Source organism: Engystomops pustulosus, chromosome 4 (genome assembly GCF_040894005.1).
Source record: "Engystomops pustulosus chromosome 4, aEngPut4.maternal, whole genome shotgun sequence".
Taxonomy (NCBI): Eukaryota; Metazoa; Chordata; class Amphibia; order Anura; family Leptodactylidae; genus Engystomops; species Engystomops pustulosus.
The window spans coordinates 59,370,976-59,443,064 of NC_092414.1; the positions used below are offsets into that span (position 1 = coordinate 59,370,976).

The 72,089-nt window shown below is 42.3% G+C and overlaps 2 protein-coding genes across 2 annotated transcripts in view; both read right to left on the minus strand.

Moving 5' to 3' along the window:
* Nucleotides 1-22,816: 22,816 nt before the first annotated feature.
* On the minus strand, nt 22,817-25,118 carry LOC140128968 (alpha-2Db adrenergic receptor-like). The gene has a single exon (XM_072150642.1). It carries the CDS (start codon nt 24,379-24,381, stop codon nt 23,176-23,178), a length of 1,206 nt encoding a protein of 401 aa, XP_072006743.1. The 5' UTR covers nt 24,382-25,118; the 3' UTR covers nt 22,817-23,175.
* A 40,823-nt stretch (nt 25,119-65,941) lies between these two features.
* The window catches only part of LOC140128970 (epithelial sodium channel subunit beta-like), a 17,042-nt gene continuing 10,894 nt past the window's right edge, over nt 65,942-72,089 (minus strand). The window contains exons 9-10 of the mRNA XM_072150643.1: nt 67,833-67,908; nt 65,942-66,375 (exon numbers count right to left, since the gene is read on the minus strand). Of these exons, the coding sequence (XP_072006744.1) occupies nt 66,037-66,375; nt 67,833-67,908 (415 nt within the window). The 3' untranslated portion in view covers nt 65,942-66,036. The remainder of the gene's footprint in view (nt 66,376-67,832; nt 67,909-72,089) is intronic.

Below are 72,089 nucleotides of genomic sequence, written 5' to 3' on the forward strand. Positions count from 1 at the left end.
GCTCAATGATCCCTGTAAAAATAAAAAAGATAATGTAAGCATGTTTTTTGTCACCCTACATAGACGTGTGTGATAAAAAAAAAAATTGGAAACCTACCTTTAGTAAAACTTCTCTCTTGATATGTTGCTCCACTTTCTATCGCAAATCCAACTGGGGTGAAATTTTACGCCCTTTATTGATGATCATATTAATTATAACTTTTAAAAATGTATTTAGCGCCATCATATCCCGTAGTGCTTTTTTTAGGCGCAGCTTACCATTCCCCGCGGCTGATTCCCTGCCAAGCTCCGCGCGCGCGCGTCCCTGTCTCTTTGGGCACTTCCAGGAAATTTAAAGGGCCAGCTCATCATTAATTGGTGCGCTGGCTGAACTTCCCCTTTAAAAGCCGGCACCTTCATTACTGCCTTGCCGGATCTTTGTGCCTCACAGCTTGAGAGAAAGCTCTTCTGCGATTTGCCTGCGTTCCTGTGTTCCAGTGTCTCCTGCGTTCCTGAGTCCCTCCGTGTTCCAGTGTTACCTGAGCTCCTCCGTGTTCCTATGTAACAGTGTTCCTCTGTGCTGCTGTCCTGTGTGCTGTGTTCCCGTACCCATCTGCTTGGACCTCCTGTTGCTGACCCCGGATCGGACTCTAATGTTGCATCTCTGCCGCCTGCCCTGACCTTGTGCCTGGACTTTGACCACGATATTGTCTGCTGTCCCTGTACCTCGACCTTGGCCGCCACTGCAGACAAGTCACGCCTGAGGAACGACCTGGTGGTACCACGCTTCATCTTTTAAATGTTCTGTTTAAAAAAGTGGGCGTGACTTTGAACATTTTTTGCACAGTTTTTTTGGACACATGATTTCCATTAGCAGGATCAGGTGAAAAGAAGACAGCAAAACATTATGACGTTTAGCTGCACCTTTTCATTTAATTGTTCAAAATTCAGGTGAGTGCCTAATTGTTAAAGAGTAGAACCCAGGAACCAGTAACACAATAAAAACAAAGGAAAAAAATGCACAAATGTTACCCCCCTATTATCCTGCTAAGAGACCACTGAGCAGTCATTTAATAACAATGGAGAATTATGGTGCATAATTACGATACAGATGGACAGTATGGTAGCTAACAGGTGATAGACTATGGGATCTAACTGTATAACACGATTTATCATGCAGATTTATTATCCAGTCTTGGACAAAGTTTACGACTGTCTGGTATAAATTTACACTGTGTAAATCTTGAATGGGATTACAAAATGTGCCCTCATTTTTTTTCTGCTGTGATTGTACATAATGACAGTCTGCCTTTTTAGCAGCCTATGTATGCTACAAGTTCAGGTAGTTCAAGTAGTGTTCTCATAGTTTGCTGATGTACATAACAAGCATTAGTGTCAGATAAAATCTTGAGCATAGTGTTGTTACATATTAAGTTCATTGGGTCACCATCCTCATGTGTATAGTGTCCTTATAAGGACAAACGATGATAGATGGAAAGAAATACAGCACAGGACAAGGGAAAATATACACAGAAACTTAAGACAACCTTATTGGGAAAGTTTAATCAGTGGATTGTAGAAAACGATATTCACGAAAAGAGCCTATATTATTATACTTATATCATTATTATACTTCTTACCATAAGGCAGTTTTGATAAAAAAAAACCCTGAACATTGGCCACCCTTTTTTATAGTTATTTAATTTTTCTGTTATGAAGCTACTAGTCAGAAATCATCCTCAGTGAGGTATAGGAGACTATTCTCTCCCTGTCTTTGCTGAGTTGATTACAAGCTGCCCTTAGTTTCCATTAATGATAAGAAGTCTGGCTTTTTGTAGTGAGCTGGATCATTAGGCTCAGCTCACTAATAAAAGCCAGCTCTTCTGTGTCCTAAACGGCTTCCCATGTAATAACCATTTTCAGATGGCTATCCAGTCATCTCCACTCCACTGTTATTCCGATTTTTGTGGGTTAAAAGGGGTGTGGTTTATATACTAGGGGTGGGGTAAAGTGAGTAATCAGCCAAGAGCTGCCATTCACCTGAAAGAGCCGGCTCATGCAGCCAGATTGTTCATGAAAGACCCATCACTGGTTCCCATGATACCTTGTGTTTGTCACGGGTGGTCCCGCAACCTATATCGTGGGTTGCGGGCTCAACCGTGCCCCTCGCTCCCTGCAGGCACAGCGCCAGCGCCTCATACCTGTCCCCGCTCCCGAGTCCTGGCCTTGCTCCGTGTGCGCTCGTCCCCGTGTCTTAGGGTGCGCGCATGGCAGCTTTAGAAAATTTAAAGGGCCAGCGCGCAATTAATTGGCGCTGGCCATTTCCCATGAGGCTATTTATACCTGCCTCTCCCATCACACCCTGCCGGATCTTTGTGCCTCACAGCCTGAGGGAAAGCTCTATTGCGATTTTCCTGCGTTCCAGTGTCTCCTGCGTTCCTGTGTCTCCTGCGTTCCTGAGTGTTCCTGTGTTACCTGACTTCCTCCGTGTTCCCGTGTACCAGTGTTCCTCCGTGCTGCTATCCTGTGTACCAGTGTTCCTCCGTGCTGCTATCCTGTGTACCAGTGTTCCTCCGTGCTGCTGTCCTGTGTGCTGTGTTCCTGTACCCATCTGCTTGGACCTCCTGTTGCTGACCCCGGATTGGACCCTGACGTTGCATCTCTGCCGCCTGCCCTGACCCTGTGCCTGGACTTTGACCTCAAGATTGACTGCCGTTCCTGTACCTCAACTTTGGGCGCCACTGCAGACAAGTCACGCCTGAGGAACGACCTGGTGGTACCACGCCGCAGCTTGTCTAACCCGCTCTGCGGCGGGCTCTGGTGAAAACCGGGTACCACTTAGACTCCGGAGGAGTGGCGTTATCTGCTGGGAGGAGCTCATCATCTGGGCTCTGGTGAAAACCGGGTACCACTTAGACTCCGGAGGAGTGGCGTTATCTGCTGGGAGGAGCTCATCATCTGGGCTCTGGTGAAAACCGGGTACCACTTTGACTCCGGAGGAGTGGCGTTATCTGCTGGGAGGAGCTCATCATCTGGTCTCTGGTGAAAACTGGTTACCACTTAGGTTCTGCTCCCAGGTGTCGGCTTACGTCATAGTTCGCAGTGGTCCAGTACTTCCACTACCCCTAGTGCCTGACATATACTTTCTGTATCAATTCCTTGTGGTTTTCTAGATCTCTGCTTGCTGTCATTTTATAGAAAGCTTCATTGTTTATTTGCAGTGGACTGAAATCTGACCAGGGTCACACAGGTGCACGTCTTGTTATATCACACATCTCCGATTACTCTGTATGATACTAATGAGCCGCACACCTGTGTGACCATGGTCGGATTTCTGTCCACTGGAAGTAAAAATAGAAGCTTTCTATAGAATGACAGCAAGAAGAGATCTAGAAAACTATGAAGAATTGATACAGAAAGTATATTGTAAAATTGTATTATTTTTCATCATACAAACAGTAACATTAATTTGCCAAAATGGGAATACCCCTTTAAAGGGGGTTGTCCACTTTTGGCACATTACAGAAAATAATTTATATTGTTTGTGTATAGAAAAGTTATACAAATTTCCAATATACTTTCTGTATCAATTATTTACCGTTTTCTAGATCTCTTCTTGCTGTCATGCAACAGGAAATTTCACTTTTTACTTCCTGTAGATAAACACCGGTGCATGGTCTTGTGATGTCGCACACGTCTGATTACAGTTTGATATAACGAGCCCTGCACCTATGTAATATCACATGACCATGGACCGGTGTTTTTCTACAGGAAATAAAGAATGAAGTTTTCTACTGCAGGACAGCAAGAAGAGATCTGGAAAATTGTAAATGATCGATACAGAAAGTATATTGGATATATGTATAACGTTCGTCTACACAAACCATAATCAATTAATTGCTAGAATATACCTAAAGTGGACAACCTCTTTAATACAGGGCTACAGGATGAGTCTAATTGTAGAGAATTACAACTTTATCAACCTGGTAAAGAGGTGGGGGCCCATTTTACTTATCTACTTCATTGGGAGTTCTGAGAACAGCTGAGCCTCTCAAGGGTTGGGGGACCCATGAATAGAAGGGCCCCAGATGTAGGTCCACAGCTGATTTTACATAACTGTCAAAAGTAGAGATCCCTCTTTCTAGAAAAATGTCAAAACGAAGCCCAATTTTGAGGGAGCGCTCTCTACTTTAGTACAGGAACATATTGCTTGATGCACGGTGAGTCATTCTTGCTCTTCAGCTATTTTGCTAACATTCTCTTGTATAAAACAAGTGAGTGAGAAGTTTTGGCAGGAATGAATGAATGAATGGAGCAATGTCTTTGTGTACCACGTATTATCTGCTCGCTGCAGCATTGTGCTGGGTTATGTTTTCACCATTGTCATTTTATGAGGTGCTGTTGGCAGGAACGAAATAATAGGATGCCAGATGTTTAATATAAAATGAGACTTCTCACTCTGCGGGCGAATATTTCTATCATCACATCTATTCAGGGCAGTGACAACATACTGTGACTAGATGAATTGCACATTTACTTTGTTTACAAATGTAATATACAAAGTGCCACTTTACATAATCAAATATAAATAACTTAAAGGAACAGCAAATTCCCACTAATCCATCATTTCATGGAAAGATGACAATACGATTACTGACAGCGACTATCAAAAAGATTGCAGGCAGGACAAGAGCACCAGATAAGCCTTTAGGTCATTTGTCTTTATTTCTGACATGCTCAGGAAATACTTACATTCTTACCAAAATAAACTCTCCAGAATTTACCCCAATTAGCAAACTGTAATTCTGTACAAATCTCAGATTAGCAATGCTACTCCTCCTCTGCAGATTAGCAATGAGTAGCAATACATCTCTAGTATCTATCCATCACTCCAATACTTTTCTTATCATTTCTACATACTCTGTCTCTTTGTTAGTCCTTCTACTCCATTTTCCCAACTTTTACCTACATTTCCTCATTCACATTCTATTACCACTGAAAGACATTATCACATTCTGACAACCGAGACCCACTTTGCTAGGATATTTCAGAGAAAACATCCCTCCAACCTATAACACCCACAGTTTGCACAGTCCATCTACCATCACAATCCAGCATGATTAACCACTTACTCATAGATCCAGGCACCATGAATGTGGTAATCTGCTAATATTTGTTATCTATGACCTCCATCCGTAATAATACAAATAATAATAGCGCACACAGATTATGCAGCGCTGCACAGAGCTTGCCAGATCAGTCCCTGTCCACATGGGTCTCACAATCTAATCAACCTACCAGTATGTTTTGGAGTGTGGGCGGAAACCTGAGGACCCGGAGAAAACCCACTCAAACATGGAGAGAACATACAAAATCTTTGTAGATGTGATAGATTGTGAGTCCTCATCTCGTGTCTCCATATTCCCTCCCATATAGATTGTGGACCCTCATCTTGTGTCTCCATCTTCCCTCCCATATAGATTGTGAGCGCTCACCTTGCGTCTCCATCTTCCCTCCCATATAGATTGTGAGCCCTCACCTTGCTTCTCCATCTTCCCTCCCATATAGATTGTGAGCCCTCACCTTGCGTCTCCATCTTCCCTCCCATATTGATTGTGAGCGCTCACCTTGCGTCTCCATCTTCCCTCCCATATAGATTGTGGACCCTCATCTTGTGTCTCCATCTTCCCTCCCATATAGATTGTGAGCGCTCACCTTGCGTCTCTATCTTCCCTTCCATATAGATTGTGAGCCCTCACCTTGTGTCTCCATCTTCCCTCCCATATAGATTGTGGACCCTCATCTTGTGTCTCCATCTTCCCTCCCATATAGATTGTGGACCCTCATCTTGTGTCTCCATCTTCCCTCCCATATAGATTGTGAGCCCTCACCTTGTGACTCCATCTTCCCTCCCATATAGATTGTGAGCCCTCACCTTGTGTCTCCATCTTCCCTCCCATATAGATTGTGAGCCCTCACCTTGCGTCTCCATCTTCCCTCCCATATAGATTGTGAGCCCTCACCTTGTGTCTCCATCTTCCCTCCCATATAGATTGTGGACCCTCATCTTGTGTCTCCATCTTCCCTCCCATATAGATTGTGAGCCCTCACCTTGCGTCTCCATCTTCCCTCCCATATAGATTGTGAGCCCTCACCTTGTGTCTCCATCTTCCCTCCCATATAGATTGTGGACCCTCATCTTGTGTCTCCATCTTCCCTCCCATATAGATTGTGGACCCTCATCTTGTGTCTCCATCTTCCCTCCCATATAGATTGTGAGCCCTCACCTTGCGCCTCCATCTTCCCTCCCATATAGATTGTGAGCCCTCACCTCGTGTCTCCATATTCCCTCCCATATAGATTGTGGACCCTCATCTTGTGTCTCCATCTTCCCTCCCATATAGATTGTGAGCGCTCACCTTGCGTCTCCATCTTCCCTCCCATATAGATTGTGAGCCCTCACCTTGCGTCTCCATCTTCCCTCCCATATAGATTGTGAGCCCTCACCTTGCGTCTCCATCTTCCCTCCCATATAGATTGTGAGCGCTCACCTTGCGTCTCCATCTTCCCTCCCATATAGATTGTGGACCCTCATCTTGTGTCTCCATCTTCCCTCCCATATAGATTGTGAGCGCTCACCTTGCGTCTCTATCTTCCCTTCCATATAGATTGTGAGCCCTCACCTTGTGTCTCCATCTTCCCTCCCATATAGATTGTGGACCCTCATCTTGTGTCTCCATCTTCCCTCCCATATAGATTGTGGACCCTCATCTTGTGTCTCCATCTTCCCTCCCATATAGATTGTGAGCCCTCACCTTGTGACTCCATCTTCCCTCCCATATAGATTGTGAGCCCTCACCTTGTGTCTCCATCTTCCCTCCCATATAGATTGTGGACCCTCATCTTGTGTCTCCATCTTCCCTCCCATATAGATTGTGAGCCCTCACCTTGCGTCTCCATCTTCCCTCCCATATAGATTGTGAGCCCTCACCTTGTGTCTCCATCTTCCCTCCCATATAGATTGTGGACCCTCATCTTGTGTCTCCATCTTCCCTCCCATATAGATTGTGAGCCCTCACCTTGCGTCTCCATCTTCCCTCCCATATAGATTGTGAGCCCTCACCTTGTGTCTCCATCTTCCCTCCCATATAGATTGTGGACCCTCATCTTGTGTCTCCATCTTCCCTCCCATATAGATTGTGGACCCTCATCTTGTGTCTCCATCTTCCCTCCCATATAGATTGTGAGCCCTCACCTTGCGTCTCCATCTTCCCTCCCATATAGATTGTGAGCCCTCACGTTGTGTCTCCATCTTCCCTCCCATATAGATTGTGGACCCTCATCTTGTGTCTCCATCTTCCCTCCCATATAGATTGTGGACCCTCATCTTGTGTCTCCATCTTCCCTCCCATATAGATTGTGAGCCCTCACCTTGTGACTCCATCTTCCCTCCCATATAGATTGTGAGCCCTCACCTTGTGTCTCCATCTTCCCTCCCATATAGATTGTGGACCCTCATCTTGTGTCTCCATCTTCCCTCCCATATAGATTGTGAGCCCTCACCTTGCGTCTCCATCTTCCCTCCCATATAGATTGTGAGCCCTCACCTTGTGTCTCCATCTTCCCTCCCATATAGATTGTGGACCCTCATCTTGTGTCTCCATCTTCCCTCCCATATAGATTGTGAGCCCTCACCTTGCGTCTCCATCTTCCCTCCCATATAGATTGTGAGCCCTCACCTTGTGTCTCCATCTTCCCTCCCATATAGATTGTGGACCCTCATCTTGTGTCTCCATCTTCCCTCCCATATAGATTGTGGACCCTCATCTTGTGTCTCCATCTTCCCTCCCATATAGATTGTGAGCCCTCACCTTGCGTCTCCATCTTCCCTCCCATATAGATTGTGAGCCCTCACGTTGTGTTTCCATCTTCCCTCCCATATAGATTGTGGACCCTCATCTTGTGTCTCCATCTTCCCTCCCATATAGATTGTGGACCCTCATCTTGTGTCTCCATCTTCCCTCCCATATAGATTGTGAGCCCTCGCGGTCAGGGTCATCCTCCCATTTGTTTCCTGATAGCTGTAATTTTTTGTATTTATTCTTGCATTTTTTCTTGTCATAAGATAATATATATGAATCCCTTATCGCTTGTACAGCCCCATGGAATTAATAGTTTTCTTTATATAATAATAATAATAATAATAATAAGTGTGGTAAAAATCAATTGGTAGGCACGAATCATCTGACATATTCCTTTGAAATAATTTAATAAAATAGACTATGTCGTGCTTCCAGTTTCCAGCCAATTGGTCCAAGCTACCCATAGCAAGACCCTGTAAGGAACTACTGTGGAACAATTAGCTTTGTGGTGTCTGTTTTTTTTCACTTGATTAATTTTTGAGCTGCAGATTCTGAAAATGCCCCCAATTTCTCTCTAGCATCTCTAGTTTAGGAAATATTGATGCAATGAGTACCTTGTTTTTATAACTGTGGGTTTATGTCTGAATACTCTCGGAGCATCCAGCGTGAACGTCCAAGAACGTTTCACCGATCTGACAGAAAATATCTACGGTAGTCTAAATATGACACAGCCACAAAATATGACATTCATTTTCAACATTTCTTTAGCACCATATTGAGTGACCACTAGATTGAGCAGCAATATGACATTTATTAATTAGTTGACATTAATTTTCAAAGTTCCTTTAGTACAATATTGCGTGACGACTAGTTTGAGCAGCGTGTACTTTGTAATGTGCCAATGCCAGATCTCCAAAAGTAGAGCTGATAGGGAAAAACTGTGTCATTTGCAGAATAAGGGCCCCAAACTAAAAAATAGTTTTAAGGCACCAAAATGAGTGTTCCACGTTGCTATGTCATGCACATTACATTACAGAAAGCTTCTTTAGATGGGACCACAGAATTATTGAACCTTGATCAACATCCCTCTGTTTTATATGACACTGTTTCTGGGCTCTGAAGCTTTTAAATGATTATTATTAACTTTGGAAAATTGTTCCTGATGTCCTAAACCTGAATTACACCAAGCATCAGGGATTATTTCTACTGTGATGTTACTCTTGTATTCTATACTTCAATATAGATGATTGTCTCCCTTTTTTAATAAAATGGAGGGATAATGGAGGGACATTAATTTTCTTCTTTTCATCAATGTTTCATTTCAGTAAAAGTAAAAAAAAATGTTAGGATGATTTTTTTTCACTTAAGCTTCATTTAACGAATGGCATCAAAGGATCGAGTGAAAACATAACATACACAATGTATACATTCCCACATGCTGAACATGTGTAGTTTTACAGTTCTGATATTGTAAATGACCCCACTACATTGTTTATGTAGCAGTAGTTCGGAAGTTCAATCCTACACATTTTTGTAAGGAAAGAAATTTATGAGACAGAGGAGCTTCGCTGAGAATGATGTTTATGCGGAAATGTCCATTTTACGTCCCTTCAATATAACCATATACCAACTTCAACAACCCCGACTCTTTACACCTTTGGCTTCCGTGCTACGTAATTTGATGGCGCTATATAAATAAAGATTATTATTTATTATTATTCACAGCAGATTCTAATGCTATTCAGGTTTATTCTCTAGCCTTTACCATTCCTGAGCAATAATTTATTCCCTAAATATCTGTGCCTTGCTAGGCTGCAGTGATTACACTTCTTCAGGACAGGAAAGCACCAGCAGGACAGACTGACATGAGAACCCCCTGATAACCAAGTCCCAGGATGAAGTTACTATTGAAAATATGAATAACTACAAAAATCGGTTGTTTATTTACCACTTGGATATTGTTACTACCAGAATTTAGGACCTTTTCCTTTAATAGAAATCTTATTGGGTAATTTGGCACATTACAGTATAAAGAACTAACCAGATCTATGTGGGTTGCACAACAATACTCCTGTTTGATAGGTTCTTTTGGTTTATTGTTAAATGACATTTACCATTAGGATAAAGGATTGTAAACAACGCATACTGACATACTGGTGTGTGCACCCTCTGGCAGGATCCACTCTTATTTTAGCTGCTTATGCCCTGCTTTTTACAAAAAAAAGGCTTTAAAAATCATGCAAATGGGTCTGAGGGGCCTTAGGCTTCATTAACACATATGGAACCGGGATTCCCTCAGGGTCATAATTTTAAAAGCCTTTTAAAAAAAACAGGGCATAAGAAGCTTAAATAAGTGGATCCTGCCAGGGGGGCACACACCAATATGTCAGTGTGCGTGGTTTACAATCCTTCATCCTGGTGGTAGATGTCCTTTAATAATAAACCAAAAAGAACGTATCCTGTATGCAACCATAAGGAAATATAAACCAAAATTCATTAAAGTGTTTGCACCAGGTTTTTGTCTGACTTTGTACTAGAAAGAATGTGCAAACTGCTTGCACATGTATTTATAAACTGTCTGTGCCAGTTTTGTGTCACGGTGCACTGTGTCCAACAAGACAGGAAATTGTGCACTAAAGGGGGGGGGGTACTGCTTAGTGGGACCATGCACAACAATTTTGTCCGATGTGCGCCACAATTCTGAAGCATGAACAAAGTGCACCAAAACAAAAGTGCAGCGCCAGATTCATGACGACCGCGCACCACAGTTCATGAATCAGACACCCCCTGCACATTCCACATGCAAACTGCACGTTTTTGAACCGTTTTTGATAAATGTGGGCCATTTTCTCTTAGCTATCTTGAAAAAATTTTTCTCAGAATCCCCAAGTAGAGAATCAATGGCTGTAAGTCTCCACATGCCTGCAAGGAAAGCCTTAACTGGCAAAGTCTCTTTAAGGAGAACTCTTACTCCTATTCCCCACAGTCACAGCATCTCTATATGATCATGCACTGTTTGGCAGCTGTAGTGACTGAAGGGTCTTTAATACAGTGGCTTGAATCCAGTCTGCTTATCTGATCTAATGTCCTGTAAGGTAAGGCACATGAATCAGAGAGAGCACATCATTACACATCTGTGTAAGAAACCTTGAGGACATCCTTAATTGTCCCTAACTTGTACCTCTTCAATCACCAGCAGTAATCTCTTCTTTTACAGTTTGCAGCCACAATTCATCTGCTTAAGTTGCTTACTGTTTCATTTTTGGACTTTAAAATGTTTCAGTTCTAGGATAACTTTTGCCCGTAGAAAGGATTATAGGATGTTAACCATCACATCTGTCCAGCTATGCACACATGACATGTGCCAATGAGTAAGGAATGTATACCGCCCATGTATGTTGTTATACTGTATGTAATCTAGAATAAGTCCTATGTAATTTTACTAGGTTTCGCCTCTTCAGGCATCATGCCCTGGAAGAAGCCTAAAGAAGCGAAACCTAGGTCAGGCGAGGTGTTTGGGGTTCTTATGTTTTACTTTATGTGCGCTTTTAACTTGGCTCTTGTGAGTATATTTAATAAAAATATTTTCTCTTGACTTCGGCAATCTGCACTAACCATTCGTGACTTCCTGATACAGGACTAATAGTGCATCATGGACACAGAAGTGAGACCCAATGGAGGAAGACGGAGGGTGATGCAAGGAACCGAGGGGATCTTCTATTTTCAACCTGCGAGAAGGTGGTGAGAGCTCTCGTTCTTGATATTACCACATGGAGTAGAGCACTAACTTTCTGCTTTGACTTTGTGGACTTTTGGCTAGTATGGGAGTATGCCGTGTTAGCAGCTCCTCCATATTTTAAACTGCTCCTTTCCGGATATCGCTTTATGTACTGTTTTTTTGCTGTATGCAGATGCCATTTTTGCTGTCCTGTCCCTGCACGTGAGGTGACCCGGTGCACAAGTGACTCCAGGAGCCACGGTGCCTGTGACAGACCTACTGTATGGAAAATATACCAGTCATGAGCGAGTACAGTCCTTCTATCAGTAACAGGAGTGGGGGTTTTATCAGCTTGGCGCTGTCACGTAGAATTGTCTGTTAACCCTTTCACAATTACTTGACTATTTCTCAACAGTGTGTTCCACATCAGACTTTATAATAAACCTAACACATACCTGTAAATTGTCTGCTGATGATATTTTACAGCAAACAGCCAGTTGTATAAGGACATTGCAGGACTTTACCCATGAATTTATTTCCCTACTCTCTGCTTAGGCTGGTAAATATGTGAGCAGATAACCAAGCCCCGGGATGACAACTGCATGATGTTTGGCTGGGTGCCTGGTTGGTTGGGATTAGAGATGAGCAAATCATTCACGTCTCACTGAAGCTTAGACAAATGTTATGTGAGATTTAAGATTTTTTTCCCCCAATTTTAAAATTTTCAGTTTTCGCTAAGATGATAATAATTGAAGCCTAATGGACAATGAGCAAAAGAACAATAATGGAAACCATTTTAATGGATCCGTTATATTTCCATTATTTTCATATATATGAGATTGTCCAAAGCAAATCAAAAAATATTCAGATTCGTTTCAGTGCCTAGAAAAAGCCAGATACTTACCAAAGGTACGAACCAAGAAATACATTTGCCTATCTTTAGTTGGGAAGGCGTCACATTTTGTTGCTTTGGCTTCAGAAGTTTAGAATTGTATACTAATAATTGGGTTTTGAAACCCAACAGTAAACTTAACATGGTGTAGAATAATTCCTTTATATGTAAGAATGATGTTGGGAGTTAGTCACCACTACATACCCTCAGCTATGTCAAAATGTATTCACACAAATGTATTCACACAACAATTGGACAATGCAAATCAAACTATATAACAAAAATTACAAATGCATCTAACAACAAAAGACAAAACAGTATGGAGTCCCTTGAATGGTGAATCTTCAATCAATCCCCCTACCATATTGCTAGGAACAGCCTAGCTTCAACAGACACATTGGGGGAGATTTATTAGAAGTGTCTGAGAGCAAAACTGCTCTAGTTGCTCATGGTGACCAATCACTGCTCAGCTTTCATTTCCCCAGTTTTTAAAATGAAAACTGAGCTCTGATTGGCTGCCATGAGAAACTGGAACAATTTTGTTCTCAGACACTTCTGATAAATCTCCCCCAATATACTTTTGTTGTGAGCTATTATTATATGGGCTCGAGCAAATGTGTATTAGGATAGTGTGTGATGTGTGTATGTATATATAAATATATATATTATCCCTTGTTCAGAAGATGTCTCCAGGTAACGGGTCTTATACTGGACTTTACTGTGTGTATTTGGTACTAACTATGTATGGTATTTTATTTTGTTGTTTTGCATTTATTTCTATTCAAGTAAACGTTTTAGGGGATGCAGCAAGTTAGTATGATAGGTGAATAAGTGATAATAAGTGGGCTAATAGATAGGGGTCCCACCAGTGTGGTCCCCGCTGTCTTTTTTAGGCTGCATGCACAGGAATGTGTGCCGCCATGCCTTGGCACGGCCGAACACGTTGGCGCACAGGAGAGGAGAAGGGGGTGAGTGCTGCTCGCCCCCATTCCTCTCCATAGAGATGCACGGCACATGATGTCGTAATATGGGGAAAGATAGGACATGTCCTATATCAGTGGTGGCGAACCTATGGCACGGGTGCCAGAAGTAGAGACATTTCTGTGGGCACTCAGACCATTGCCCCAGTTCACCATATATGACCAAATCCACCAAATCTTCATGCAGTCCCAGGCAACTTAAGAGATATTGCTCTATGTGCTATTTAAAAGCGACACTTTATTGGATGTTTGAAAATGCGTAAAATTGTTTGTCATGTTAAATTCTAATAGAACCACCTGCATTTTACCACCAGATTGCAACACATACTGGAGTAACTGGAAAAAAGCTCCCACAATGTACACAACAAGGATTACAAAAACACAACTTGTCACTATGTCCTGGAAAACACATGGCTCAGGCTTTAAGGTGCGAATAGGTTTTTCTTTTTAACAAATAAATAGATGCTGTTGTAAAATCCTGCTGTGGTCAGGGGTTCAGTCTTGCATTGCAGTGTCAAAAATCTTACAATAAAGCAAATTTAATAGACTTGGAAAGGTGACGTCTGAGGACACAGGCCTGCAGTATATGGGAAGACTTTGGACTTTGAAAATGGGGGAAGTTGTATGAATTTGCTATCTATTAGTATCTATGTGTGTATTATGTAGGAACTATTATCCATTAACTGCTCTTTGTGTCTACATCTTTTCTTTTGGATATTAATATACATATTCAAAAATCCTGTTGTGTGAACAAAGGACCACTTTATCTGCACCTAGGGCCTTAGAGATGTCTTGCTCAAATATAGGGGCACATTTACTTACCCGGTTCAGTCGCGATCCAGCGCCGCATTGTCCGACGTGGATTCGGGTCTGCCGGGATTCACTAAGGTCCGTGCTCCCGATATCCAGCAGGTACGCCGGAGTTCACCTGCTTCTTCCCGGTGCATGTAAGTGCTGATCTTGCGACACAAATTCTTTTTTAAATTCCGCGGATTTTCCGAATCAGTCGGGTTGTCCGACGGCCACGCCCCCAATTTCTGTCGCATGAAAGCCTGCGCCGATGTGCCAAAATCCAAACGCGTGCGCCACAATCCTGGCGCAAATCAGGAATCGTCAGGAAACCCGACAAAAGTGCGCAATTCGGACCCTTAGTAAATGAGCCCCATAGATTTAATTCAACTATTGTTTAGTTGTAGGTGATAAATAAAGGTACCATCAGAGCCCCAATTGATGATAAGACAATGTCAAAACTTAACCCCTTAATGACCGCCATATCGGCTTTTTAAGGCGGTCATTAAGGGTACTTCTTCTGACACGTACGCCTTTCTACGGCAGCGCGTCAGAAGAAGATTTCGGGACACCGGGTCTCGCTGGTGCCGGTGTCGGGCTGTGATATCACAGCCCAGACCCGGCACTAACACCCGGAATCGGAAAAACTCAGATCCCGGGTGTTTAACCCCTTACACGCCGCGGTCAAGCATGACCGGGGCGTGCAAGTGTGTCCCCCGTGGATCGGACCCCCCCGGTGTGCTTACCGGGGGATACGATCCCTCCTGCCACTGCCCCGGGTCCCGACGAATGACCCGAGGCTGTCGGCTTCTCTCCCCGCCGGGTTCTGCCTTCCTGCCTACTTACACTATACACTGTAATACAAGTGTATTGCAGTGTAAAGGCTTGAATTAGCGATCGGATGGTCGCTTATTCAAGCCAAGAAGTAGAAAATGTAAAAAAGTTAAAAAAAAAAAAAAATCTTTTTATAATATAATTAAATAAATAAAATAAAAGTCCCATAATCTCCCCAGTAACACATAAAATGCAAATAAAGTAAATAAAACACAAAAACACGTACATATTTGGTATCACTGCATCCGTATTAATCTGTACAATAAATCTAAATGAATATTGAACCCACTCGGTGAACTACGTAAAAAAAAAACTCGAAAAACTTCCCATAATATACAATTTTTCATCAAACACCATCACAAAAAATGTTCTAAAAAGTGATCAAAAAAAGTTACGTTCCCTAATATGATACGACTGAAAAGAACAACTGTTTTCGTAAAAAATAAGCCCTCAACCAGATCTGACAACAGAAAAATACAGAAGTTATGGCCTTGAAAAGTTGTTAATAGTAAAAACAATGCGATTTTCTCCAATACAGGCGGTCCCCTACTTAAGAACACTCGACTTACATACGACCCCTAGTTACAAACGGACCTCTGGATATTGCTAATTTATTGTACTTTAGTCCTAGGCTACAATGATCAGCTGTAACAGTTATCACAGGTGTCTGTAATGAAGCTTTATTGTTAATCCTGGTTCTTATGACAACCCAACATTTTAAAAATCCAATTGTCACAGAGACCAAAAAAATTCAGGCTGGGATTACAATGATAAAATATACATTTCTGACTTACATACAAATTCAACTTAAGAACAAACCTACAGACCCTATCTTGTATGTAACCCGGGGACTGCCTGTATTGGTTTTGCTCAGGAAAATTGAGCAAAAATAAGAAAAACTATATAAATGAGGTATCACCGTAATCGTAGTGAACCAGAGACTAAAGATAAAATATTATTTTTACATTACGGTGAGTGGGGGAAAAAAAATGCTAACAATCCAAAATAAAAATTGATGATTTTGTTTGTGTCCCCCTTGAAATAGTTAATAAAATCTCATGAATAAGCTTTAGACTCCCAAAATAAATTATCTATACATTGTATATCATCCCGTAAATAATAAGACCTAATATGTTTGCATTACCAAAAAAAAATAAAAATGTATAGGTCGTACAATGTGACAATACAAATCTGCTGTGGACGGCGCCTCCATTCATTCTATACTCGGCCGTGCGCCCGTACAGCAGTCACCACCACATATGGGGTATCAGTAAACTCGGGAGGAATTGGGCATCAAGCGTTGCAGTGCGTTTCTTCATTTAATTTATTCTGAAAATGTCAGTTTGGCCTAAATGAATGTATTTTCCAAAAAAATTCTATAGTTTCTAAGTTGCAGGTCCATATTTTTTAACCCATGTGAAACACTTAAAGGGTTAATGGACTTAATAGAAGTTGTTTTACATATGTTGAGGAGTGAACTTTCTATAGTGGGGTAATTTATGGGGTTTTACTATTATTTAGGCCTCTCAAAGTCACTTGAAAGCTGAGTTGTCCCTCAAAATGTGAGTTTTGGCAATTTTCATGAAAATAAGAAAAACCGCACCTAAAGTTCTGCACCTCATAACATCCTAGAAAAATGATCGGAAGCAAAAAATATCATCCCAACATAAAGCAGATATTCTGTAAATGTTAATTATCAAACTTTTTGGGTAGTTTTACATCTTGTCTGGAAAACAGAACATTTCAAACTTGGAAAATGAAGAATTTTTACAAACTTTTGCCAAATTTTCACTTTTTTTAGAACGAAACGCAAAACTTATCACTTAAATTTTATAACTAACATGAAGTACATTCTCAAAATCACCCAGATATGTTAAAGTGTTCCGAAGTTATAACAAATTATCGTGAGACATGTCAGATTTGAAAAATCGAGTCTGGTCATTGAGCTGAAAACTAGTGTCGGTGATAAGGGGTTAAATTAAGAATGGGTATTAGATGCAATAGAGGATTCTGCAACCATACATTTACCTTTATCTGGCAACATGGTTTGTCTTAATCCCTGCATATCCTGTGGATGTACTATACATATTTAAAGAAATCTACCACATCATTTAACCTCTGCAAAGTACCACCAGGGCTTTGTAGAGTTTAACAAGCTAAATGCAGACATAATACAGGCGGTCCCCTTAAGAACACCCAACTTACAGACGACCCCTAGTTACAAACGAACCTCTGCAAGTTGGTAATTTACCAGACTTTAGCTTTAGACTACAATATACAGCCAGAACAGTTATCAAAGGTGTTAATCCTGGTTCTTATGACAATCTAACATTTTTAAAATCCAGTTGTCACAAAGACCCAAAACAACTTGTGTGGGGCTACAATTATAAAATATACAGTTTCAACTTACATACAAATTCAACTTAAGAACGTAACCCGGGGACTGCCTGTATATAATAGCACAGTGTAAAGAAGTGCTTTAATGCATATGTAAATTAGCCTTAAGGGCACCAAGGGCGACTGCAATTCGGCTGCACGCCCCTGTGCACGGCACTTCTAACCCACCCACTGTCTCCTCCGCCCCTCTCCAATAACAGCAGCCAGGTCATGAAGCAGCCGACAAGTGGGGCACTGCGGGTGCAGAGGCAACTGGCAGTGTAGGTGCGCTCTAGGTGACATGCAGTCAGAAAATGGGGGGCTTCACGAACACCCCCCAGAGCCCTTCAGGATACTTTACAATTGGATTTGCACTGGTGGTGTTCTTTAGAGTTGAAATTATGTGGTAGATTTCCTTTCAGATGAGTTAACCACAAACCTGAAAAACTGTTAATAGAAATTGTAAGTTGGAAAAAAAGACGGGTAAACCCCTTTAGCGCTAAACATTTACAAGTAACAACTTATTTGATCATAGATATCTAGTAATTTTTTTTCTGCTTGAAACTGAACCCACTGCAGTAAGGAATATTTTATTTACCATACTTATCAATGACATATAAAATATGTGATAGTCTTGAACCACAAAATGTGTTTTACTGTATTCACTGTTGGAGCATCATGGGACTAGACAAGGGCCATTACACACATACTGGAGCACACTGTCCTATCTGATCCCCACTGAAAGGATTTCCGTACTGATATTCATTAATTTATTTTATATATTATAGGAAATTCTCATATAAGAAAACTGTGTGAAATCAGCAATTCCTGAAGTGTTAGTAATTATATTAACAAATGACAATTTTAAGTAGTGAGGAGGATCCAGACCCTCTGACCTCCAGCAAGAGATAAACAGACTTTACACAAGTAAAGAATGTCAGAGGAATTTAGTCATAAGAGACCCCCAGCACAAGACAGCCTAACCTTGGCCTCATAAAATTGCCACTTACTGTGTTTATGGCTCCATTCACTGCAGCTAGACAGTGGGGGTTCTGGGTGTGTGCCCCCAATGAATTTATATTAAAAATAGTATACAATTATGTAGACAATAGACATTTTAGTTCATAATTATTGCATGTTTAGCTGAATGTATCCATAGACAGACAAATGCCTCTGTGTATGTCGGATCCAGCAGAAAACACTAGATGAAAATTTGCAATAGGCTGCGTTTTTCTATCCTGCTTCCTGCTGGAGAAGCATCCATCCCATGCCTCTGCTGAGCATACGATAATAATTCCTTTATTTATATAGTGCACATAGATTATGCAGCGCTTGCCAGATCAGTCCTAACAATCTAATCAACCTGAACCTACCAGTATGTTTCTGGTGTGTGGGAGGAAACCAGAGGACCTGTAGGAAACCCACACAAACACGGAGAGAACATATAAACTCTTTGACCTGGATGGGTAGTGGGTGTTTCCCAAGTGATGTAAATGTTCATATAAGGACATTTATGTTACTTTGGAGACACCCAGAACATCATCAGCAGGAAATAGCTAGCTGTGCTGATGTTCACTCCTCCTCCCATTTTAAGCGGGAGGAGGCGAACTGGACGACATAATCCTACTGTATAAGTATACTGTATAAGCATACAGTAGGATACGTTGTAGCCTCCATTGCAGAAAACATCAGGAATCCTCCCGAAATATCTTACAATGAAGAAAAATTAACATCATATAAACCTAGCCTCAGCTGAAAAATTTAAAAAAACAAAGAAATTCAATAAAAGGTCATCAAAAGGTCGTACAGTCCTAAAAATTATAGCATTGAAAACGTCATCAAGAGATGACACCAACCAAAGCTCCGTACACCAAAGTATGAAAAAGTTATTAGCACCAGAAGATGGCAAAACCAAAGCAAAACATTTTGTACAGGAGGTTTTAATTTTTGTAAATGTATGAAAACATTATAAAACCTATACAAATGTGTTATCCCATTGATCACACCGAACCAAAGAATAAAGCAGACATGTAATTTGGGGCGCTCAGTGAAAGTCGTAAAATCCAAGCCCACAAGAAAACGGCGCAAATGCGTTTCTTTCACCATTTTCACTGTATTTGGAATTTTTTTCCCGTACACTGTATGGAATATTCAATACCATCACTATGATTTGAAATTTTTTATGCAGAAAACAGCCATCATAGAGCTCTTTACGTGTAAAAATAAAAAAAGTCAGATTTTTGAAGGTGGGGAGTTAAAAATGGAAATGAAAAATCAAAAAAGGGCCTGGTCGTTAAGGGGTTAATAGTCAATATTTCGTTATAGAAGACGGAGCATGCCAAAGGAGTCCCCCATTACTAAGGTACCACTACTAAGGTAATGAGCATACGTGTGAGAACAGTGTACCAACCCTAAATGTGGTGGAAGATGTCCCTTAAAGACAATGCACACTGATATGTACAGGATCTGTATTGCACTTCCTGATATTTTTACAATTTTCCAGTACATTCTATATTATACAGATAGTCCCCCATAGATAACAAGAGGAGAATATGAATGTACCATATTACAGCATATATTCTTATTAAACAAAACCTGTCATACAAGGTATTAGTGACAATACACAGCATGTCAGTTATTCGCTGATGTACATACTACGATGGTTTTAGTTAGTAGGCAGCCAAGATGTCGCACTGAGATAAGTCGCTGGCAGATCTATGATCTGAGAGATATCCTATTGTGCATGGGTCATGAACTCTGACATGTTCTGTAGTGCGAGGTCATGTAGAGCTGATGATGAAGAATGTTTATTAAGGCACAGGGTCAGACGTGAGCAAATAGTATCCAAGCCTGGTGCCACCTTCCTCATCCTCATGTCTTTTGATTGACATTTTATTAAGGAATATTCTCCCTTCCATATGTTAGTTGATCATTAGTCATTCGTAACCAAAACCTGCAGACTATTATGTGACCACAGCTCAGGGGTTCTCTGGGGTTGTGTTATTCACCTTCTGATGTCCCTTATTACATGGAGAAAGGAGCTGTGGAGAACAGTGAATGGGAGCTGAGCTTTTGGAAATTGGCTCATGCACTACAATGCTTATTACTCCATTCTCTATTTAACTACCAACATTGGAAGGAGCTACATATAGTCAATCAGTGGGGGTGTAAATGTACACTCATGTGATAATTGTAACCTATCCCAAGGATAGGGCATCAATATCAATAGCCTAAAAAACTCCTTTAAATTTCTATTATGTGTAATGTCACAATTATCAGGACTTGTAGACCTTAAATCTGGCGTACACGTATTGAAATACAATACCGTTCTGGCAAAGTTCTATTCCAGGTTGGACCTGGCAAAGAACTGCCCCAGCAATGCATTGCTGCTGCGCCCAGGGATCTGGTGGGTGCCAGGGGCAAGGCAACACTTAGCACGAGCGTTTGTTAAATCTTCTGCATGAGTATTATTCAGGGACCTTATAATTGGGCAGTGAACGCTATCAGTGATACACCAAGCAGATCAAATGCATTATAATGGCACCATAAGTTGTTACATCCACAGCTAGTAGGTCCATCTACGCTGCCCTGATAGTTCTTACTTTTTACTTCTTACTTCTTACTTTTATCTCTGGATAAGATTTTTTTCCAACCTCTGCAGGAGGTTTGTTCTGCGCATCTACAACTCATTTAGATTATGTATTCATTTGCTTAGAAAATCAGTTGCTGAACTTTCTTCCACCAGATGCTGGTACTCATATATCACGTGTTATAGGCATTTCTGCATCCTCTCTTACATTTCACCCATAATGCTTTGTGCCTTCAGTCATCCTTGATAACCTTTTACAGTATGGTCCCTGTAAGGTGCTGTTCAAATCACTCCATTCCTCTATACCAGGGGTGGCGAACCTATGGCACGGGTGCCAGAGGCGGCACTCTGAGCCCTTTCTGTGGGCACCCAGGCCATCACCCCAGAATGAAGTTCACCAGACAGAACTCAAAGAATCTGCCTGCAGAATCTTCCTACAATGATAGATGAATTTGCCCTCCTCCTTTCAACTGTGTTGGTGTCCTTGGGAGGCTGAAGGATTGAAAGTTGTCAATGAACAAGGAGAAATACATTACTGCTTAAATTGCTGAGCTGGCACTTTGCAATAAATAAGTGGCTTTTGGTTGAAGTTTGGGCACTCCGGCTCTAAAAGGTTCGCCATCACTGCTCTATACAATAGTTACTGCCTGTGATGGACAGGAAAAGTACAGCTTTCATATGTCCTACTTTTTCACTGGGATGATAGATGGACTGAGATTGTCACATCCTATGGATTACAATGTTGAATATCATGGATGAGATGATGGAAATAATATTGTGTGGAATCCAATTTAGACATGTACACTAGAGAACACAGACTTGCCTTTAGTTGCATTGGAATTTTTACAATTACAGTTTATAGAAAATATTACATTTTTCTCAAGTACATCATCTGTTTTTACCCTATAATACAGTAATGACAAAATTTTTAGAGGCTGAGTGCCCCAAATGAAACCCAAAACCCACTTATTGCTCCATTTATGGAGTAACTTAATGGTATCAGTGTACTGTGGACATCAATACTGTTGAAAGAAGGTAGGGAAATTTGGATTATCATTGTAACTCCCCTTCAGAGCCCCCTGAATAGGAAGAAGCACAGCAAGAGCTCCAATTTTACCCTGTATGGAGGAGGAGGCCTCGAATACTGAATGAACTCTGTGCTAGGGTGAAGGTCTGCATGCCCACAGAATGGGCTCTAAGTGCCACCTCGGGCACCCATGCCATAGGTTCGCCACCAGTTATAATACATTGAATCTAGTCTTAATGTGAGTCTGTCAGCAGTTTTGACCCCTCACCCTGAAGTAGCCAGGGTCCTCTGAACAGCCCTTATGCTGGTCCCTTATGTTAAAGCCATCACTCAGATCAGAGGTGGTGCTGCAAGTATATTTAAGGTGCTCTGACCACTGCAGTTTTGAGGGATAAAAACCAGGGACAGAATCCCTTTAAGAGTTCTTGTTCTCCAATTTTGAACTATAATACTGTTACAGATATATTTTATACTAACAAGTTTTCCAGTTTTATCTTTATCTATTTAATATATACCATTTTGATTTGTCTGCTTGCTGTCAGTGAATAGAAATATTTATAGTTTACATACAGAAGCTTAAAGGAAACAAGATTTTGGAAGATTTACGGCACATGTATCAGTTTTAGTTAGAAAAGAACAACTTGTCTGTAGATGTAGATAAAAAGGCTTTCACTCTGCAAGCATTGGTCTAAATGTGCATTCAAAATCTGCATTTTGTTTTGTAATGAAGTGATTACAGGAGTTGTCTGGCTGTAAAAAATATAATACGGAGCAAACAAGCATCTGCGTAATTTATTTTATTTTACAACATTTGCAGATCTTTTTATTTCCAATCAGACAACCCCATAAAATTCTACAAAACTGGAGAACCTCTGTAATGATCACACATGAGTCATGCTAGGTGCTGATTGCGGAAATGAATGTACTGACCAGTCAAATATTCCACATTTTATCATTTTTAACGAGAATAATTTCAGCTGCAGAAAAAATGTTGTAAAATGTATTTATTTCTAATGAAATAAAGTCATCAGTTTCTTAGCCACAGGAGTGTAAGTACATTGAATGCCTATGGCAGTGCCAAGCACCTAGTTCTGTGTCAGTTCCTCTGCCCTGTCATAGTCACATCTTCTTACATGGTCCTTTTGGAAGTGCGTACAAGGAGTTTTCGGAATGCCTTCCTGAAGTCTCTGTTAAATACAGTGTATATGACAGGATTAAGACTGCTATTGCAGTAACCAATCCAGAAGAAAAAGTTAAAGAGAGCATCCGATATGCCACATCTCCCCCTACACACAGACTCCAAACTGTATGTAAAAAAAAATGGGAACCAGCAGATAACAAAGCCACCGATGACCACAGCTAGAACAAATGTTAACCTCTTCTCCCTCAGCTGCTGCAGGCGAGTCTGAGATATTGAGACTGATCTGTCTCTTCTTTGCTGTCCCCTGTTCATGGACCATGAAAGTCTTTTAACCTTGACACTGTTGCCACTTTCTGCAGGGCCATGATGCGTTGACTCTGAGATCTTGTGAATTGAGGATGTGCTCTCCTCCAGGTCCATTTCATCTGCATCGTGGTTGTTGTGAGGGTTGTGCTGGTCTAAGCACTCCTGGTGATAACACATACCTGGAGGAACACTGTGGCAGCCCGACAGACCATTCTTGAGGTTGGACACTGTTGAGGCCCTATGTTTTGCTACTCTATAGATCCGGCAGTAAAGGAATATCATAATGATGCAAGGGAGGAAGAAGGATACAGTACATGAAAACAAGACATACCAGGTGTCATCATTGAGGTCACACTTCCATTCTTTATGGGTGTTTGTTTTCAGCAGCGGTGGGAAAGAGATCACAGCAGATACCACCCAGATAATGGCAATCATACTCTTGATTCTTTTGGGTGTGCGCTTCAAGTTATACCTGACAGCTTTGGTAACGGACCAGTACCTGTCAATACTGATTGCACACAGGTGAACAATTGAAGAAGTGCAGAACAATATGTCTAAAGTCAGGTACATGCTGCACCACACATTTCCAAAGTGCCAGTAGCCCATTACCTCCTTTGCCAAGGAGAATGGAATTATCAAAGCCCCCACAAGAATGTCTGCTGATGCCAGGGAGACCAGGAACAAGTTCTGTGGGGCTCTGAGAGCCCGGCTGGTAAATATTGCCAAAACCACCAAAATGTTCCCAATAACAGTGGATAAAATGATAGACCCCACAGCTATAATAATGAGGGTGCACTCCCAGGCTTGATATGGCCAGCTTACCAGCTCCTGATGGCTACTATTTCCGGATACAGTGTACAGTCCAGCAGATAAAGTTGTTAGCTCCATCTCAGTCACATGTTAGAGGGAAGGGAATGCACCTCAAGTAATCCAGTAAGATACATTGTGAGTTGTGGAGGTCACTAGATCACTAGAACATTGTGCTACATTGCTTCTACTCACAGGTCCTCAGGTGAGTTGTGCAGAAGATCAGCTCCAGGTAGATGTGGTGGATACAGTCATGTTTTAGGAAGTGTAGCTTGTTGCTGTCTCTTTCTCCTACTTGGCAGCAGACTGGGTATAGATCCCTTTGTGCTTCAGTTTAGAGTAAGAAGGGAGGGAGTAGCTGCTTGAAGTTTCACAGTCCACAGAGCTCTGTCCCTCAGGACTGCATGGAGGGAGATGACAGCCCTGGAACTAATATTCCCCAGTCCCAGCAGAAGCCTCCAGTGCAGGACTGTATCCAGGTGAGCATAGAGCTAGCCTCATAGAGAGAGCAGCCTTCCTCCTAATAGCAGAGCTGCCTGCACCGCCCATACAAGTGGAGGAGGAGGGAAGGAGTGCAAGCCCTCAGCCCAGTGTCAGCTCTCCAGGGTGCCTCCTGGCATTGAGGTGCACAGAGATGGATGCTGAGAGTAATGGCCCCACTGTCTTGACTGTCACAAACACTCACTTTCACAGAAACCTTTCCATCACACAGATGTCCATTTCATTTTCCCATTCCTATTAATATGAACTTCCTCTGTGCAGACCCCTATAGAGGTGAATGCCCTGTGGAGACAACAGAAAAATAGCTATGGAAATATGTACATTACTGGGAGAGATTTCTGCTGAGAATCTTCACTCACTTCCTTTCCTATAATTCACTTTGCTATGTTCTCTGGGATGACAGCATTGATGGAAAATTGATTTTCACATGTGGATTTGTACAGTTACTGCAGGGGCTGGGAGCAGATACATTAGTGTATTGTTAAAATAGACATATTCAATTTATTTATCTTATTACAAGATCTGGAATGGGCTCATATATACAGTCACCTAGAGGTTACACACACACAGAGAATATAAATATTAATATAGATACATGCAAGGCAACACTAAGGTATGTACATATGGGAGCAATCATCAATTGTGGCTCAGGGTCCGTGTTTTTGGATTATGCAAATTATGCAGTATTTTGCAGTGTGATGTTAGATTGTGGCATATGCGGTAAATGAATTGGTTCAGGACCAAAAAGCTTCTGTACCACATTCATGAAAGTGAAATAGAACTTGGTAGACCAGCTTTTAGCTTGTCTGTTAGTTTGCCAAAAACTTGCCAAAAAAAGTGTCAGCAACCTAGAAGTGCTGAAATTGAGTGACCAGAGAACTAATAATAATACTTTATCTATATAGCGCACACAGATTATGCAGCACTGCACAATGCATGTCAAATTGGTCCCTCCCCCCATGGGGCTCACAATCTAACAGTATGTTTTGGAGGAAACTGGAGTACCCGGAGAAAACCCACGCAAACACAGAGAGAACATACAAACTCTTTGCAGATGTTGACCTGGGTGGGAATCGAACCCAGGACCCCAGCGCTGCAATGCAGAAGCGCTACCCACTCAGCCACCATGCCACCCTATATAAAAAAAAATGTGTGACTGTCGATAAAGGATAGATACTGTGGCGCCGACGCTTTTCATTTTTTTGCGACTTTCCGAGGCGCATGTGCACTTTTGTGAATTTTTTTGCGCCTAAATCAGTCTGCCTTCAAAGTTCACCATTGTTTAGTTTTCTTCCATGTTCTCTGAGTAATCAACCAACTTCATACTTGAAAATCCACACCTGCTTCCTACCTCGCATACAAAATTGCTTGGAGCTGTTTGTGATTTCTTTGTGACTTTTGTTTTTTAAGTCACAAATTCACTGAAGACCTTAACTTCTCAAATGCCACATAAATCAATAAGGAAAAAGCACTAAGATAGAACTGGCCAGCAGAAAAGCCAACCAAAAAGAAATAAGCGCATAAATCCAGACTTCTGATACATGTGACCCACTCATGGTTGCTGTTTCTGACATTGACATTTTAGGATTAGTTTTTTATGATAAGATATTAATTAGAAAATATACATTTTTGGGTAAAATAAACATAATCAAAAAAATTTGGTAATTTTTTCCTGTGGGGAAAAATAATGAAATGGCTATTTCACTACTTGTTTTTTTCATTAAAACATTTACACTATGCACCCTACAGTATAGACAATGTGCTAAAATTATTTTGTATGTTCGATCTGTTTACATAAGGAGATACCAAATATGTAGAGGTTTCCTTATGTATTATTACTTAAGTTTAAAAAAAATCTTTTAAGAAGAACTACAGGCAGTCCCCGGGTTACATACAAGATAGGGACTGTAGGTTTGTTCTTAAGTTGAATTTGTATGTAAGTCGAAACTGTATATTTTATCATTGCAGTTCCCGACAATTTTTTTTTTTTGCCCCAGTGACAATTGGAGTTTCACATTTTTTTGCTGTAATAGGACCAAGAATTATCAATAAAGCTTCATTACAGACAATTTTAAGCTGATTATTGCAATCTGGGACTATTTTAAAGCATCCAGAGAGCTTCACCAGAGGTCACAGTGGGCAGAGGGGTCCGTCTGTAACTATGGGTTGTCTGTAAGTCGGGTGTCCTTAAGTAGGGGACCGCCTGTAATTTGTTTTTGGATTTTTGTGAGCGCTATGTTTTTTAAAATTCCCATAAGAGCATTATTAATAATTCGGCACAACCTTTCCTAGAAACACATTTCTGACTGCTATCCATTATTTAACCCCTTGTCAGCGACACTTGTTTTCAGCCTAATGACCAGACCTTATTTTTAGATAGTAGGGTCATGATAATTGGTTATAACTTTGCAGCGCTTTAACATATCCAGGTGATTTTGAGATTGTTTGCTCGTGACATATTAGGACACACAGGGTCGGCTCCAGGTTTCGGTAGGTCCCTGGGTGACAGAGCCTCAGTGGGCCCCTTTGCAGTGAACTCATGTGGCGGAATTAAAAATTCAGAAACTGAAACAGTCTCCTGTTTCCTAGTTTTTCATACTAAACAGCCCCCTCATCGTTATTTTGCATGAGCTCCCTTCATGCCCTATGGATTCATTAGATAAAGCCACCCTCTCACTCCATAGTTCCTTTAGTAAAGCCTTCTGTGGGCCCCCCAGCAGCTCTGGGCTCCGGTACTTGCCCGGGTATGCCCAGTGCTGTCACCGGCCCTGGGGACACATTTACTAAGAACACTACAGTCTGTACTAAATGCAGTTTGCCTGTGTAGTGTAAAGAGGGCGCCAGATCCATGAATTGTGGCGCACGTTCTTCATGAATCGGACACCCCCTGCACTGCCCCAACAGTACATCACTTTTTCTTGGTGCACCTTTAACATGGGGCGTGCGAAACACTTCTGTCGATCTCTGCATGATAAATCTGACGCACAGCCCAACTGAGCACCAGAACGCCCCCTAATTTTTGTCGCATGATGCCTAGTGCAGCTGCGCCACAAAACGGTTGTACTTCTGCAAGCAGTTTGCACTAAAAAGAACATGCAAAGTCCAACAGAAAACTGGCGAATGCCACTTAGTAGAAGTGCCCCATTGTACTTTTTGTTAGTTGTAAAATTTAAGTGATAGGTTTTGCGTTTTGGGGTTAAAAAAAATGAAAGATTGATAACTAACATTTCTGGAATGTCTGCTTTATGATGACATGTTTTTATGTGTCCTCCAATTTTTCTAGGACGTTATGAGGCTTAGAACTTTAGGTTTAGTCTATTAACCCTATTAGTGGTTCACAGGGGTTAAAACAAAATGGAAGTGTGATTTAGAAACTTTAGAATTTTTTTTTGGGGGGGGGGAATACATTAATTTTAGACAAAAATGACACTTTCACAATGAATTAAATGATGCAATTCTCTGCAAAGTGTACTGATACCCTAAATGTTGGTGGTAACTGCTGTATGGGCACACGGCCAGGCATGGAATGAAAGCAGCGCAATTCAGAGCAGATTTGTATTGTCACATTATACAGGCTATAAATTATTTTATTTTTTTGGCAATGCGAACATTTGAGGGCTTATTATTTGTTGGATGAGATACACTGTATAGATAAATCATTTTGGGGGTCTACAGCTTTTATTAACTATTTTAAGGGGGGAAAAAACCAAATAATCAATTTTCTTAGGCGTGCACCCGCTTTTTATTTTTGTTTACCCATTTTCTCTTTTGATAGTGCTGCTTGGATCTTTTCTTACTGCAATTTTCATTTAGGATTTTTAGCACTTTTTTTTGCCCGCTCACCATAACATAAAAATAATAGTTAATCTTAAATCTCTGGTTCATTATGACTACGGTGATACCTCATTTATATAGTTTTTCTTATCAATTTTACTGAGCAGAACCAATATTGGAGAAAATTACATTTTTTTAGTATCAACAACTTTTCAGGGCATAACTTCTGTATTTTTCTGTTGAAAGACACACCTGGTTGTGGGCTTATTTTTTTGTGAAAAGAGTTTTTCTTTTCAGTTGTATCATTTAGGGCATATTTCTTGATAACTTTTTAGAACATTTTTTGTGAATGTATTTGATGAATAATTATATATTACAGGAAGTTTTTTGTGTTTTTTTTTTTTGCCATCGTGTTCAATATTTATTGAGATTTATTGTACAGAATAATACTGAAACAGTGATACCAAATACATACTTTTTATTTGTAACTGGGGTGATTAGGGGACTTTATTATTATTATTATTTTTTTTTATTATAAAATGATTACAGTATTTTTCGGACTATAAGGCGCACCGGATTATAAGGCGCACCATCAATAAATGCCTGTTAAAACGTCTAGGTTCATATATAAGGCGCACCTGATTATAAGGCGCACCTGATTGTAAGGTTGAATGACCAGCAGGTGGCAGACATGTGCACAGTTTAAGTAAGGTTCATATATGAGGCACACCTGATTATAAGGCGCACCTGATTATAAGGCTGAATGACTAGCAGGTGGCAGACCTGTGCACTGTTCAAGGTAGCTGTTGTCTGTAAGTACGGTTACAGACAACAGTACGGTTACATATATAAGACGCACTGGACTATAAGGCGCACCTTTGCTTTCTGAGAAAATCTAAGGATTTTTTGTGCGCGTTATAGTCCGAGAAATACGGTATTACTTTTTTAAAAAGCCACACTCGGCCTTGAACAAGTGTTCATCCAATCACTTGTTCAACAAATGTATTGCAATGTAATGTAAGTATGAAGGCTCAGTTAGTTACAACCGGGTTTTGCCAGGAGGCCAACAGAGGACCCGGCGGCATCAGGGCACACGCTGTATCCTCGGGCTGCCGCAGGATGGATTGGATCACCCAGTAAACTCACCGGGGGAGGTCAAATCCTGGGGCAATGCACTTATATGCGTAATCAGTTAAACACCCGGGTTCTGAGTTTTCCAAGTGATACAGCCTTGCGCATGTGGGACCCAATCTTCTACTGACGTGCTGATGTAGAAAGGCGGCGCCTCAGAAGACAACCCTTAATGGGCGCCGTAAAAAAAAACAATACTGTGGTCATAAAGGGGTTAAAAGGTTCCCTGCTCAAAATATTAACAGTAACTTGTGCGACATCTGATGTCTGGTGTTTGGTGTCTGATGTTTGGTGCCGATTTGCACGGCACCAAAGAGAGTAATGATATCACTCAGATTAGGCCGTCTGAGGCAGTGGAGAGGCGGACAAGACAATAGTGATGGAGGGACAGAACTGGTACATGGAGAATTGGAGATATGGATCTATTCTACCTAAGTCTCCCCTCTCTGTGACTGGTTATTCACATATTAACTAAAATGGAATTTGCTTCAAGGACACAACAAACATCAGGTACCATGTAAGTCACTGTTTATAGTGTTTAGCAGTGAAAACCTCCTGTCAGGTGCCCTTTAAACCAAAGGATAGCAGTCAGGACTTTGTTTCTAGGAAAGCTTGTTCCTGATAATTGACCTGATTATCAGTCAGGCCTCAACACTGCGCCATTCCTACTCTTCATTGATCAATTCCTATTTTTAGAGCAGCTCATGCAAATTGACTGAAATAGGTAAACAGAGTGAAAAAAACATTAAAAAAACACCTTTATTCGGAAAACAAACTATACCGTACATGTAATTTCGTGTGCGGCTTGTGACAACCCTTATAGGCCCAGAATCTTTATAGTTTCCCAATTGCTCTTAAGTTTAACACCTCGTTCACCATCCTATCATGCGCAGAGTCCAACATAAGAGGCCACTGTAGTTGAGCTGATAAGAATACTGCATGCTATGTTATCTATCCCTGTCAGCTCTGTACATATGTTTTTACAGATTGTCAGCTCTCTCACGCATCCAGCATATTATCTGTAAGCAAGTCATATACTGTATATACACTACACTATAGAAAACTGGCAAATATAGGAAACATTCCCCGTTATGTCTTCATTGCTTATGTGCAGTCCTTGCATGCTGACCTTACAGTACCGAAGAGTTGTACTGTATATGGGAGAAGGGAACAGTTATAAGCATAGTATACAGGCGGTCCCCTACTTAAGAAAACCACACTTACAGACGACCCCTAGTTCAAAACGGACATCTGAATGTTGGTAATTTACTGTACTTTAGTCCTAGGCTACAATAAACAGCTATAACAGTTATGAAATGTGTCTGGAATGAAGCTTTAGTGTTAATCCTGCTTCTTATGACAACCCAACATTTTTAAAATCCAATTTTCACAGAGACCAAAAAGATTTTGACTGGCGTTACAATTATGAAGTATACAGATCCAACTTACATACAAACTCAACTGAACTCTTGAGTGTAACCAGGGGACTGCCTGTATAGCCAGTGTTGGACCGGCGTATGATGGGCCTACCAGAGTGATCTTGAGGCCCTACACTTCAACCATAATTCGCTTTCAATGTATTTGTATTCTGCTAGATCTTTGGGGTTTATTGTAAAGTTTAGGAATCTTGTACTCTAAAGTGATGCAAAATAAACAGAACAATATATAAATATTGTTAATTAATGCAAATTTGATTTATATTAATGCAGTATACTAGCAGGAAGAAACGTTTTATCTTTAACCCCTTAAGGACGGAGGGTTTTCCGGCTCATTTCTCGCTCTCCAACTTCAAAAATCCATAACTTTTTCATTTTTACGTGTACAGACCTGTGTGAGGGCTTATTTTGTGCGTAACAAATTTTACTTTCCCGTAATGTTATTTATTTTAACATGCCGTGTACTGCGAAGCTGAAAAAAAATTCCAAATGTGGAAAAATTGAAAAAAAACCGCACGTGCGTCACGTTCTTGTGGGCTCAGTTTTTACGACTTTCACTCTTCGCTCCAAATAACACGCCTACTTTATTCTTTGGTTCGGTGCGATCGCGGTGATACCAAATTTATATAGGTTTTATTGTGTTTTAATACATTTTCAAAAATTAAACGAATGTGTACAAAAAAGAAAAAAATTTTTTTGCCATCTTCTGACGCTAATAACTTTTTCATACTTTGGCGCACGGAAATGTGTGAGGGGTCATTTTTTGCGAAATGAGGCGACGTTTTCATTGCTACCATTTTGAGGTCTGTGCGACATTTTGATCATTTTTTATTTCATTTTTTATGTTATGTAAAAAGGTGTAAAAGTCGCATTTCGGACATTTGGGCGCCATTTCCCGCCTCGGAGGTCACCGCCGGCCGTAACCGTTTTTATATTTTGATAGATCAGGCATTTTGGGACGCGGCGATACCTAATATGTCTGTGATTTTTACTGTTTGTTATGTTTTATATCCGTTCTAGGGAAAGGGGGGTGATTTGAACTTTTAATATTTTATTAATTTTTTTTATTTTTTAAACTTTTTTTTTTCTTTTTTTTTTCACTATTTTTTAGACCATCTAGGGTACAATAACCCTAGATGATCAGATCGCTCCTACCATATACTGCAATACTACAGTATTGCAATATATGGCGTTTTTGCAGGTCTTACATTACAATGAGCCACTGGCTCATTGTAACGAACCTGCATAAACCATGTAGCCTCGTGTCAAGAGAAGACCCGAGGCTACCATGGTAACCGATCGCCGCCCCCCGATGACGTTCGGGGGCGTGGCGATCGAAAAAAAGATGGCGGCGCCCACGCGCCGCCGTCTTTTAAACGCCGCCCGCGACTTTGCGGGCGGCGTTTAGAGGGTTAATAGCCGCGATCGGTGCAAGCACCGACCGCGGTTATTAGCGGTGGGGGTTTTGTGCAAAATGCAAAAACCCCCACCTCTGTATGAAGAGGACTCAGCCCGTGAGCCCTCTTCATACTTCCCTTATACCTCTGCGCCGTAGAGCTACGGCGCAGAGCGTTAAGGGGTTAAAGGGGTACTCTCATTTCAGCAGATTAATGTTATTGTTTGTATGATGAAAAATTATACATTTTTCTGGTATTCTTTCATTTTATAAAAAGCTACATTGTTATCTTCCAGTGGACAGAAATCTGCCCATGGTCACACAGGTGCACAGCTCGTTATATCACAGAGAGTAATCAGATGTGTGATATAAGGAGCCGTGCACCTGTGTGACCATGGGCAGATTTCTGTCCACTGGAAGATAACAATGTAGCTTTCTATAGTGTGACAGCAAGCAGAGATCTAGAAACCGTGAGCAACTGCTAAAAAAAATATACTGGAAAACTGTCATGGGCTGGCACAGATTTTAATTTCTAGTGCACCACAATTATTAAAGGACATCTACCACCAGGATCAAGGATTGTTACCCAAGCCATTGACATACTGGTGTGGGCCCCCTCTGGCTTGATCCACTCTTCTTTTAGCTTCTTATGCCTTTGATTTTAAGAGAAAAAGTCAGTAAATTATGCAAATGAGATTGAGGGGCTCTGAGCTCCATACGTGTTAATGGAGCTTGGAGCCTCTCAGGCTCATTTGCATGATTTTAGAAGCCTTAAAAAAATCCATAGGCAGCAGTTTATGATCACAATGGCATGTACAATTTAGAAATATATAATACTTTCATTGTTTGATAGACTGCGGCAACAGACTGATAAAACCTTGTGACAGGTCCTCTTTAATGGTAGAGTAAGTAGAGTAAGACACTGAAAGTTTACTAGGGGTATATAGGTAGAATAAGAGCTAAAGTAAGTGGAGAAAGACACCTTGTTCTCTAAGAGTATATATAACAAAGATACTTGTAATCACCTGTGCTATTCATTTATGCAAAGTTTTTAAAAATATTACTGACCAACAAAGAGAACATTTTTAAACTTTTAGATATAAACACAAAATCTAAGCACGTACCACTATGGCAGCAGGGTCTAGGTTAACAGTAGCTAATAGGGTAGGCAGTGGCATAACTAGGAATGAGTGAGCCCCATAGCAAACTTTTGGATGGGCCCCTGCTCCCGTAAACCTCCCTTCACTAATAACCTGTCCAGCACTGACCTCCCTTCACTAATAACATGTCCAACAGCGGCCTCCCCTCACTAATAACATGTCCAGCAGTGGCCTCCCCTCACTAATAACATGTCCAGCAGCTGCCTCCCCTCACTAATAACATGTCCAGCAGGGGCCTCACCTCACTAATAACATGTCCAGCAGCTGCCTCCCCTTGCTAATAACACGTCCAGCAGGGGCCTCACCTAACTAATAATATGTGCAGCAGTGGCCTCCCCTCACTAATAACATGTCCAGCAGTGACCTCCCCTCACTAATAACATGTCCAGCAGCAGCCTTGCCTCACTGATAACATGTCAAGGAGCGGCCTCCCTTTACTACTAAAATCAGGAGAGGGGCCGGGTGGGTCAGAAACACAGGGGCTGGACAAAAACACAGGGGGCGTTGAAGGAACACAGAGGCTGCAGAAACAGAGAGGGGGGCAGGGCGCGGGGTGATTTTTTGTGCCGTATAGCAGGGCCCGGGTGGCAGTCAGAGCGGTCCGGAAATGCAGTGCAGTCTGCAGACATTGGGGCAGATTTACTTACCCGGTCCATTCTCGATCCAGCGGCGTGTTCTCTGCGCTGGATTTGGGTCCGGCCAGGATTCATTAAGGTAGTTCCTCCGCCGTCCACCAGGTGGCACTGCTGCGCTGAAAAGCATCGGAACGCACTGGAGTTCGCCGGGCTGAGTGAAGGTAAGTGCAAGCTCCGTGACTGATTATTTTTTTAATCCGGCGGTTTTTCCGAATCCGCCGGGTTTTCGTTCGGCCACGCCCCCGATTTCCGTCGCTTGCATGCCAGCGCCGATGCGCCACAATTCGATCGCGTGGGTAACACGTCGGGAAAACGCAAATCGGGCCCTTAGTAAATGACCCCACTGTGATTGTGCCCCTAAAGCTCCCTCTGTGGCTGCTATGGCGGTAGTTCCGCCACTGCGGTTAAGGAAGATGGCCAATGCCTTCATGGTTATATATGATGATGCTCATGTAACATTTTGATGAATTACTGTATTTAAAGAAAATCTTGCCCCCAAAAATTAACACTGTAACTACAGGACAAGTTTTGCTAGTAAATGTACCTATATTTATACCAAAAATAAACTGGGAGTCCTCAGTACAAACCCCACAATGTCCAGAAAAAACTCCTAACTGTTCCAAAGAAATTACTGCTGGTTCTCTTAATACCCAGATAAATCTGTAGCCTCACTAGATCATATTTTATTCCAAAAAAATTCTCCCAAAAACGTCTTCTCATATATAAAATAGATTAGATTAAAACTGTGGGACCCACACTCATATCCTATACATATAGGGGCAGATTTACTTACCCGGTCCATTCGCGATCCAGCGGCGCGTTCTCTACGGTGGATTCGGGTCTTCCGGGGATTCACTAAGGCAGTTGCTCCGACGTCCACCAGGTGTCGCTGCTGCGCTGCAGTCCACCGGGGTCCCCCGAAGTTCACGATCCATTGCCGGGTGAAGGTAAGCGCGTGTCCAGCGACACTTTTTTTTAAAAAATGCGGCGGTTTCTCCGAATCCGTTGGGTTTTCGTTCGGCCACACCCCCCGATTTCCATTGCGTGCACGCCGGCGCCGATGCGCCACAATCCGATCGCGTGCGCCAAAACCCCGGGGCAATTCAGGGAAAATCGGCGCAAATCGGAAATATTCGGGTAACACGTAGGGAAAACGTGAATCGGGTCCTTGGTAAATGACCCCCATAATCTCTAAGGTCTGTTTATTTGGGCATTTCATGAATTCACTACAAATGCAATGTACAAAGACACTTTTATTTCCCTGTAATGAGACATATTTCCAGCAATTAAAGGGTTAATCCTTTGGAGTCCTCCCTGTGTGTGACATCGTGACATCGTGATGACACGTGCAGCCACGCCCTCAGTGGTCACAGATGTTGTGCTGATGTCATAATTACTGAAGATTCCATAATAGCTGCCGCACCGCTGTGTCTGCTGCCATTTTGTGCCATTGGACCTTGAGCTTGACTACCTACAATATACCTACCTTGATGCGATTTGGAGGTTCTAGCAGGGACGCCCCATCAGCCCAGGACTCATCACCACAGCGCCGCCATCCTCTTCAAGGGGTTGTCTGCCTCAGACCTGGAGCTGCGAGGGAGGAAGGGACATCCGCCACCAGATCAGCCAAATTATTCTAAATTGGGTGAGAGATATTTATTGGCAGTGACCCTCTAAGCCCAGAGGAAGGGCGACCCTTCAGCCATGGCTTCCCTAGAGGTTTCCTCCACAGGGGGTTTTTCCTCTCCTGAGCGCTGAAGGGTGACTCTTCGTGAGTCAAGGGTCTGCCATGGGGTTGGGATATAAATAAAAATTTGGTCATTTAATTCCCAATTCTGTGTGTTTTGTGTATTTATTGTGTCTTGATTTGGTTTGATTCATTTTGTTGGAGAATGAGGGTTGATAGATATGAGGGGATGTGCACATCACATATCAAACTGTCATAAGGGAACATAGTCCAATCACTGCCCCTGTGGAAGCATCTGCCCCAGTGGTTGCCCCTTACCATGTGAAGAAGCCATACTGCACAGGTATCATGTGTCCAAACATCCGTGGGGTAACAAGGTCTGATACATGAAATAACTGTCCTGGTAACCCATAGCAACCAATCACGGTACAGCTTTCAACTATGATAGTTTTATCTTAAAATGCAAGCTTCTCTATAATTGGTCCCCACATGTAACACAGACATCTATCTATCTATCTATCTATCTATATATACATACCTGTATATATCTTTAGTTTGATTTGTTGTGCTGGAGGATGAGGGGTGATACATATGAGGGTCTGTACACATCACATATCATACAGTAATAAGGGAACATAACCAATAACTGCCCATCTGCCCCAGTGGTTGCCCCTTTACAATTATGATAGTTCAATCTTAAAATGAAAGCTTCTCTGTAATTGGTCAACACATATATATTTATATTAAAAGCATTTTGGACTACACTGATCCTTACGTATAACTGGTAACCAGTATTCCGAAAATAAATGGTGGAAGACAAGCCGTAATACACATCAAGGTTCATAAAATACATGAAATGATATTTGTAGTTTAAGGCTGCATTCACACGAATGTTTCCCCACCCAACTACGGGCGGGTGGGCACACGTCGGATGCACTCGAGAGGAGGAGAGGTGCGCGCTGCTTACCCCTCCCCTCTCCAAAGAAAATGGAGCCAGACGGCCAGTCTTACAGCCCAAGATAGTGCAGGTTCTATCTATTTGCGGCCACGGCACAATAGATGGTCCTCACCAATGTGAACTCGGGTGCCATAGCAATTATGAGGGGCATATATCCAGCCTTATATACATCCCCCATACGTTTGTGTGAATGCAGCCTTAGTCTTTCAGGTTTCAAATGTCAAAATGCTTCTCATGTGAATACTGCTCTATCCTATCACCATGTCTCAATGGTGGGGGACTATTTCTACAGAGGTTACTGACATGCTATTAAGAGGACCAGCATAACAAGATGATTGCACCAGATACATTGGGAAAAAGTGTCTGAAAGTAGTCAAGCCCCTTGCAGTAACAGTTGTAAAAGTGTCTAAACCCTCAAAAAATGAAGTGCAAGGCATAAGGACAGAATTCTGTCATAAACAGATTGATAAATCCGCCTATTTACCTCCACTTAATGGGGGATATTTATCATACGCTGGCGCTCGTGCGCCAGCGTATGATCGCCCCGCCGCTTCAAATTCGCAGCCCGATACATGAAGAGGCTTCTGCCTCTTCATGTATTGGGCTGCCAGTTGCGCAGCGTTTTTCCTAGAAAGAGACGCAACCGGCGACTTTTCACGAATGAAAAGTCGCTGGCAGCAGCAGGCGCCCCCCCTTCACGCTCCTTCACGCCCCACTGGCGTGAAGGTGGCGGATTGGGGAAAATAATTGCAAAAGCTAGCAATAAGCTAGCATTTGCCATTATTTCAGGGCCTCTGCGCCACTGGCGGTGCGCAGAGGTCCTGATAAATATCCCCCAATGAAGGGAGTCTGTCAGTAGTTCATACCACATAACGCTGCAGTGTTAGGCATTGGACCTGTGGATCTGTGTAACCATACCTGTGTGTTGTTAGTAGCAGGAGGATTGTGAAAAATGTATTTATGTTCCAGGATTGTAGTTGGGCCTGGAGTACTGTGAGAGTCTCCTATCATTGCAGAAGCCTGGTACTGCTCTTACACAGAGCAGAGGGGAGGTGCTAGAGAGATTAACATTTTATAGTAAGAACAGAGAGGGCTCATAATAGATAGCAGGTGGGGTATATGAAAGGGTCCGTATAACAAACTGCACCTAGTGGTTCAAAACCACATAAGCAAAAGTAAAACGACCATTTCTAGAAACTTTTCTACACCATCAATCCATATAATATTGGTATATAAAATAAGTTTCTTTATGTTATTTTGTCCATAATGGCATTTTATCTGCCTGCACGGACAGGCACATTTGACCATCTGCCACATATGAAAGACATACTGGAGCACTGCCCCTCTAAGCGGCATGGATGGAGGAGAGTCAATTCTCCTCACTCACTATCCAACTAGAGTGGCGGGGTGGAGCTGCATTCCGGGGGATCATTAATCTGGCGCATCCTGCACTGCTCTGGAAGAGTGCACTATTTGATTTTTTTTGGTGTACTTTGTTTATGCTGCAGAATTGTGGCGCTCATCAATAATAAATGTGGCGCAAACTCCGACTAAGCACTAACACGGCCCTTTAGGTGCATATTTTTTTTTGTCCCACAGTTATTAAATTGTTTGCAATAATTTTCTGTCTGACTTCCCTAGCAGTTCAGGGGGCGCCAGATTATTGAAGACCATTAGGCACATTTACTAATGGTCGCGCACGCACTTTTTTTGGACTGTGCACCGTTTTCGGGTCTAAAACGGCTTGCACAGGTATTTAAGAAGTGTGTGCGCTGGGATTGTGGCACACATAACCCTTTTTGTGGTGCAGCTGCATTGGCTTTCATGCGACACAAATTATGGGGCATGCCATCAGACTGTCCGTCTGATTTGGACTGAGCGAGGTGTTTAACTTTTAAATTGTGTCGCAAGCCCTAGCACTCTGACGCACCACTAAAAAGATGGTGAACTCTGGCGGACCTGAGCTGAGAAGTGGCACATTCATGATTTCGGGCGCACGATCTTAGTGAATAGCCGCATGCTGCATTATAGTCGGACTATGCACTTTCTGTGAATTCCAGTGACCGGGTATGTAAATGTGCCCCAATACGCCAGTTTTGATGAATGTGGCACACTGTGGACACTCCACAGGCAAACTGCACATGATAAATGTGAGCCTTTCTGTCTTGTGTGACACAGTGCAGCCAGTGGCACACATTTATTAAAGCATTTGTGCCAGTTTGAACAGCAGTATGAACAGCAGTAGATTTTGCCATACTACCAAAAATTCATAAAAAGAGTTTATCAAGTTGATTTTTTTGGTTTGATTTTTTGGTAGATAGTGGGAGTCACAGTTATGAGACAGAAGAACATAATAGTCGAAGAAAACTTGAACTTGCCTCAATATTATTCAGTATCCAATATTTTTGGGGGGTCTATGTTACTTCATAGTTTGTAGGGTTTAGTCCATGCCAGTCTTTATCAAATGCAAGATGAAGAACAACATGCCAGTCACAGTGTGCATCCTTCATTCTCCCTTCATCTGTCCTCCAGCGGCATCTGCATTTGATAAAGACTTGGGTGCCTTTCTTTGAGTCCCACAAAATAATAAATAGTATAATGAGATATGAGCAATGTACTGTTATTAATGGGACACACATTTTACATCCACTAGATAAGGATCACCCTCAGGTAAGGAATGAGATATCCTTTCTAAAAGTCCCTCTTTTATTTAAAAACTCAGTCGTTTACCTATAAAGAATCATCTTCAAAGACATGTGAAAATGAGCTGAAAAGATCTATCCTTGATTTTATCTTGGGTACAAAGAAAGATGCTTTTAATGTTTAAAATGACAGATAATCTTGTGATTTACAGAACCGGAGATACCGGCAGTTAATCCCTTACCAACGTGTGACATATCTGTACGTCACACGTCGGCTGCGGGTGTATGGAGTGGACTCACGGGCTGAGAGGCTCTACAAGTGACTCATCTCATGCAAATATGGCTCTTCTCTTCTCATTTGCATATGACTCTGGAGGAGATAGGTGAGATTTCACATTAAAGAGGGAATTCTAGAAAGGATATTTCATTCCCTAAATGAAAGGGGCGCAAGTTTAGTGTTGTGGTGACATATTATTGTCTAATAATATAACTAGTATTAAAGCACATCTACATACTATTTCTAAATAATAGAACTAGACTTGCTACCTAGCACGTTCAGAATGGTGACAACCTTTGCCCCTTGCATGTCAGCATTAGAATTGGAACATTTGTCACTTACATGGGGAACAGATGTCACCAGGAGGATGCACCATGGGAAGAACACAAGCAAATTTAAGGCAGTCTGATGCTTTGGATAACGTATTTTCCACATGAATTCATAGATGTTACTTATTTCACATTCACAAAGTGTGCAGACCAAGCACATCCTTTAATAGCAGCAGCATTCCCTAATAGCAGTAGCATCTTTTAGATTAACCTCTTCCTGCCAATGTGTTTTTTTTGTGTTTCCATTTTTTGCTCTCCTCCTTAAAAAATCCATAACTATTAAATTTTTCTATGCAGTGGCGTAATTAGAAACTGATGGGCCCCAATGCAAAGTCTGTGCCAGGCCCCGACTATAATGTATGGTTTATAGTAATAGACTTCTCATATGGGAAAATTACACCATAAGGGCCCCCTTAGCCTCTTGGGCCCTGGTGCAACCGCGACCTCTGCACCTCCTCAAGTTACGCCCCTGTTTCTACATAAACAGCTGTATAAGGGCTTGTTTTCTGAGTAACAAGTTGTAGTTCCTAGTAACAGTATGTTATATTCCATGCTGTGTACAGGGAAGCTGGAAAAAAATCCAAATGAGGATTGATGTAAAAATGAATTTGTGCCATATTCTTGTGGGTTGTTTTTACGGCTTTGACTTTGCGCTCCAAATCATACCTCCTATTTATTCTTTGGTTCAGTACAATCACAGGGATAAAAAACTTGTTTATTGTGTTTATTATTTGCTTATTTGTCTATTATGTTTTTACAATTAAAACCTTTTCTACAAAAAAATTTCTTCGTTCTGCCATTTTCTGAGGCTAATAACGTTTTCATATTTTGCCTTACGGAGCTGTGTACGGTGTCATTTTTTCCAGGATAAGCTGACGTTTTCAGTGCTACCATCTTAGGGGCTGTATGACCTATTGATCACTTTTTTATTTAGTTTTGCATAGTTGCAAAATGGCAAAGGAGTGGCCATTCAGACATTAGGGCGCTATTTTCCGATGTAGGGTTCACCGATGGGAATAACAGTTTTTATATTTTGATAGATGGGACTTATGGGACGTGTCTATATTTAACATATTGATGTTAAAATAGGTCTCTAAAAAGTCGCATACAGATTTAAGCTATTACCTACACCTGGTAGGGGGCAGGCGTGGATTTGCAGTGAAATTTTTTAAACAGGTGCAATTTTGAGAACACTGCAGAAAACTCAGTCATGACGAATTGTGAAGGGAGAGTGGGGCAGATTTACTTACCCGGCCCATTCACGATCCAGCGGCGCGTTCTCTGCGGTGGATTTGGGTCTTCCGGCGATTCACTAAGGCAGTTCCTCCGCTGTCCACCAGATGTTGCTGCTGCGCTGAAGAGCATCGGAACGCACTGGAGTACACCGAGCCGGGCTGAGTGAAGGTAAGCGCGTGCCGAGCGACATTTTTTTTTTTTAAATGCGTGGGTTTTTCCCAATCCGTCAGGTTTTTGTTCGGCCATGCCCCCCGTTTTCCGGCGCGTGCATGCCGGCGCCGATGCGCCACAATCTGATCGCGTGCGCCAAAATCCCTGGGCAATACAGGGAAAATCGGCGCAAATCGGAAATATTCGGGTAACACGTCGGGAAAATGCGAATCGGGCCCTTAGTAAATGACCCCCATTGTCTTAGGTGCAAAAAAGTCAAAATGCCTGAACTCTACAGCGCTACGGCAATAGTACTAAACTTAGGGTGCTATAATGACTGCCTGGTTCTGCACTCGGCCCACAGCCTCCCCACAGCAGATTAATCTGGACCTATTGTAACATTGTACAATACAGTTTCTTTCATAAATCACACACATTGACACACAATAATAAAACAAATACACTTTCCATCTCCACTTACTTGTGTGTGTCAACCAGAAAAGGGGTCAGATCGCACACCAGATCCTTCCAGAACTCACCAATGATTTTAATATTTATGGTTTATGCATATAGGTTTTAAAGGACATTTATCACCAGGATAAAGGATTGTAAAACAAGCACACTGATATACTGGTGTGTGCCCCCTCTGACAGGATCTGCTCTTCTTTTAGCTTCTTATGCCATTGTTTTTAAGAAAAAAAAGGCTTTAATTATGCAAATGAGCCTGAGGGGCCTATGGAGCCTGGAGAAGAGCACATTCTGCCAGAGGGGGCACACACTGGTATATCAGTGTGCTTGTTTTACAATCCTTGATCCTCGTGGTAGATGTCCTTTAAGTGATTATTTAAAAGTTATGTTGAATTTGCCTCTAATCCCTCTCCTAATCAAAGAAATGACTTCATTTTGGTGACGTATTCTCAAGCAAGTAATGCTCACACCTTATTACGGTGGCTTAGTGGTTAGCATTATATTATATCCTGACCCCTTAGTACCTATGTTGTATCAATGTATTTTGAATGGAGATAAGAGAGTGTGCATCTGCCAGGCTGACTGACTATTATGTGTATGTAGGGTGGCCTTGTTGGGTTTCTGTTTCACTGATGTTGTGGTTATTTCATGTTGCTTTTAACCGTTTGTATGCAAAATAACAAGCTAATGGCACTGTCTCTGTGCTAGAAGTCTGTTACGTATGTACTGAATTTGTTTGTTGTGTTTCTGCCACATTACAGGATTAGGCCGTGGCACAGACAGTCTGGACCCATCCTATCACAGAAAAAAAAAACCCTTTCATATATAAAGTCCATTGTAATTCTCTGGTGTGGGAGGAAACCTGTGGACCCAGAGGAAACCCACTCAACCACTGAGAAAACATACAAACTATTTGCAGATGTTGACCTGGATGGGACCTCATTGCTGCCAGGCTGTAGTGCTAACCACTAAGCCACTGTCAAGCAGAACATACATTACCCCAACAAACAATAAATACCCTCCCACACTGATTCGACAGGACTGACTTGGCTCAATCACAAGTCATGTCATAAGCCTTCTTCAAAATTGGGAATGGACTAATAGGGAGCTACCTTTCAAATGGTGGTGCCCTTTCTGTGGTGCAGGATATATCAAGAGCTGAGCTGCTGGGCAATTCCTGGGGTAGAATTGTTTTATAACCCACTACAGAAATGGCACAGGCTATAGCTAATGGACAGGCGCAGGGCAGGTACATCCTGGATCAGCCCACTCTGCCACCTACCAACACAACCATTGGCATGGAGGTGGCGTTAGTTTGGAGAATTATTGCAATTCCAGACCCAAGGCCCAAGGCTCCAGATACCATGCCCAAGGCTCGTATGCTAGAAAACTGACGTACAAGCCTTGAATGGCTCCAGTGGCCCCTCTAATGGCTGTAAGTGGGGGAGTTAATAAGCCACCAGGTATTCACTGCAGTATTCCTTTAGGGCACTGGTGGCAAACCTATGGCACTGGTGCCAGAGGTGGCACTCAGAGCCCATTCTGTGGGCACTCAGGACATCGCCAGAGAGGACTCCAGGTATCTTCCTGCAGTCCCAGACAGCCCAGGACTTGCTGTGCACAGAGATATTTTAAAGTGACAGAACTACCTGGGACTACAGGAGGAGTAGGAAGGTGTGGATGGATCTTGATTATCATTAGAGCTTCTGCTCCGGCCCTGACAATTCTTCCGGTTTATGGGACCCTGGAGGGAAGCTACAATGATCATCCAAATTTCTTCTATTTTCTGCTTTAGTGTCTTCAGGGTGCTGATATGAATGAAAGATGTGACAGAGCACAGAGTATAAGTCACTAATTACATTTCTGTGTTGGCACTTTGCGGTAAATCAGTGGGTCTTAGTTGTAGTTTGGGCACTTGGTCTCTAAAAGGTACACCATCACTGCTTTAGGGGTAGTAAAGTTGTCATTTATATGGGACGACAACTTGGCCTCATAACAGAGATTGCGGAGTGATTCAGTATGAGTCCTAGGGAAAAGCTAAGGCTGAGTCCAGGAGCAGCCAGTCATTGGGTGCAGCCGATATTAGGCGATGTACACATCTAATTCTTCTTGTCTCTAGTTGAACAGTTTTGAAGCCTGTGGCCATAAGCGATTGTTAACAGCACATACAGCCTATACGAATCCCAATTATTTTATTTCTATTGTATTCTCCATCTGCATTATTCTTGTTTCTTAAAGGCACAGGGGTTGGCACACAATGGATAATGGTGTTTCTTTAGGCTTTAACTGTGTGTAGTTTTCTAATGTGTACTTAAGTGGTTACAGAGTGCTACTGTGTATTAGCGGCGTTACTCTGCCTATAAAGCTTTACAGGGAAAGCACACAACAGCAACGTTATAGATGGATACATCTGAGAATGTTTAACCCATGTGTATATACAGGTGGAGTTCATCCCCATCATTGTTTGCATAGTTAGATATATACTCACACCTGCCGGCACATCACTCCACTCCTTTTGTAGAAATTCATATATATACATATATACACAGAAGAAATGAGCAGCACTCCAAAGTAATAGAGTGCAAAAAATGTGGTCTTCTTTATTCCATAAGTGACACTTGGTATATGTGATGCTATACCAAGAATACAAAGTATGGGCAAATGCCAGCAACATTGGAACCACTGCGCAAACGCAAGTGTTTAAGGTAAAAAGTAAATAAATGAGATACAAACTGTGGCAGCTTCTTGACTAACTAATAAGAGTTAGGGTGCGGTCACACGTCGCGTTTACCGCATGCGTTTAAAAACGCATTGCTACAGCGGAAGGGAGATTTGCCTAATTAAACAGCTGTTAACACCTGCGTTTACAAAACGCATGCGTTAACCGCGATGTTAACGCATGTGTTAACAATGCGTTAACAACCGCATGCGTTAACCGCGATGTTAACGCATGCGTTAACACTTGCGTTTTGTAAACGCAAGCGTTAACAGCTGTTTAATTAGGCAAATATCCCTTCAGCTGTAGCAATGCGTTTTTAAACGCATGCGGTAAACGCGACGTGTGACCGCACCCTTAAATTCTCAAAGTAATTAACATGATTAACTTTATTGCCTTTACCACACTCAGAGATAAGTACTGAATCTAAAGGGATAACGTGCCACCTTAAAGGTAACATATATTGAGACGATGTATGCTAAGTATGTCAATAAACAAGTATTTCATGTGCCCCTTTATAATAAAACAGTGTGTGGGGACACTACAGGAGCAGCGGAATAGAATATACCACTAGCACACAATAAAGGGAAACCTCCTAATAGTGCTATCACATTTTGCATCCCAAACTGGAAAAAGACCATCCCTCCTACATTACCCATGTGGATTAACAAGGTCAATGACATTATGTACATGGAGGACTTCACCTCATCGCTCCATGGCACATATGCCAAATTTCATAAAGCTTGGCAACTGTGGCTCCTTTTCCATCAATCAGCTGATTATAGATATAGAGTTATTTGAGATCCTGAAGGGGCTTTCCCTTATTCCCCAACAACCCCACTCCCCGGGGCTGGATACCCGCCTTCGCTCCCTCTTAACCTCCCTTTTTTACTCTCCTTCTCCCTCCACGTTCCTTCTACCGCCATATCTTCTTCTATCTCTATCTTCCCATATCTCTTACTTATCTTATCCCTTCCTTATTCATCTAATGAACCCTTTCTAGAAGCTCCGCTGGGTCATTATTCCTGTTATATATTGGGGCTCATTTACTAATGTCGTCGGACATCCTGACGATTTCCATTTTGCGCCGCTAGGACAGGTATTTAAAAGGGGTTTTTGCCACATGCGATCGGATTTTGGCGCAATTGCGCAGGCTTTCATGCGACACAAATCAGGGGGCGGGCCGTCGGATGATCCGACAGATTCAGACTAACCGCGGGATTTAACTTAAAAATTGTGTTGCAAGCCAAGCACTTACATACAACGGGAAGAAGAAGGTGAACTCCGATGGACCTGATTGTGGAAGCGACATATGCAGTAAATCGGGCGCATGATCTTCATGAATCACGGCACAATTCATCCTCGTTGGACAGTCCAGATCTGGGATCTAGCAGGGACCGGGATAAGTAAATGTGCCCGATTATCTTCATTACGATCATTTATTATTTTACTTATACATGTTGATTGATTTGATGAGGACCATGTTCCTGGTGTTGATCTGTACTCCTGCTACTAATAAAGCAAATTATAAAAAAAATAATAGTGCTATCACACAGATAAGACATATGGCACAAAGCAAGCAAGGATACTTGTGCATGCGCTATTTTATGTCTCTCTTTATACATCAGGACTCCTCTGATCTCATCAAGTCTGCAGTTATGTATACATTTGATCTGAAAGGGTATGGTCTATATACTGTACATGTTGCATGTTGTAATTTTTAATATTAGACACTGTGTTTACTTGCTCATTTCATCATACCGTTCCTTTCCTCCATTAAAAAAAGAAAATAATGGAGGTTTAACAAATCACTTAAAAATCCCATTGACATCACTGTACATTTTATGTTATCCGTTATGTTCTTTTTAGGCATGGATCAGTTATCCATGAGTTTTTTTGACGTACAAGTGACAGAGGTTGCAGTACTTCTCCTCCATTTGAAAAACCGCGTGGATTACGAATAACTGACCATAACAAATGACATACAATTTACATTGATGTCAATGGGATTTTTAACTGATACTAGAGATGAGCGAGCACTAAAATGCTCGGGTACTCGTTATTCGAGACGAACTTTTCCCGATGCTCGAGTGCTCGTTTCGAGTAACGAGCCCCATTGAAGTCAATGGGAGACTCGAGCATTTTTCAAGGGGACCAAGGCTCTGCACAGGGAAGCTTGGCCAAACACCTGGGAACCTCAGAAAAGGATGGAAACACCACGGAAATGGACAGGAAACAGCAGGGGCAGCATGCATGGATGCCTCTGAGGCTGCTTAATCGCACCATTATGCCAAAATTATGGGGAACAGCATGGCCATGACAGAGTGACCGAATGAGGCTAGATAGCATCTAAAACATGCAATAATTGACCCTGACACTATAGGGGACGGCATGCAGAGGCAGCGGCAGCAGTGGCAGGCTAGAGAGTGTCATGGCGACATACCCTAAATGGACTCAGGCTTCAAACCAATGGGTGGCAGAGAGGGACCAAAGGAGGTGAGCAAGAAGCGCTCAAATAATATCGGTACATGATAAAAGTTTGCCAGTATATTTTGTGGATTACACAGCAGGGTGGCGACAAAGTTAACATGGAAGCCATGAAAACAATCCAAAATTCTGCCTGACACAGCTCGTTTGATAAGGGGACCATGTATGGAGGCAGTGAACTAGTAGTAGATTAAAGGTGCTGCAGTTAAAACTATGTTAGTTGGATCTTGGCATGGAGCTGGCGCTCCGCTGCCAGGCGAGCTTTCGCCAATCCAAGCCCCTGTCTCTAGGCTACTCCCCAAACAGCACTTCTAAGAACCTTTTGTATAAGATCAAGTGTAGTAGCGTTCTTATAAGTTTAGGATATGGCGGGTGAGGGGAATGTAAACAGATGCGCAAGAAGCGCTGAAATAATATCCGTAAATGAAAAAAGTTTTCCAGTATATTTTGTGGCTTACACAGCACGGTGGCGACAAAGTTAACAAGTTGGATGTGGAATGCCCTGTAATAGCTCTTGGGCGGTGTGCCTTTTATCACCTAGGCTCAGCAGTTTGAGCACCGCCTGCTGTCGCTTAGCGACGGCACTGCTGCTGTGCCTAGAGCTACCGACTGATGGCGCCATGCCCACGGATGGTAATTCGGAGGAGGAGGAGGTGGAGGAGGGGTGGGAGGAGGAGGAGGCATAGTAGGCCTGAAACACCTGGACCGAGGTAGGCCCCGCAATCCTCTGCGTCGGCAGTATATGACCAGCCCCAGGGTCAGACTCGGTCCCAGCCTGCACCAAGTTAAGTGTAGTAGCGTTCTTATAAGTTTGGAATATGGCGGGTGAGGGGAATGTAAACAGATGCGTAAGAAGCGCTGAAATAATATCCGTAAATGGTAAAAGTTTGCCAGTATATTTTGAGGATTACACAGCAGGGTGGCGACAAAGTTAACAAGTTTGTTGTGGAAGCCATGAAAACAACCCAAAATTCTGCCTGACAAAGCACGTTTGATAAGGCGGCCATGTATGGAGGCAGTGAACTAGTAGTAGATTAAAGGTGCTGCAGTTAAAACTATGTTAGTTGGTTCTTGGCATGGAGCTGGCGCTCCGCTGCCAGGCGAGCTTTCGCCAATCCAAGCCCCTGTCTCTAGGCTACTCCCCAAACAGCACTTCTAAGAACCTTTTGTATAAGATCAAGTGTAGTAGCGTTCTTATAAGTTTAGGATATGGCGGGTGAGGGGAATGTAAACAGATGCGCAAGAAGCGCTGAAATAATATCTGTAAATGGTAAAAGTTTGCCAGTGTATTTTGTGGATAACACAGCAGGGTGGCGACAAAGTTAACAACTTTGATGTGGAATCCATGAAAACAACCCAAATTTCGGCCTGACACACCTCGTTTGATAAAGGGACGATGTATGGAGGCAGCTATATGGACGACTTTTGGAGGTAGCAATGGAGACAACGTGTGGAGGCTGCTATGGAGACAATTCAATTTGGATAGTGCCTGTATGTGGCAGTCCAAAAAAGTTTTCAAACCAGAGGAGCAGGTAGGTGGCCCTCCATAAAAATGGAATAGATTGAGTGCCTGTATGTGGCAGTCCAAAAAAGTTTTCAAACCAGAGGAGCAGGTATGTGGCCCTCCATAAAAATGGAATAGATTGAGTGCCTGTATGTGGCAGTCCAAAAAAGTTTTCAAACCAGAGGAGCAGGTAGGTGGCCCTCCATAAAAATGGAATAGATTGAGTGCCTGTATGTGGCAGTCCAAAAAAGTTTTCAAACCAGAGGAGCAGGTAGGTGGCCCTCCAGAAAAATGGAATAGATTGAGTGTCTGTATGTGGCAGTCCAAAAAAGTTTTCAAACCAGAGGAGCAGGTAGGTGGCCCTCCAGAAAAATTGAATAGATTGAGTGCCTGTATGTGGCACTCCCAAAAATTGTTTAAAACAGAGGACCGGGTCGGTGGCCCTCCATAAAAATTAAATGCATAAAGTACTATAGCTAGAGCCAGTGGGCCCTGTCAAAAAATAGCCAGTTTCCTCTGCTTTACTGTACAAAGAGGAGCAGAAGGAGGAAAATGAGGAGGAGGAGGAGTGGATAAATTATTCAGGTTGAGCTTCCTTCACCTGGTGGAGATTGGAAATTAGGAGAAATCCAGGCTTTATTCATCTTAATAAGCGTCAGCCTGTCAGCGCTGTCAGTCGACAGGCGTGTACGCTTATCGGTGATGATGCCACCAGCTGCACTGAAAACCCGCTCGGACAAGACGCTAGCGGCAGGGCAGGCAAGAACCTCCAAGGCGTACAGCGCCAGTTCGTGCCACATGTCCAGCTTTGAAACCCAGTAGTTGTAGGGAGCTGTGTGATCATTTAGGACGATGGTATGGTCAGCTACGTACTCCCTCACCATCTTTCTGTAAAGATCAGCCCTACTCTGCCGAGACTGGGGACAGGTGACAGTGTCTTGCTGGGGTGACATAAAGCTGGCAAAAGCCTTGTAAAGCGTACCCTTGCCAGTGCTGGACAAGCTGCCTGCTTGCCTACTCTCCCTCGCTACTTGTCCCGCAGAACTACGCACTCTGCCGCTAGCGCTGTCAGAAGGGAAATACTGTTTCAGCTTGTGCACCAGGGCCTGCTGGTATTCATGCATTCTCACACTCCTTTCCTCTCCAGGGATGAGAGTGGAAAGATTTTGCTTGTACCGTGGGTCCAGGAGAGTGAACACCCAGTAATCGGTGCTGGAATAAATTCTTTGAACGCGAGGGTCACGGGATAGGCAGCCTAGCATGAAATCTGCCATATGCGCCAGAGTACCAACGCGCAAGAATTCACTCCCCTCACTGGCCTGACTGTCCATTTCCTCCTCTTCCAACTCCTCCAAATCCTCTTCTTCTGCCCATACACGCTGAACAGTGGAGGACTCAACAATGGTCCCCTCTTGTGTCTCGCCAACATTCTCCTCCTCATCCTCCTCCACCTCCACCTCCTCCGATATGCGCTGAGAAACAGACCTAAGGGTGCTTTGGCTATCAACAAGGGAATCTTCTTCCCCCGTCTCTTGTGAGGAGCGCAAAGCTTCCGACTTCATGCTGACCAGAGAGTTTTTCAACAGGCCAAGCAGCGGGATGGTGAGGCTGATGATGGCGGCATCGCCACTGACCATCTGTGTTGACTCCTCAAAGTTACTCAGCACCTGACAGATATCAGACATCCACGTCCACTCCTCATTGTAGACTTGAGGAAGCTGACTGACCTGACTACCAGTTCTGGTGGAAGTTGACATCTGGCAGTCTACAATCGCTCGGCGCTGCTGGTAAACTCTGGATAACATGGTCAGTGTTGAATTCCACCTCGTGGGCACGTCGCACAACAGTCGGTGAGCGGGCAGTTGGAGGCGGCGCTGCGCTGCCCTGAGAGTGGCAGCATCTGTGCTGGACTTCCTGAAATGCGCACAGATGCGGCGCACCTTCGTGAGCAAATCAGACAGATTGGGGTATGTCTTGAGGAAACGCTGAACTATCAGATTTAACACATGGGCCAGGCATGGCACATGTGTCAGTCTGCCGAGTTGCAGAGCCGCCACCAGGTTACGGCCGTTGTCACACACAACCATGCCTGGCTTCAGGTTCAGCGGTGCCAGCCACAGATCAGTCTGCGCCGTGATGCCCTGTAATAGTTCTTGGGCGGTGTGCCTTTTATCGCCTAGGCTCAGCAGTTTGAGCACCGCCTGCTGTCGCTTAGCGACGGCACTGCTGCTGTGCCTAGAGCTACCGACTGATGGCGCCATGCCCACGGATGGTAATTCGGAGGAGGAGGAGGTGGAGGAGGGGTGGGAGGAGGAGGAGGCATAGTAGGCCTGAAACACCTGGACCGATGTAGGCCCCGCAATCCTCGGCGTCGGCAGTATATGACCAGCCGCAGGGTCAGACTCGGTCCCAGCCTCCACCAAGTTAACCCAATGTGCCGTCAGCGATATATATATAGTGGCCCTGCCCGGCAGCACTCGTCCACGTGTCCGTGGTCAGGTGGACCTTGTCAGAAACGGCGTTGGTCAGGGCACGGATTATGTTGTCTGACACGTGCTGGTGCAGGGCTGGGACGGCACATCGGGAAAAGTAGTGGCGGCTGGGGACCGAATACCGAGGGGCGGCCGCCGCCATGAGGCTGCGAAAGGCCTCGGTCTCTACTAGCCTATAGGGCAGCATCTCAAGGCTTAGCAATCTGGAGATGTGCACATTAAGGGCTTGGGCGTGCGGGTGGGTTGCACTATATTTGCGTTTCCGCTCCAGCGTCTGGGGTATGGAGAGCTGAACGCTGGTGGATGCTGTGGAGGATCGTGGAGGCGACGATGGGGTTTTTGTGGCAGGGTCCTGGGCAGGGGGCTGACTATCAGCTGACACAGGGGAAGGAGCAGTGGTGTGCACGGCCGGAGGTGAACGGGCTTGGTGCCACTGATTCGGGTGTTTAGCATTCATATGCCTGCGCATACTGGTGGTAGTTAAGCTATTAGTGGTGGAACCCCTGCTGATCCTGGTTTGGCAAATGTGGCACACCACAGTCCGTCGGTCATCCGGTGTTTCCTTAAAGAACCTCCAGACTTCTGAAAATCTAGCCCTCGCCGCAGGAGCCCTTGCCACGGGAGCTTCACTAGTTGACACATTTGGCGCTGATGCACCAGCTCTGGCCCTGCCTCTCCGTCTGGCCCCACCACTGCCTCTTCCAACCTGTTCTGGTCGAGGACTCTCCTCCGTCTCAGAAGCACTGTGTTCACCCGGCCTCTCAACCCAGCTTGGGTCTGTCACCTCATCATCCTCCGATCCCTCAGTCTGCTCCCCCCTCGGACTTCCTGCCCTGACAACAACTTCCCCACTGTCTGACAACCGTGTCTCCTCATCGTCGGACACCTCTTTACACACTTCTTCCAGTACGTCAACAAGGTCATCATCACCCACAGACTGTGACTGGTGGAAAACCTGGGCATCGGAAAATTGCTCATCAGCAACCGGACAAGTGGTTTGTGACTGTGGGAAGGGTCCAGAAAACAGTTCCTCAGAGTATGCCGGTTCAAATGGCAAATTTTGCTGGGAGGGGGCAGACTGGGGGGGAGGAGGCTGAGGTGCAGGAGCTGGAGGAGTGCCGATTTCGGTGACATGGGTGGACTGCGTGGAAGACTGACTGGTGGACAAATTGCTCGAAGCATTGTCGGCAATCCACGACATCACCTGTTCGCACTGTTCTGGCCTCAACAGTGCTCTACCACGAGTCCCAGTAACTTCAGACATGAACCTAGGGAGTGTAGCTCTGCGGCGTTCCCCTGCTCCCTCATAAGTAGGTGGTGTCTCACCCCGCCCAGGACCACGGCCTCTGACCCCTGCAGTAGTTGGACGCCCACGTCCACGCCCTCGTCCTCTACCCCTAGCCCTCGGGTTAAACATTTTGAAAATGAGAGGTATAACTTTAATTTTTTTTTTAACTTTTTTTGGTGTTTTTTTTTTTTTTTGTGTGCTTTTTAGTTTTTAAAACCAAACGATGCTATCCTATTGGTATGGCTATTTTCTAGCCAAGTATGAAAGCACACTGCTATGCCAGATGAGATGACACTGAGTTATTAAAAAAATAAACGTAAAATAAAAAAGGAAATGGCAGACTGTGCCTAATTGAAATCCAACCCCGGGCCCTAAAAAATTTTCCCACTTCGGTCTTTGCGATGGAGAGGTGCGTCACTAAGCGCAAAACACAGTGGTCGCAAGTCTCACTCCAAATTGCTCACAATTTGCTAGTAGATGCACTGCAGCAACTACAGCCACCAGCAGATCAACCAGAAATCAAATATATATAACGCTACTGTAGGCGTAAGTAAGCCGTTTGGATTCTCCTATGGCTATTTTCTAGCCAAGTATTAAAGCACACTACTATGCCAGATGAGATGACGCTGAGTTATGAAAAAAATAAACGTAAAATAAAAAGGGAAATGGCAGACTGTGCCTAATTGAAATCCAACCCCGGGCCCTAATAAATTTTCCCACTTCGGTCTTTGCGATGGATATGTGCGTCACTAAGCGCAAAACACAGTGGTCGCAAGTCTCACTCCTAATTGCTCACAATTGGCTAGTAGATGCACTGCAGCAATGACAGCCCCCAGCAGATCAACCAGAAATCAAATATATATAACGCTACTGTAGGCGTAAGTAAGCCGTTTGGATTCTCCTATGGCTATTTTCTAGCCAAGTATTAAAGCACACTACTATGCCAGATGAGATGACGCTGAATTATGAAAAAAATAAACATAAAATAAAAAAGGAAATGGCAGATTGTGCCTAATTGAAATCCAACCCCGGGCCCTAATAAATTTTCCCACTTCGGTCTTTGCGATGGATATGTGCGTCACTAAGCGCAAAACACAGTGGTCGCAAGTCTCACTCCAAATTGCTCACAATTTGCTAGTAGATGCACTGCAACAACTACAGCCACCAGCAGATCAACCAGAAATCAAATATATGTAACGCTATTGTAGACGTAAGTAAGCCTTTTGGATTCTCCTATGGCTATTTTCTAGCCAAGTATGAAAGCACACTACTATGCCAGATGAGATGACGCTGAGTTATTAAAAAAATAAACGTAAAATAAAAAAGGAAATGGCAGACTGTGCCTAATTGAAATACAACCCCGGGCCCTAATAAATTTTTCCACTTCGGTCTTTGCGATGGATATGTGCGTCACTAAGCGCAAAACACAGTGGTCGCAAGTCTCACTCCTAATTGCTCACAATTTGCTAGTAGATGCACTGCAACAACTACAGCCACCAGCAGATCAACCAGAAATCAAATATATGTAACGCTATTGTAGACGTAAGTAAGCCTTTTGGATTCTCCTATGGCTATTTTCTAGCCAAGTATGAAAGCACACTACTATGCCAGATGAGATGACGCTGAGTTATGAAAAAAATAAACGTAAAATAAAAAAGGAAATGGCAGACTGTGCCTAATTGAAATACAACCCCGGGCCCTAATAAATTTTCCCACTTCGGTCTTTGCGATGGATATGTGCGTCACTAAGCGCAAAACACAGTGGTCGCAAGTCTCACTCCAAATTGCTCACAATTTGCTAGTAGATGCACTGCAACAACTACAGCCACCAGCAGATCAACCAGAAATCAAATATATATAACGCTATTGTAGACGTAAGTAAGCCTTTTGGATTCTCCTATGGCTATTTTCTAGCCAAGTATGAAAGCACACTACTATGCCAGATGAGATGACGCTGAGTTATGAAAAAATAAATGTAAAATAAAAAGAAACTGCCAGACTGTGCCTAATTGAAATCAAACCCCTAATAAATTTTCCCACTTTGGTGTTTGAGGTGGATATGTGTGTCACTAAGAGCTAAACACAACGGTAGCAAGTCCCCCTGCTAATTCCTCACAATATGGTACTAGCTGCACTACTAGTGCCAGCAAGCCCAGCCACAAGCAAATAAAAAAAAAAAGGTTAACGTTATTGTAGCCCTAAGAAGGGCTGTTGGGTTGTTGTAGAATCACTCCTGCCTAACAGTAAGCTAATAGAACACCCTAACGCTTTCCCTGACCAGCAGCAGCTCTCTCCCTAGCGGCATCCAGACAGAGAATGATCCGAGCAGCGCGGGCAGCGGCTAGTCTATCCCAGGGTCACCTGATCTGGCCAGCCAACCACTGCTATCGACGTGTAAGGGTACCACGTCATGCTGGGTGGAGTGCAGAGTCTCCTGGCTTGTGATTGGCTCTGTTTCTGGCCGCCAAAAAGCAAAACGGCGGGAGCTGCCATTTTCTCGAGCGGGCGAAATACTCGTCCGAGCAACGAGCAGTTACGAGTACGCTAATGCTCGATCGAGCATCAAGCTCGGACGAGTATGTTCGCTCATCTCTAACTGATACGTTAAACCTCCGTTAAACCTCCATTCTTCACTTTTGTAATGGAGGGAAGGAACGGTAGTGTGAATTTAGCCTTATGCTTAATATGTATATTGCACTGTTTGTATATTTAAGAATTGATGATGTCACTACCTGCTGTGAGTCTGCTGTCACCTACTGTATACCTATACAAGTGCGCCCATAGTGCTGCTGTTCTTTTCCTTTATATATGTAAATATACTGTATTTCCTAGTTTAAGGGAAAAGAGAATTTCCATTCATCACATCACATGACACATTGGGGGAAATGTATTGTAATTTCTGGAGCACGGTCTGTTTTCTGGCGTCTGACTTTAGTGGTGCACAGCCATATTTTTTTTGGTGCACAATAGGCAGAACAAGTGGTTATCAAAAATTACACTCCACATTTAGGAAGGGGTATAGAACTCTATTGACTTTTGGCAGGTCTAAATGTGCCCCAAAAATTGTGTCACAAAAAGGTCTAGGGAAAGAATAAAAGAAATAAAAGTGTTGGGAAACAAAAGCTGTGCCCAAATTAGCATATAAAAATTAGGCCTGAGGGTCGGGAAACAGAACTTTTTGTGGTGCCGACACTATGTAAATCTGGGGAAAATTCTAAACCAAGGGCTTGCCTCGCAAAAAACGGACGAAAAAGCATGATTACATTCCTGCCAATATATTGAATGTGAAGAGCGGAAGGGTTGATTTTCCTTCCAGTTTAGTCAGCCAATAATTGACACAGAATATCCGTGAATGTATATAGCACAGTATAGACACAGGCATACCTGGAATGTCCTGGGACCTGGACCTGTCTCTGTATATATCAATCTGTTGTTTTAAAGATTTTTAAATATCCTTTGATGATCACTGCCTAGTGTGTATAAAATGCTGTGAATTTTCTGTTTCATGCATAACATCATGTCTGACGAAGAAAAGCACTATTCTCGAAAGCTCACCATCAAATATACTCAGTTAGCCTCAAAAAGGTGTCCTGGCTTCTTGATTCTTCTTCTGCTCTCCATGGCTACACAGTACAAATTTACACTTCTACAGTATCTCCATATGCCCTTCAGCTATGCTAATAGTCATAGGCCAGGAAAGGTTATTTTCAGAACAAAAAGCAAGGCAATAGAACATATGAGAATGAGTACTGTTTAAGGGATGCGTCCTGTAAGTATGGAGGGTACATGTACCAAGAAGCGCAACCTGATTCCATTAAGGACTCGCAGCGTGTTGCACAGTCCTCTGGGACCTGATAAAAGACAACTAAGCAATTAATTAACAGTATTGACGCCCTACAAATTTTCTTCTTTTGCAGTTCTAGATATCCATTAAATGTGTATATAACCAGTATCTATCAGGTAAGTTGTGAATCAGTGTTCAAAAAAATCCCAAAGATGGTGCCTTGCAACAGTGGAGTCAGTGAGGAGCCGATAAAGAGAACTTTTGCAAAAACAGCAGGAAAACAGAACACTTTCTTATTTTTTATAGACGTGTCCCACACAAAAAGCTAATGCTGTTTTTGCAGTATACAACAGTATAGCAGTATATGGAGAATTTGGCATGGATTCATAACAGTATGCCGGAGGCTGGATGATCCTGCTGATTTACAGTTCCTGGAGTATCATACAAACCCAGGCTACAATGGGAGTGGATGGTGCCACAGCAGCGACAATCCCGTCCAAGATGGCAGCGACCTGCAACAATCACAGGTTTCAGTGATGGGTATTGGTGCATGATGCAACACCCACCATGTAGGAAGAGGTCTCAGCCCGTGGGCCCTCTTCATACATCCTGAATGGCATTGTCATGTACATGTATGTCATAATGCCTTAAAGGAAACCTACCACTTGTAGTGGCAGGTTTCCGATGGCAATACCGAGCACCAGCTCAGGGTGAGCTGGTGCCGGAGCTTATTTTAGTTAGTGTTTTAAACCGCGGTATCGCGGTTTAAAACACTTTTTAAACTTTATAGCCGGCGCGGTTTAAAACACTAACTAAAATAAGCTCCGGCACCAGCTCACCCTGAGCTGGTGCTCGGTATTGCCATCGGAAACCTGCCACTTCAAGTGGTAGGTTTCCTTTAAGGGGTAATTCATAATAAACCTTACAGGACAATGACATTTAGACTCCAGCCCGTAGTACTATATGATTGTACACACATCCTTCTGTGCAGGAGGTAGCACCTCTACATCTGCCAGCTTCCTAATGTTTCTGCAGATAAATGACCTCTATATAATACCTATGTAAATTCTCTTAAGCACGCTATACTGGAGCTACTGTTTGTCCAAGCTCCATAATGCATTTAGCCTTTGCCTTAGTTTGGTTAATATTTATGAAACATCTTTTTGAACTTTATTGTGAAAATCTCAATCTGTACAAATACAAGCAATGACATAAATCATTCTGTAGATGCACATAGTATATGTTATTGATTAAATCCATAGAGTTTGATAGTTTTCTATTTACATTTGTATGTTTTTTGTATTGTACAGCAGGTCATGTAGAAGAAGCTACAGAAGGGTTAACTGCATATTGGGTAATAGTAAGAAGCACTTAGTGATGCAGTATATTTGTCCAGTGTTTCCACTATACGTACATATAGTCTATTAAACCTAGTTGTTCCTGGGCTTTATAACAACCCTGTTTGGACTTTAAATATGCTGCATTTATGTTTGTTTTGTTTTAAACAACTTTTTTTCTGTGAACATAGGTAAATGAGGGTTTGTATTTCCTAAAATTAGTCACTGGCCTCATTTTTTTGTGTAAGTTTTTCATAATAAACAACAATGATCAAATCTTTTATTTTAATTAAAGAGAATTAAAAATGTTGTTCTGTTCACTCTATCAACATGCTGAGTATTTTATGTCAATACCATTACAGAGATACAGAATATGTTTAGTTTTTGTTTTATGGTTTACTATTGTTTTACTAGTTTTTGTGAAGACTTGTTTTATTTTCTCATCAGAAGAGTAGTGTACATTTTCTTTTGCCTTATGAGATTCAGTTTTGTTAGGTACCATATTTGGTTACATCTGACTATTTCATCACTTTAAATTTTTTAGGAGGTACATTACACAGAAATGTCCTTTTTGGCATTATTTTATTGGCAGCTGTGTGGCAGACAGAGGGATCCTCTTCCCTCTGTCCAGCTCCTTAGATGCCGCAGTAATCGGGGAGGCGTAAAGGAGTTCTCTCTGTTCAGGACAAAAGCAGACAAATTACTAAACTCCAGACACAAAGTATTTTATGAGATCGTTGGATCTTGAAAAATTTGGCTTGTTAAGGGAACATGGATTAAGAATAAAGCTTCATTGCAGACACCGTACTTGTGGAGCCTAGGTTTAAACTTCAGTGATGAACCAGCATCCAACTTCACTAGAGGTGACAGAGGGCAGAGAGGTCCGTTTGTAACTTGGGGTCATCTGTAAGTTGTGTGTTCAAAGGTTGGGGACTACCTGTAGGTTGTTTCCTAAGAACTTTGGTAATGAAACAAACCTTTATGACCCCGCTCTTTACATGTTTTGTCTGAAGTGTTAGTAAATGGAGCATTCTTCCCATGGTAAATATGGTCTCCATACTTCTATCTGTATGCTAGAGAACTATGACTTGTTTGGAAGGGTTGTCAGGTGAAAGCCTCTTCATGGCAGCCTAAGTAAGCAAACATACCACATCTGAACATACACAGGACCTCTGGAACAATGGATTTAGCAATAAGGTTGCTTCCTGTACTGGAGAGTTTTTCTGCTAATTGATTAAGATGTGTATGCCTTGTAATGAATTAGGGCCATCAAATAGCTCTATAGCTCATATTCAGTTTGTTAGCCCCCCACCCATATAAAAGCCTTGTTGTGCCAATTATTATTCTAAAAAGTGGCATGTGGGGTGCAGATGCAGCACAAGTTTAGCTGCCAAATCTTCCTGTGTCGAAACTTTGATTCATTCATATATTTAAACCCAAAAGTTTAAAAGTAGATGATAAATTCCCCCCAATGCCCCAGATAAGACCTAGGTGGACAAGTTTGGTCATCATGCACCTCACCACAGTGGGCCCCACAGACCATATTAAAGTTGATGGGTTCTATGAAGCGACTCTTCTTTTATAAAGAAAAAACACTGTACTTTTTTAGGCTGGATTCACACTGCCGTTGCCCGCTGTACCATAGCATGGCGGCACACGACAGTGTGCGGGGAGAGGAGGAGGAGGTTAGCGCTGCTCACCCCCGCCCCTCTCCATAGGGATGTATGGCGCACAGTGCCGTTTGCTGTGAAAAGATAGGGCATGTCCTATCTTTTCACGGGGTACGGAGCGGTATGGTGCGTCACGTGTGAATGTAGCCTTACCCTTATGTGAGGTAGAATCTGCAGTGCCTGTGTACACTAAAGGAAAATTAGAGAAATTCCATGCAGGATAAATGTAATATTACATGTTGAACAATCTTTGCAGTAGCAAAAGGGGGTTGGTCCAGAGAAGACCCCCATTGACTGGACCAGTCTTGTCCGGTAAAGGCAATATCTTAAATGTATTATTTTTTGGCATGGATTCACCATACTTACTACACCATAAATCAGGATAGTAACTAGAAGTGTGATATAAGAAGTTAATAAGAGATTGCTAGGAGCTAGCCCTAATGATGTGGCTGTTTATCTACCTGGAAAAGTAGGGCAATGACGTTGCTAATTAACTGCTAAAAACAGATTTACTGAGCTTTTCCTAGCAACAGCTATACAACAGTTACTCATACATGAAGGTCTGACATACCTGCTGCCGGATGTGGGATCATGGCAGCAGTGACAGAGAATACATCCCACTCTCAATCTCTTCCATAACTGCGGAACTCTTATCACTCCGTATGGATGTCACTGAGAAGTGATGGAGATGCCATCATCTTTTAGGATAATCAGCACCTTATAAAGAGCTTAATGGGCCTGGAGCTCTGACTCGTTCAGCTGTGGTACCTCCAATTTCTATAATGAGGATGTCACAGCATGTAGATACCAGTGGAAAACTTTGTAACTTTATATAAAACTGCAGTTTTAGGGCCAGGGTGAATATCCCATGTGGAAAATGATGTATCTGAAAAGAATTCCACATGTCCAAGTAGCTGTTTTGCCATTTTGCCACCAAGTATGATTTAAAAGTGATTGAATAGTTGTACAGATGCCAAATTGGTAGCAGTGAGCTTCTCATCCAAAAAATATGCCTTACCCAGCTCTGTGCAATTAAGTATTACCACAAAACCTATATAAATGTGATTGTACTGCATCTGCAACTGCATTTTTGTCTCAATCATACTGCACTTTAGGTTTTTTCCAGCTTTCAGGGGTCACAGGAATCAAGCCCTCATAAAGTCTATAAATAAAAATCAGAATAAGAGCATAATAAAAAGCCTGCATAAAGGCATAACTGAAAAAAATAAAAAACTTGATTTTGTTATGTGGGGAGTAAAAAAACAGACAACTTCTATAGCATTAAAAGAGTTTGCCCATGAAAGGAAATTTCCAAATTTCCATCCCCTATTGATGTTTACACAATAAAGATAATTTTTAACTCCTTACTTGACAATTTTAAAGTGTGGGTGGGGACTCTCTAAGCAGATACATTATGATCCCTCTAGTGCTTGGTGAGATGCTGTGTGCTGACAATGTGGTTACATTATCAGGGTACAGGGTTTATCTACACTTTCATTTACCTTCTGAACATTCACTAGTATCTAACACATAGAAGGAGAGATAATAAAGCTCAGAGATGAGAGATGATGAGATCCATGAGCTGCATACAAGACACGATTGCATTCTCAGCTCTGCTACATCTCAGCCACAAAATACACCGTTTTCCCTCCCTTCCCCTACCCTGGTTAAACCCTTATCTGTCTGTGGCTTGTAGTTTTACTCTCCTCACACTGTGGTTTGCGGGCAGGAAGTCAGTGTGTGACTGTGTACGGTAAACTCGACCTGGAATGTAAGGGTGGGGGCTAGAGGCAGAGAGGAGCTGAGTGCAGCATCAGACAGGAGGACAATATGTCTTCCCGATCATAAAGTTTAGGGGGTAGAGAGTGGCAAGGAAGGACAGGGAGAGAGCGCTAATAGTGTGACACCTTTTTTGAAAATAGTCACAGTGTATGAGAGAAAATGTGCTCACCGTGTGTGGTTGTGCTGAAGGTAGACACAACACTACGTTCAGATTTTGCAGGTGCTGCCTTCAGATAGAGATCTCCTTTCTGTCGTTTGCCAAAAACGATACAGGAAATATAGTGGGTATTTAGAGAAGGGTGGTCTAATCGAATGGCGCACTCTGGGGTGCGCCATTCGATTAGACCACCTTCTCTAAATTCCCGATCATAAAGTCACAAGATTAACAGTCGGATCTGGGGTAACCGAAATTGTGTACACCAGGACTGATTGAACAGGTTGGAATTATATCTGTGAAATGCAAAAATAACTGTGAATTGATGAATGTGTTATTTTGTTATCCTGAGTATATTTTAAACTCTTGTTTTCGTGGGAATAGCCCTTTAAGGGATTAAACAAGTTTGGTTCTTAATTATGAAATAAAACCCCAATTTTTACTATATTTTTGTATACTGTAACGCATACATTAGGCTAAGTTCCCACTGCCATACAAACCTCTGTTTCTAACCTCCTTTAAAAAAAAAGTAAAGAACTGAGGTTTAATGTATTAGTTAAAAATCCTATTGATATCAATGTAAATTGTATGTTATCAGTTATGTTCAGATAAAATTAACATTGATGTCAATGGGATTTTTAACTGATACGTTAAACCTCCGTTCTGTACTTAGTGTGACCTTAGTATGTTTTCATACCAGTACTGATCTTTCTCTGCATCTTCAACTTCATAACTTTTCATTCTTCATTGCTTACATCATTTTTTCCTCTGCTGCCAGAGAATCCAACTTATCTAAATCCATACTAATCTAGGAGCAGGAATCCGTTCGATTCCCAGTCACATATGACCTAAACATACAGTATATAGACAATACAATATGAAAAAGAGAGTTGCCGCTGCTGTTAAAATCCAACAACGTATTCAATTCATATCTAAATAAAAGCTGTTACAAAGTTACTTATCTCACAGCACTGGACTGTGAAAAAATTATTCTTTTCTTGACAAAGTCCTTGGCCTGAAGCAATGAAATCTACAATCTGAGAACAGGGCACTGTCAAACAGGACTAAGCTAGAGGCGCAGATATGATGAAACTGGCCGCAGCACCTCACAACAATGCCCATGGTCTACTGAAATACTCATCTATATATATACATTAAGGAAAATAATAGAATATGTAAGAATTCTCTTTAAAAGAAACACAGTCCAGTGCTGACCCCTGTAGTTGGTAGTTATGGCATCACAAATATAATTGGTTACTAGGGCACTTTACCTATAATACAATCCTGCTGGGCCGAACAATAGCAGATAAACACATTAACACCCTATCTACCATGTTATATAATCTTCCCATGTGAACAGCGACTATTCTCAGACTGAATTCTTTTAAAAAGATTTGCTCCTCTTTCAGCTTTTTCTATTAACACTAAGTTAAAAGCCATAGAAAATAGTGCATCCATTTCTATTGGAAAAGATACAAATCCGCACACAAAATCCATTACAATTCTATAACTGGCCTTTGTGTTTATTTGTGTTGTCAGGATATCTGATGGCATCTTATGTGACAATCTCTATGTTGGACCATTTTGTATTACACCACATGAAATGCCAGCTATTGGCATTCCAGCTCAGTGGTGCAGAGCGAGAGATAAGCAGAAGATGGAATGATAAATATTAATAGGAATTCTCTGTATAGCAGACACAGACTAAAGGACTAAACACCAAATAACAAGGCAAATTACTATATTGTGCAATAGACATTTCCACATGCACTGATGTGCCCCGGCAATTGTAATAAATAAAGAGGAATGAATAAAAAGAAAAAGTAAAATCTTCCTAACCCATTTGGAATATAAACACTGGAGATCAAAATTAGAGAACGATTTATGATCGCTTAATTTAGTTTCAGGAATAATGTAATCTCCATTGATTAATATGGTGAATTTTTTGTGAGGGGCACACCATGCCACTAGAACAGTGTTTTACAATAAAAATTTATTAATAATTCCTTTATTTATATAGCACACACAAATTACGCAGCACTGCACAAAGCTTTCCAAATCGGTCCCTGTTCCCAATGGGGCTTACAATCTAATCAACCTACCAGTATGTTTTGGAGTGTGGGAGGAAATCGGGGGACCCAGAGGAAACCCACACAAACATGGAGAGAACATACAAACTCTTTGTAGATGTTGACCCTGGGACCTGAACCCAGCCCCCCAGCGCTGAAAGGCTGTAATGCTAACCACTAAGCCACTGTGCTTACAAAAAGTATATCAACATAAAACCTTTATTTCACTCAAAATGTGATGATCAATTAAAGAAAAGCAATGACTGTAGCACAGAGAAAGATTATATTAGTCACCCATCAGTAGGAAGTGAGCTCACCTGTGCATTGAATGACTCCAGCACATCTGCGATCATATATACCTTTTGCACAGAATTACTGAAGATACTGAAGATATGACACTTTGATACAAAGTTTTCAGTGTACAGTTTGTATAACATTGTAAATTTGGTGTGTTCTGAAAACAACTCAACACACAACAATTAATGACTGAATCACCTGTCCCCCCAAGTGAAAATGGTCAAATTTTCTATAAATAGCTAATTTTACTGCTTGGTGTCATGTGATTTGTAGCATATTCATACCCGTCACTTGAAGTTCATCGCGTCACCTCATGGAGGTGACCTCAGAAGATCACTAGAACCCATTAACCTTCAAATGAGCTGCTTCACGGTAGCCAAAGCCAAACAGCAGTTTAACGAGAAAGGTTCCACTCAGAACAGGCTTTTCCATGGCCGACCAAAGAAGTTGAGTGTATGTGCCTAGTGTTAAAGTGCACGTGTCAGTCCATGCACCGCACAATGCATCAAATTGGTCTTCATGGCTGTCATCCCTATGGGAAAGCTCTTCTAAATTGATGCACAAAAAAGCCCTCAAACAGTTTGCTGAAGAAAACAGACTAAGGACATGGATTGCTGGAACCATGTTCGGTGATCTGATGAGGCCATGGTAAAGTCATTCGGTTCATATGCTGTAATGTGTGTGTAGCAGCTGTAACCAGGTGACGAGTACCAAGACAAGTGTCCACAAATGAAGAAAGACAGCAGCACTCCATGGTAGTCTGGTGAAAACAAAGACGTATCTGTTATTCACAGAATAACACATGTTCCAGCCTGTTTCCATGTTCCAGTCTGTTAACGTGTTCCAATCTGTTCCCATGTTCCAGCCTGTTCCAGTGATCCATTGTTCCTGTGCTCCAGTGTGTTCTGTGTGCCTGTGTTCCCATTTCCTTCTGCATTGATCTCCCGATGCTGACCCCGGATTTGGACTTTGACCTTGCACCTCTGCCTCCTGCCCTGACTCTGCCTGCCTGAACTTTACTATGAGACTCCCCACTGTGTTTGTGCCTCAACCTTGGCTGCCACTGCGGGGTAGTCGCACATGTGGAATGACCCAGTGGCACCCTGCCACAGCAAGACCATCCCGTTCTGCGGCAGGCTCTGGTGAATACCAGGTGCCACTTAGATTTCGGTCCCAGGTGTCGGCTAGTACCTTCTCCCACGGAGGGTCCACTGACCCCGAACCCTGACAGAAACGTTGCATTATTATGTGAATAAAGCACATCTTTGTTTTCCCCTTTCCACTTCTAAGGAGTACTGATGCTGCCTTTCTTTTTTTGGATTATTAGGGGCCCTGACAACAGGAAACAACTGTTGAGCAGAAACTTAACTGAAAGGCAATATTCCAACATGATTCCCCCCAAATCACCTCAAAGTCAACCGCTGCTCACAGGCTGCCTAGATAACATTCCTTGTATCTGACCATTGTCATCCTTTCCACTGTCAGGAAGGAGATGCTAGAATGGAGGAGGGATAATTTGCTATGATAATCATTTCTGATACTATCCAATCAGTGGCAGATAAAGTCGGGGAAGCTGTTGTGTATGTCCACAGTATGATTTTCCTATGTTAAATAAGTAAGATCTTACTGTCTGCTGCTGCTCTGTGTACCTGGGTCCTGTCCAGTGGCGTAACTTGAGGCTGATGGGCCCCAGTGCAAAGTCTGTGCCAGGCCCCTGACTTTGATGTATTGTTTATAGTACTAGTCTTCTCATATGGGAAAGTGACACTTTATTGGCCCCCTAAGCCACTTGGGCCCGGTTGCGACCGCACTCTCTGCACCCCCTCAAGTTACGCCCCTGGTCCTGCCTGAAGTGCTGGACAAACAGTGAGCATGCAGCAGGGACGCAAACAGTGAGCGCTGTGAGCGTGCAGCAGGCAGTTAGATAGGTGAGCACAGGGAGATCACACTGTGCACGTACACAGCAGCTTCTCTGACTATGTCTGCTACTGATTGGACAATATTAGAGAAGATTAGCATAACACATGCCCCCTCCTGTGTTAAAGAACCTTCTTTCTGACATTAGAGATGGTCAGAAATCAGAACTGATATGTTAGCAGCTGTGGGGGCCAGAAAGAAAATGCAAACTGCCCCTTATTCTAGAAGCCTCTAAAGCATGGTCTGTTCATGGCCACATTTGTGAGGCAGTGAAAGGTCCTCTTTAAACCAAGATAAATTATACTTCACAATGGTGACATATATTTTAGGATAATTCTTTTATTTTGATTTTTTTTAATGATATTTAAGATATATGGGAAAATGTGCATCTACTGTCTTCCTTTCATTTTTTAGTTCATAGCATATCTTGTGTGTCCCTTTCTTTACTTCTAGTGTATCCTACACATTGTAGATGGAATCACAGACTGTTTCACAGCTCCGGTAGGGGTTGTGCAGGGTTTGATCAATCTCAACATTATTACTGAGTAAACTGGAGATGTCGTCAACAGAATCCCATAGAAAACGCTGATCAGTAGAAAGCCCTGGTGAGAAAGGTTCAGGGTGAGGGTTTGACATTGTGTATGGGTTCTCCGGAGACTCTTCTTCTCGTTTTGGGATACATACAATGACAAATGTCAGAATATTTAGTATCAGTTCTAAAAACTCTGCCACTGTACATACTGAGACCCCAATCCAAAGGCCCACCAGTCCTCCAATACTTGAAAACAGGTCAACAAGCTGCAAAATAGAAGGAGTAAATTATACATTTTACATTTTTAAAATCACAGCTCTTTATTTTGGAAATAATTAAAAGAGAATCTGTCAATTCCTATTGGCTACGAGGACATACTCTTCCCCAGCAATACTGGTAATAACAATAATGTCACATACATTGTTTTTGTGAAACTGTCAATTAGTATAGGAGTGTGACAAGAGTGTAACTATACATTGCTTGTTGAGAGTGCAAGTGTTTTGAATAGGTTGAGGGGAATAAGCTGTTGTCAGATCTGAACTTGAAGTCCAACATGCTTGAGCCTTCTTTGAACTGACCTCTGTCATTGGCTAAGAATAGGGACCATTGATACATATTATTATCATCGTATTTACTCGAGTATAAGCCGACCTGAGTATAAGCTGAGGTCCCTAATTTTACCACAAATAACTGGGAAAACTTATTGACTCAAGTATTAGCCTAGGAGGGAAAATGCATTGGTCATGCCCTCCCTGAATAATATAATGCCTAACAGCCACACCTGGCAATGAAGTGCTCCATGCAGCCCTCCTCCAGTAATGAAATGCTCCATACTGCCCTCCCCAAGTGATGAGATTCTTCATGCACTCCCCTGTAATGAAATACCCTGCAGCAGCCGCCTGAATAATAAAATTGCAGCCCTCTAGTAATGAAATGCCCTGCAGCCCCCCGAGTAATGAAATGCCCTGCAGCTCCCCAAAAAATAAAATGCCTTGCAGCCGCCAAAATAGTAAAATTCCCTGCAGCCCCCTAGTATTGAAATGTCCTGCAACCCCCCTAGTAATGAAATGCAATGCAGACCCCTAGTAATGAAATGACCTGCAGCTCCCCAAAAAATGGCTTGCAGCCCACCAAATAATGAAATGCACTGCAATCCCCCTATTAATAAATTGTCCTGCAGCCCCCCAATAATACAATGCCCTGCTGCCCCCCTAATGAAATACCCTGCAGCCTCTTGGTGTGTAAAGCAATAAGCTTACCTTCTGATACCTTCTGACACTCTCCGTGGCTTCTCTTCCTTCTTCTCTTCACTGGTAATGGTGTTCACGAGACACGTCTCTGCCTGCTGGCAAACACTATGACGTTGGCAGTGCTTCATAGTATGCTATGCAGAAAGAGTGCAATGATGCTCTACTACGATGGAATAGAAGAGGAGCCACGGGGAGCATCAGGGAGCATCGGAAGGTGAGTATGTAAGTTTATTTTTTTTTATACACTTGTGTGTATGCCGAGGTGTGGGTGGGTTTTTTTTCAGTACATTTTTTTGCACTGAAAAACATGGCTTATACACGAGTGTATGGTCAGCAAGACCGGATCGATAATCATTTTTCATTTCAACAGAATCAATTTATAAATTCTTTTATTGCATTTTTTCCATGGTTGTACCAGCATGAGTGTACCAGCAGATGTGAGTCCATCCATTCATGAAAATTTTGAGTTTTACCTGCATTGAAGGGACCTCTTCTATGAGTTCATAATTTAGCTGTTGATAATACACCACGACCTTCACTACATTGTCTCTAACAAAGAAGGAAAAAACATTAGCAAATCCCATTAATGTCATCATGTTGTTTTCCACCACTTTTTATAGCAACATAAATGTTTTTCTTCAATATCAATAGGTAAGATATATGTGTATTGAACAACAATATCCCTTTCACAGTAACTAGAGCCCTGAATTTCAATTAATATTGCAAAAAAAGTTGTTAAACTCATACATGGTCCTGCCTTCCATAGACATTTTTGGAAACTAAAGAAACGGATCAAATAATTATTAGATTATAATCTAATAAAAAAATCAACTTCAAAAACAATTATATGCTCAAGTGTTTTATAAGATAGATTATGGATTAGATACTGGCATACCATCAATGGATGTAGGGGAAACACAAAAAGAAGAGCACAAGATACAATTGCATAATAAATAGAATCAAAAATAGAAGCTCCAAACAAAAAATCCCCTACATTATCAACCAAAAAAACAACAAAAAACAATAAAGCACCAGGTCCAGACGGCCTCACAAACGAATACTACAAATCCTTTCACAGCATCTTGAAACCCTTCCTTCTGAAAACCCTAAACTCCATAATAGAAGAGAAAGAAATCCCAGATGAAATGTTACAATCATTAATCATTACCCTACCAAAGCCCGGTAAAAGCCCAGACAGGCCAATGAATTTTAGGCCCATCTCTTTATTAAACACAGATTTAAAAATCTATGCAAAAATTATAGCCACTAGATTATCCTCCATTTTATCATTGGTCATCAATAACGACCAAACCGGTTTTATTAAAGGAAGACAAACACTAGACAGCACTAGAAGGATCCTAGATATAATTCAAATAGCGGAGACCCGACGAACGCCTTCTCTGCTCCTTTCTTTGGATGCGGAGTAGGCGTTCGATCGGGTCCATTGGAAATTTATGTTAGCAACGTTAAAGAAATTTGGCCTAAAAGGCAATATTCTAGATAGCATAATGCTTCTCTATTCCAAACCATCTGCACAAGTGAAGGATTCTTATCAGAAAAAATAACAATAACAAATGGTACAAGACAGGGGTGCCCCTTGTCCCCATTAATATTTATAATGACTATTGAACCCTTGGCAGAATTAGTTAGAAGCGACCCACAAATCACAGGTATCAACATAGGAATCTCAGACCACAAAGTAGGCCTATTTGCAGATGACACCATTCTAATTCTCTCGAATCCCTCCAAATCATTACCAGCTGCAATGCAAATCATTGGAAAATATAGTCAGGTATGATATTACAAATTAAATACATAAAAATGCCAAGTGTTAAACATGGGCATATCCCCTTTAACAGTTAAATTTCTCAAGTCAAAATATAAATTCCAGTGGGAAGCCTCAAATATCACCTATCTGGGAATTAAAGGGAACCCGTCACCACTATTTTCACAAATACAGGTAGTAACAGGTTCCTATAGAGCTCTAGTAACTATCTGACACCCTGCTTGTAGCTAAAAATTATGCCCCTGAGATTCCCATATATTCAACTTTATAGTTTTATCTGGTAACTAAGCATGGTTACATGGAGTCCAGGTGGGCGTGGCCTCCTCGGGCTGAATCCAGAAGCTCCTCCCCATCCCTATCTCTGTATGCTGCTATAATGTCATGTGACCAGGGTGACATCATCGCAGGTCCTATAGCTTTTGTAGCATTGGGAACTGTACACTAAGCATATATGTCATGAAATCACAGCATATTTTATCACATGAAATCACAGCAGGCTGCATGGAGAGGAGTAGAAGTCCATGGAGGCTGCTGTGATGGTTTTATGTGGTCAGATATGTACATGGGGTATAGTTTTCATATTAAGTAGCTCAAGGACCTTTGATGATGTCACCCTGGTCACTTGACATTAGGCCACGCCCCCCGTGGACTCGCTCCAAAGCTGCATAGATACCAGGCAAGATTATAACTCTGATTTTATGGGGATCTGAGGGGAACAATTTTTAGCTAAAAGCAGGAGGTCAGATAGTTACTAGGGCTCTATAGGAACCTGCCACTACCTGTATTTGTGAAAATAGTGGTGACGGGTTCCCTTTAAGTTAAAGAGAACCCGTCATGCAAAATAACCCCCCTAAACTAAATATATTTTCATAAATTGCCATTAGAGAGCATTGCCTCTATCCCTTTATTGTCCCTCTGCATGCCTGTAAACGTAAGCAATGAGGTCCTAAAGCTGTATGCAAATGACCTGTGAAATGTCCAATGAAGCATTAGCATATTCAAGCTGTCCACCTTATTCATGAGTGGGAGGCACAGCCCACCCCCAGTGCATGACTGACAGCCTGTATAATGATGTGAGGCTGTATAATGATGTGCTTCCTGGTGCTGGTGGCCACGCCCCCTGCAGCCTGTGTGTGCATGTGTGTGTGTGTGTATAGGAGAGATACAGCAGCTCCAGGCAGCCATGTTATAGCAGAACATGTCAGGTACATGTGTAGCTGATGTCTGTGTCTCTCACCTGTGTATAGGAGGATGCAGCATGTCAGCAGAAGCAGCACACACACCAGCCATGCTTTACTATACATTACACACAGACATGAGCAGGGGGAGGAGAGGGGAGGGGTAACAGTGGTGACATCACTGCCTCTGACCATGTGACCAGCCTCATTTACATGATAAAAAATAGATGATTTTACAATGAATAATGTATGAAATAACTAGATAAAGGCTGGGATGGGATCCTTGTGAGCTGCTCCAACAGGTAGAGGTGACAGGACTAGTGACACAGACCTGATGACAGGTGTCCTTTAACATCTCCACACAAAGAAACACTTAACATTAATTACAAACACCTCCTAAGCAAGATTAAAAAAGACTTAGAAAACTTTGACAAGTTTGAATTAGCTTGGTTTGGGAGGATAGCTACAGTTAAAATGTGTATAATACCATCCATTTTATATCTATTCCGTAATTTACCCATCCCAACCCCTCTGAAAACACTCCAAACATTGCACAAACTCCTCTGGTCCTATATCTGGAAACACAAAAAACCCAGTATACAAGCAAATATACTTATCCAACCAATAAATAAAGGCGGACTAGGCTGCCCATCTGTAATACAATACTATAAGGCCAGCATTTTAGACCAATTAAAACTCTTTTGGTCCCCAGATACTAATAAACATTGGATTAACATAGAAAACAATCAAGCCCCAACAAAAGACATTAAAGCATACCTATACAGCTTAACGGTCCTCAATTCCCAGCCTAAACACCCTTTAGCAGCTATATCAGCAATGGCTGACGTATGGATATCTCTCTCAAAAACTCAAATCCTAAATATAGTCCCACAAGATGTTCCAATTAATAGTTTGTCTGCAGGTATACATAACTTGGGACCTATACATTGGTGGAGGAAAGATTCAGGGAACCTGGGAGATCTTATTTTACCATCCGGAAAGTTAAAACCAATGGAATCAATATCTTTGGATACCCAAACAACAGGAATAAACTGGCTACAATACCAGCAAATTAAAACAGCTCTCAACAAAGCTAAATTCAGTTCTAGCTCAGTAAACACGGACATAACAAAGTTTTTACTAGACCCAGAGTCCAAATCAAAAGGGTTATCTACCTTTTATAAGCTCCTAGTCGAGACTCACTCAAAGGCCATAAATTCCCATCTAAATAAATGGTCTGACAAACTAGACATGACACTAAGTGAGGAACAATGGCTCCAGGCGTTCAGAATTCCCCCCAAAGTATCCAGATGTATTAACCACCTACAAAACTCCATTAAGATAAGATACAGCTGGTACTACACGCCCCACAGACTGGCACGAATTTATTCGGATAATACCCAAACATGCTGGCGCTGCCAGAGCGAGAACGCCGACATGCTACACATATGGTGGATCTGCAATCACATAAAAATTTTTTGGGAAGCTATCAATGCTTTATTAACTAAAATAAGTCTTTTTCCTGTAAAGATATCAATTCTTCAAGCTCTCTTCTTCATAGACATGGAAGACTTCCCACACACCCACCTAACAGTAATCAGTCATGTACTAATTGCAGCCAAAATCAAAATTGCTAAATATTGGAAAAACCCTACCCCCCTCCTCTCGCCGAAGTTATTAGCTCAATAAATGAAAATTGTTTGTATGAAAAAAACATCGCTCATTGTCTACACAAGGTCCCAAATTTTTTAAACAACTGGGATATA

What these genes read in the sequence shown, in the direction of transcription:
- LOC140128968 (XM_072150642.1), bottom strand. Translation starts at nt 24,381, where the DNA reads ATGGAGCTAACAACTTTATCTGCTGGACTGTACACTGTATCCGGAAAT.